Below are 72,089 nucleotides of genomic sequence, written 5' to 3' on the forward strand. Positions count from 1 at the left end.
TTTTTAAATGTTTTTAATGATTGATTTGGCGACATAGTTGCCTTCAGGTTCGCGGAAAAGGACTGTAAAGAACTTTGAAACAAGAAGAGCGTTTCCTGTGACTCATTTGAAAACAATATAGATATTGAATACGTATGTTTAATTCCACATGTGAATTAGCTTTTTTAGTGTAAAATTAAATAAAAATAATAAAATTGCTTTCATTTAGGGGCCTACGTGGGAAAGGGCATCGAAAAAACATTTCTGAAACAACATTGAATCTTCCAAATACGACAATCTTGTATCAAATACAAGATTATCTAATTATTAATACTCATTGTTTTGTTAACATAAAACAGAATCAAATTTATTAAAGGGATCTATTCGTATTAAATTGATATGCTGCATGACACCGTTTACGCACAAATCTTTTTGTATAATTATGACGATTAATTCGATGCGCTTTATAAAGTTGCATTGTTATTCACATTCCGTGGGGGAACGAAAACAGCAAAACTATGAAAAGGGTGTAATATGCGAGCATTAACGGAGGAAAAATAGATGACCAGGCCGCCCTTGGTGTCTTTGAATTGTCAGCTTCGAGTGTTTTATGTGACTGAAATATATATATTGTTTGACATGTAAACTACGCTTTAGCACGAATGATAAAGCGTCCAGAAGCTCTCATTGCCCAGATGATGTAAGCATAAACCTCCGGCTCCAGATTCATGTGCGCCGAGATAGGGTGTTAGGGTGCAGTCTGGAAATTCTTCTAGAAGTAATAACATTTTGGATGTGAAAAACATTCTAATCTCTGCTGCCTTAAAACAAATATTTAGAAGAAAAATACGTGTCTAGGTAATTCCATATTTTTGTATGAATGTTTGTAACTTATCTGGAAACACTTATGGACTACAGGAAGTGACTACAGGGAGGAGGCAAACACTTCGACAGAGGGAGTGGGGTATGGGATGTAACGTCCGCTACCCCACCAGTCCCCCCCCCCCCCCGCACGCAACACGCTTGATTACGTTATAGCCACAATATCCATTAGAGGTATTTCTAGGTATGGTTTAATATTTTGGCATTATACAGTGCATACATATTTCATGGAATTGTACAATCATGTTTCTTGACTTGTATTAGAAAATGTTCAGTTTATTGTGTTTATCATCATTCTTTCATCGTAAAGGTATTGCTCTATGATGCTATACTTATCGACAGTCTGGATACAGTTTTCTATAATTGAATTAGAAATTATTTTCTGAAATATATATATATATTCACTCATCTTTTATTTTTGTTATCTAAGATTTGGAAGTGATTCCCCATTGTTTTTTTGTTGTTGCAATGGAATAGTACTTCTTTTTTCATGTCAACAACATAATTTAATTTTCTCAATAATATATAATCGCTTTGAGTAAATGCTGAGAAATATTGTGTACAATATCGAAATAATAGATATGGTTTGTATATGTTGGTTAAAGTTATTTAAGTTTTATTCGTATTGAATTTTTGTACGCCATAGTTATATTTCTGTACGTTTTATAAACAACCACTTATTATATTGATATATCAATTTAAAAGATTTAAGAGTTGAATAGTTTAAAAATCGCGTGGTTCAAAATTAGACATGTATATGTAAATGTTGGTAAAAGTACGGTGATATTGTCTACTTCTCGTATGCATTTTTTGTATTTCTATATTAAATCTGTTATATAATCTCATTTGGCATAGACCTATCAATTACTATATTAGCTTGGAAATAATTATGAGTTGAACAGTTTGAATTTATATATCTCAAATATGGAATAATTGAGTTTATTCTTCTTTCGTGTTCTTTTTTTTATTCTATTCTATATATTTTATTGAATTATCATTTACATTCTCCCTTCTCTGTCTTATTTATTAGATTTTTATCCGTATTATTCTCTTCGCCTTTGATATCCTTTTCTGTCTAGCTCTTCTCCTTATTTGTTCTTCTCCTTCTTCATCTGTCTTTGATTTCCTCTTCAATTTTCTTCTAATCCTTCATACATTTGAACAGTTGATACATGCCGTATGCTTATACAAAAACAGTATTGATATCATCTATAATACATTATCACAATGTTTACTTAAACAGCCTTTACAATGTCAGTCTGCAGTTATTATTTCAAGATGATATAATGTAACAGCCACACCTAGCCCTGAACTTGACACGACGTACTATAGGCGGGACTACATCCTGTTAAAGCCTTGTTCAGACATGACGAGGAAAAACAGTCATTATTAATAAAGGTCTGTTTTCACTCAAACTTTCATATTATCTTTAAATTTACATCTAGCATTGAAGTCACTACCTAAGCACCACTTTCTCTCATCTAAACGATGTTAAAAAGTCCCTTTAAAGGTACTATGTCCCATTTGCACGCCAAAACAATTAAAAGGTTAAAACGGTATTTGAAAGACAATGCTAGTTTAGAACTTCCCTCAAAACAAAAGGGCTTGGAAATGGCTTTTAGTTGAAAAATAACAACCATTAGTTGTCGAATCGACTTAAGTGATTGCAATCACCTAAGTAATAGTCTGATTTTCAGACCGCCTGGTTACACTACCTTTTAATGAAAATATACCCCCATACGTTTTGTGCTGCAAAAATATCTTTCAGTTTAATTTTGGCCATTAGAAGTAGTGAGTAACGGTTATCGGTGTAGACAAAATGCTCCCCTACCTGTTACAGCTCATTTTATGTTATTACCAAAGTAAAAAGATGTCAGTCAGTTACTCAATAGTGTCTGACAGTGAAGGTAAACGGGTTTTCTTGCATACTTTGAATACTAGGACACTGCTAATATTTACATTTTACAGATAGGACATACATGACATATTCATATAATTCCTGCAAAGTTCCACAGAATTTGATGTTGGCTGCAAAAGGGACATAGTATTTTTAAGGGTTTGTGCAAATTCGTGTTGGGGCGTGCATGAAGCTCGAAAACGAGGCCAACGGAACCGTTTTGGGACTGGACACCATTGTGTTGCTATGCTGTATCCTATCCTTCAAGGAGTTTATCTTTTTAAAACACCCTTCTCGTACACCTGTAAATCATTGATACTGGATTGGTATGTTATCGTGAATGATGTCTTTCACTTGTGTGGGTTCCGTCATTACTGGGGCAGAGACATCATGGTGCGGGTGCATCGGTTTTACTAGGTTGATGATATCATGGACCTACTAAAATAGCTGCCGATTAGAGATGGGGGGAGGGTCCTCTCGTCTTCTTATACGTTTCTCCCGCCTCCCCCCCCCCCCCATACCGTTCTTTCTTTTCTCCCCAGCCCCCTGCCCCCCTTTTCCTCCATCCGACGGCGGTGTGGCATATGCGCCCGTGCCCCCCTCCCCAGTGGCTACGACACTGATGTCTAGATTATAATGGTTGTCAACTGCACAAAGGAGGAAACATTGGGATTGAGTCGAGTGCGACACCCCCCCCCCCCCCTCCCCCTCCCCCGCTTCACTACAGCCCAACCCGAAACATTCGGTAAATCCGTATTTAAAATGTATAAGTATGCACATTTTGAATAATTTTGGCAGATATCCAAACTTTATATTCTATACTCTTGCTCGTTTCCTATATACATATACATATTAAATGAGCACTGGCAAATATTGTATAGCGAATCTTTTTTGTAAACATGCACATCGATAAAATTGAAATTTTAAACAGATATTACACCTTGTGTAATATTTGTCATTAAAAGTAATTTTGTTAAAATTCTTCGATCGATTTTTTTTCTTCTGTCAGTGAAGCATACAAGTTTTTAGGCGATGTTACCCTATATAAATCCGTAATGTTCTATTTTGTTTTTTCAGTTCATTATCAATTTATTGATTTATTGGTTTATTAACTTATTAGTGTATTGATTTATTGATTTGTTGATTGAGTGATTGATTGGTTGATAGATTGTTTTATTGATTGGTCGGTTGATTGGTTGATTGATTTATTGAGTGATTGATCGTTTTGTCCTTGTCAGAAAAGTTCGTGATGTTCAGTAAGCATACTTACAGTGTATGTACATTCAGGCGCGGATCGAGGATTTCTTAGGGGGGAGAGGCCCAAATTTGAAATCAATTTAAAAATTAAGTGTGCTGAAATTTAAAAATCGCGCGCTGGCCGATATTTCGCTCAGGGGGGGGGGGGGGAAGGGAAGGGGAGGTTGTGACCACTTATATTTCCCCCCTATTTTGACCCCGAAAATTTGAAAATCGCGCCGGCCGATATTTCGCTCAGTGGGGGGGGGGGGGGGGGGGGGGAGGGGCGCCAAAGCCCGTTCGGCCACCCTCCTGTATCCCCGCCTGTGTGCATTTGCTCATTGGAAAATTCGGTCCGACCCCCCCCCCACACACACACACACACACACACACTAGAAACGTTCTAAAGACGCCACCGTTTTTCGTTGTGTGAACAACAATCATGTTCTTGTATAATCATAAAAGTACTCGTGCTCCCCACGTCTCAATAAAGTGAGGATAAAAAAAAACATGTTAATGGAGATGGGTATACCTAATAAAATTACATTGTCTTTATTACCACTAAATTGATTATAATGATGGTTTTTAAGATGCATTGTGCTGGTATCCTTGAACAAAAGCAAAGTTGTTTCTATTTGTTTTGTTTTTAATTGTTTTTCAAAAAGTACGATCATGATAATTAAATGTTAAGCTGGTATAGTATTAAAGGGTCCAATATAGTATATTGGTTATCACTCTCAGTTCAGTTTCAGTTCAATAATGGTTCATTTTTAATTCATGAATTATTCTGCAGTATATTTAACATGAAGGGCATCATAGGATGCCTAAATCACCTAAACATTTATAATTATTGTTGGGCCCCCCTCCCCGAATGAGATGACCCGGTGAAGAACATGAGGAAGGTATGTACATGTAAGAATTTCCACCAGAGAAGGTCAGGGGGTTTGGAAGCACATAGTGAGAAACATTTTAACAAATAGAGTAAAGATGAGAGAGAGAGAGAGAGAGAGAGAGAGAGAGAGAGAGGGGGGAGACAGAGACAGACACAGAGACAGGCACCAGACGGACAGACGGAGAAGGAGAAGAGTACATAATGTCGACTTTCAAACATACAGCGGACATAATAAAGAGAAAGAAACTAGACAGAATGAAACAAACTTTATGTATATAAAACGTAACAATACTTACAGAGAAATAAATTTTATTTCTAAAAAGTGATCAAAATTGTAGACAATATCTGATAGGATCAGTGCTCAGCCATTTAAATCAAAGGAAGTTTTCTTAGTTTTCGAAAATGAGTGGGGGAGAGAAAGAAAAAAATAGAAAGATTATTGTGTGAGCAAATAAAATAAAATATAGGAAGTTCATGAGATCAAGAAAGAGGGGCGACACACAAAACAAGAGGGGTGTTCATTTAGCAAAAATACTTTCACATTAATTACCTTTTGCGTAAAACCGAGTAAGCGATATTCGAGGCATTGAAGTCATATCTTTTTCAATATTTTTCCAACCAAACCATGCACCAACTCTTTAATTTGAAAACAAAGACTTCTTCAATATTATGACGGTACCGGATCGATTCTCTTTCAAGGTAATTTACGGATAATAACATCGGAATATAATCGCCTTGTGGATCGAGACAGAATTTGTTTACCATCCAAAGAGCTAGGTCAAGGGCAGTGTTTTCTATAAAACATGTAGAACTCAATTATGCACTATTAGTATTAGACTCGCATATAAATTCTCAAATGTCGGGAGATTATTGGGGCAAATCTGTTTGAGCCGCCTAAGTAACTAATGTAGAAGGGCAAATTGTAATGTATTTGTTCCTGAAAATATAAAGGCGTCCATTTAAACATGATATAATACATTCTTTTTTAGACCGATGATAATATACACTCTTTTGTTCACTGTAAAAACATGTTTATATAACTCCAATCCCATTTTATATCGTTTACCTTTATATTTAATTTTCATGTTTATTTCTTAATTTTTGTCTTTATTTTTTAAATTGTTGGGGGACTTATAAACTGGGGGAAGTGTTTGTGCCTAAATATATTAAATTAGGACCTACATACTAACTATAAAGGCCTAATATATAAATTACTTCCCGTACTAAGTGGTAATCCTGGGGGTCTCAGTGATGTATACTGTATGCATGCGTGACACCCCCTATATATACGAGGATTTCTCCTGAAGCCAAAATACACCCCAAATGAGGATTTCGCGTGGTTTTGTCCCGAATGCACACCTTAAACGGGTATTGTTGACAATGTAAAATAAATCAAATTGCGCTTCTGATGTAAAATTCACGAGGTAAACAAATTATTGCAATAGAGAACCATTAAAATCAACCTGTACACTTTCATATGGGTTTAATGCACAGCCATCATAAGTCCTTTCTTTGAGGAAAAGATAATTACATTTAAAATTTGATATGTTTTATTATAAAGTACATGTAGTGTTTCAACAACAATGAACAGTTACTATTCTAGAAAGGAATACCATGACATTGAAGATGAAACAGATCTTGAAATCAGAGAATTTACTACATATATATCTTTTATTTCAGGTGAAATTTTAGTGGTCTTGGTATGGTTTAATGGATTGATATAGAAAATCGCATATAGTCCAAAACACCGGGCCAAAACGCGATTTTCATCGTGCCTAGCGTGTTGGTGGAAATATATCTAAGTATTTTTAGAAATTTAAAATTTGGCCAGGGGCTTTACGGGCCTGAGCCCAGAAGTTTAAATTTGCATGAAATTTAATTCTATATAAATATAATTAAAGTTTATGAAGAAAACTTTAATAATATTGAATAATTATAAAAAGCCGAGGGTCCTCAGGAAATTGTCAATGGTACAGGTCTGGTTTTATTGGAATTGGGCCGGAATGGAAAATCACATATTTTCAAAATATAACTTTCATCGCGCCTAGTGTAGTTGTGTTTTCTTACACATTTTGTTACAAATTGTATAAGAAAATGAAAATGGGCGTGAACATGAAAATATAAATTAGCAGTTACATTAATTTTTTCCCTCGGAAAACGGAATTTTAATTAATTCCAAACTTTTAGAAAATATCCTGGTCCCGGGAGAATACCCCACCATTCTAATCTCCATTTTATCTAATCCCTCGGTCTATTCCTAACCCTAATCATGTAGTGGGGTATTCTAAAATACTAAAATTTAAAAATTCACCCAAAACAATAGGCTGCATGTGGACTGTAGTCAGCAAGACTCAAGACCAGATTCAGTAAGCTTACCAAAAAGAGACAAAACCCACCACTTTGCGCTGGTGAACATATGGCAGTACAATGGCCAAAGATACTTTCCTATAAAGTAATATTCCGATAAGCTTTTGGTATCCATTAACATTCTATTTGTTATGTGGGATTATGCCCATTTTCATGTTTTGGAAGTGCTCAATCCGGCAAAGGGTGCCGCCCCTGAAAGGGTGACGAATTCAAAATCGGCCCAAATCGGAGAAAATCAGACAACTTAAGTGTGTATTAAAAGTTATTAATTTATTAATTAAAAATCAAATACTAATCTATTAATTAATGGCTTACATTGCCTGAATTTCTGTGTTAAAAGTTGACAAGGCCTGCAGGCAGGGAGCGAGTAGTACCGTGAATAGAAAGCCCCCGGGAGGCGAATATTTTTTTTACACGCTAGTCTGGCCAGTTTCGCCGTAATACTCGTAAAAGTGCGCTGGAGATAAAGCCTACATGTAGGCATGCACTAGGCCTACCGTAGTTTAACTTGATTGCTCTCTAGCTGAACGTTCGGTCGTTCGTGTCTCAAGCTTAGATCAAGATTAATGTAAAGTTCCTAAATTAAATTAAAATAGATTAAGTTTTTGAATTCCATCGCCCAATGGCTGCGATGGCCGTCTCATTTAAAAGGGCCAGCTATGTCTTTATCTGATGATTGTCATGCACGATGTACAAGTCATGTTTATCATCATGCTCCTCGCATGTAGGCTGCTAGACTAATATTAGTCGTTTCAATGGTGTTTATCATAGAAATGGCCAGGCTAGCGTGTAAAAAAAAATTGCGCCCCCGGCGGGTAGCCTTGGGAATGTAGCTGACCCGGAAGCTGAACATCTTTATCGCTGTACACGAAGTCATTAATACATATCACCATTTAGATACAGCCAAAGTGGCAAAAACGTGACCATATTGACCATAATGACCATAATGACCATCCCGACCAGCTTCCAATTCGGAGTCGAAATCTAGAAAATTACCACTAACGCGCATAGCATGATTTTGAAAAAATACCCTTTTTCTTGCAAATCTAAAAAACACCCCTTTATACGCGTTTTCTTGGTGAAATATTGTCAAATGTGACGGCCAAGTTTTGCTAATAAATCATGGCAAAACATGTTTATAACTTCAGCCACAATCTGTATTTTTTTATATTTCTGTTTCTATTTCTATATCTTTTTATAATCAGGATTTGTTGTTGTTGGGAGATTCAGTAAAATGGGGAAATGTTTGTTCCTATATCCAGTAAACAAGGTCCTATAATGTTATACTTCCCTACGCTATAAAAGAATGTCAGAAGTCGCGTTTAATACGTCCTGTTTTGCTCTTAAATTATCAGGTTTCGGTCATAAAGGAACGTCAACTTGAATTTTCTCCTTTTTAACCTTCAAGACATACCATCAAAGGTTGCAATCAATGTCATGCAAGTGAAATATGATATTCAGACGGACTGCCTGTTTTATGTTAGGGAGAAAGCTCAACAGAAATTTCCAATTAGAAATAATTAGTTAGAAAGAATATGCCTATATGTTTTTTCAAGGGGGGGGGGGGGGGTTAAAATCGGGCCCAAAAATTTGCAACGACTCAGCCGGGGGGGGGGGGGGGGGGGTAAGAGGACACTTTTTTTTTTTGTATCGAAATTTGAAATTTGACATTTTGTCCCGTTGGGGGGGGGGAGGTCACCTTTTTTAGGTCAGCCTTTGGGATAATTTTTTATTTTTTTATTTAAAAAAAAATTAAAAAAAAGGGGGGGTTCCAAATAAACATACACAAAAAATACACATTTAAAAAACTCAAGGGGGGTTTAACCCCAAAACCCCCTCCCCCTGCGTACGCGCCTGCCTATATCTTGATACCTCAGTCACACTGCCAAACCGACTCGGTGCCGAACGACGTTTAAAGGGAAAGTCCATGATAATATGGTTGGTTTTAATAAAACCAGAAACATTACAGAACCGAATTAGTGAACGTTTGAGCAATATCCGATTAAAAAATAGGAAAGTTATGAATTCAAAAAAATGTTAATATCAGTGAAACACATGTACAGGGAAGATGGGAGGGGACCTCGCTAGATACATGTACGTCACTGAGTTACCAATTTGTGTTTAATCGATATCATTGCACCTTCAAAAGTTCATAACTTTCTTATTTTTAATCAGATTTGTAATTATATTCAATAGATATCTACCAGATATGAATGAAGATACCCCCTCCCTCCCTCCTCAATAGAAACAGAAGGGAAAAAATAATTACAAATGAATTTATAAATTGAACTGTCACATAATGTTTTTTCTAATTTATCTGTAGAGGTAATTATATATTTTTTTAATATGATAACTCTAACGTATTAAATTTCTGGCAGTATTCCTTTTTTGCGCCGATTTTACCATTACATCTTATCTAGCTTGAGTAGCCACACTGAATGGTTTAACATTTTTAATGAATAGAATATCATTGTTTCTTCGTTGCAGATAATATCAACTGTGTCATAACATGCAGTGTGTTTTTCAGATGCGACTGTACTTGGTCATTCCATGAAGTTAAAGTTGAAACTTGAGACCATACATCAATTTAGTGGCAATATAAATAGTATTCGGAAGGGGTAGGGAGAGAAGGAGTTCTAAGCTATTTTCAGGTGCACCGTCTCCTTCCTCTGCTCAATTTCCTACCAAAGACTGCTTCAAAGAAGAAAGTACAGCTTAAGTTTTTGAGACAATGTAATATGTGAATCATGACTTTGTGAACATTTGCGAAAGGTTATGTGAGTTAGAAATGGGGATGTCGTAATGTACTTTCATTTGTTTCTTCTTTGTGTTACTAACCTTCCCGTCTGTGCTGGGAAACGGTATTTCCTGTACCTGTAATATTGATTTATCCATTTCATACACTCTTGAAATATTCGGTAAATAAATTTTGCCAAGTACTGGCAGTCTGGTTGGTTACAGAATTACAAATTTCTAAGCTATTTCTAACCAATTTAGCTAAAGAGAGCTTGATTAATATGTGGCAATTATTTTCACCTAAAATGATAGAGCTTAATGGTTATATTTCACAGTTACACTTTATAAACTATATATTGTGATTTAGAAAAGTAGCCTAATATTTCCACTTCTTTTTATCAAGTTGGGTAAAGTATTTTGGGGCAAGTAGTATTTGGTCCCCCCCCCCCAAAAAAAAAAACAACAACAACAAACAAACAAAATCCCAATGTGATGCAAAATCCCAATGTGATGGGTTTAGCCTCCATCTAAACCCAAACATTAGATAAAGATATTGTTAAAGGTCGCTCAGTCAAACATAAATACAAAATAATGTTGATCAGTGGTAATTGTTTAGGCCTTACACAATATAGCAATAAAGATATTGCCCAATGTTTTACTGGGTAAATCAATATTGGTCAAAATCTTGTCCAACGGTTGGGTTATCATCCCAAACCATGTAGATATTTAATGGGGGGGGGGGAGTAGGTAAAATTAAGTAGAGCGTTAAAAAGAAAACCCGCATTTTCTCCAAATACTGGGAAATACAATGGGAAAATGGGCATCGGATGTACTGAACCATTAGTCGGGTAAAATTACTCACTGCAAAGTCGACGATCAACTATCATGATTTTTAAATAGTTTGGATTGGGTCAATTTGGGTCAATTTACTAACTATGAGCAAACATGTCATATTTTGTATTATTTAGAGTGCATTTATAACAGTTTGAATTTTACATGAATGAATGTGTAGGAAAGGTTAAGAAAAATGATAACTGTGTAGGTTAGGATGAGATAGGTTCGGTTAGGTTAGGCACAAGGAGATAGATGGACAGATTTGAATGAATAATAGTAGAAAACTGTTCCATACTAGTCTTTTTGACCCAGGTTAAGGAAAGGAACAGACAAATGGGCAAAATTTGCCAAAGAACATAGCATTCGAATGATAAAAATAATATACTGGTATTATAGGGCGCTTTATACATTGACAATGTCTTTAAGCGCTGTTTATATTCATCGTTCATCGGATTCAGGTATGCCCGCACACATTGTATGCACATTCTTCACCTGGGGAGCATTCCAGCCAGGTGCCCGTTTAACACCTGGGTGCATGGAGAGTGACAAATGTGGTTTAACGTCTTGCAAAATGACGTTAGTTCAGGGCTGGGATTTGAACCCCGTGCCTTGTGATCGACAGTCGAGTGACTTAATATAAAAACCTCTAAATTATTATGAGTTGGGTAAATTTTAACCAAATGTTGGGAAGAACTAGCAATGAGTAACTTATTTTTCAGGGGTTTGATGGATGTCATGCTACCCATTGCTCGTTAAAATACATAATAACGTCATTGAGTTGGCAAAATAAAAGGTTGAGTGAAATAGTTGGGTATTCCGTAATTCACTTCATAAACAGTAATTGGCAAAATACCAATTGGCTATTTTATGGGGTAAGATTAGTCGGACAACAACCAACAGAAATATAACTAATAACATTGAGCAAACTGAGAGTTAAGTATTCAAAATGTGATTGTGAAAAGCAATGTAATTTGTCAAACAAAAACCATAACATCTAAATGACACAATAAGTTATTTAAATCTGAACCCACAGTTTACCGGTCAGTATAATTATGTTGCAAGTGTTGGCTGAAAAATTGTTATTTATTCTTGTCCAATTCTTTTACGAGTGTCTATCCATTAACAAAATGTTCAGGATGACTCTGTCACACATGAATTTAAAGCTTAAGTGTTAACTCAACTTTTAAAAAGGCGAAGGAGTGACGGTGCTTGCGAAGATGGTTGATTTCATAATGTTGGTTAGAAATTGTATGATGTTGGATCAAGCAATATTCTGGTTGCGGTACTTAAACAACTCTGTCGTTCATATCGTGTTATGATATGGAAAAAATAATGCACATTTTAAAGAAAAAAACATCCTGTAATATATGTAAAAATTGTTTATTTTCATCGTAATAATGTTAGCTATACTATTAGAATTCAAACTACATTTTGTTATATTATATATGCATATCATTTTGTGTGCCGTTGTATGGCCGACTTATGTTTTGTTTGATACTTTGTATTTTTTGTATACTCAATATAACCCTTTTCTATAAAATATGTATATACTAAAGAAACCATGTGGAAGGGTACTAAAAAAAAAAAAACAATGTTATCGTTTCCCGGCCCTTCTTAACGTTGATTGCACACGTTACTTATTTAGAGAGGCACTAGACTGCACATTTGAGGGTTTTTGATGACGAGACCCCCCCCCCCCCCCCCCCTCCCCGAAAAAAATCATCACATTGACATAACACCATATTCATAAAAACATGTTAGAAGAGTGATGAAAAGACGTTTTGAACATTTGAACAATCAATCAAGCAATATAGCTCCATTATTAAAAAACAACATAATTGAACATATTGAACTCCGCCTGCATGTATTCGGCATAGATAGGGCCAGCCAAAAACTCAATTAGACATCTTTACTGCCAATGTGTTTCAAGCGTTTGGTTAAAACGATGCAATGAGTAAATGACGTCTTTACAGAACTCATTATTTCATGCCATGGACCCCACTAATCCTAAGGAATGTTGTCTGTTTGGAATTTCATTTCAAACTATACATTTTACAATCCAATAATTAGTGCGGTATGGTATGTAATCCCGTAGGATTTTTTTGCCAAAATTGTTTTTTTTTTGTTTTTGTTTTTTTTTTGTTGCTGTTTTGGCTTCAAAAGGGTCCCAATTGGCCCAAAACGATGGGGTTCAAATTTTCAGACCCCTCCTTCACTTCTACGGGTCCATATTGGGCGCCAAAATGGCTTATATAAAGCGCAATAGGGAAATTTGGTGTCTTCGGGAAAATTTGAACCCCATCAATTTCTGATAGCTTGGACCCCAATGAATCCAAAAATGCAACAAAAACAAAATCAATTTTGACACAAAATTCCTACGGGAGCTGTTTCAGTGACATACCGTACCACAATGGGGGAGAAAAGTTGTTCGCAAGATTTCAAGTACTTTTAAATTGTACAATTTACATATCCATGTTGTTATGTACACACACTGTGTTATTCAAACTTATGATATCACGTATTGCATGATCAATATACATGAATCCTATTTATATTATTCCAATTTTCTCCTACTGAAACTTTTTCTAAACTGCATGCAATGACGTTCTTATTCTTTCGGATACGAGTAGCACTGCTCCCGAAGAAATAATAGCAATATTGATGGTATGAGATATCGGTATGTCGCCCTCATTTTATTTTTAGTTGGCAGCCTTCTTCGACTCTTGTGAAAGTGTTATTTATCGTGCATAATTTTTTTCGTGCGGAATCCACCAAGATGCGATGTTTATGATGTAGATGCGGGTGCAATTTGTGGAAGCTGGCGAGGTAAATAACGATATAAAATTGGTATTAAACTCTATTTCTTGCTTTCTGATAACTTTTCGACGAGTATCGTACAAGTTAATGTGCGTTTATACCACTAAAGTGTGAAAACTTGAAGAGAAGTGTGAGAAAATTGATGGAAATGCGAACATCTGTTTGCGAGGTTTCTTGCTTGACACAGTCGGCTCAGTTCGTTGCGTGTATTGTCCATTGAGTGCAGTTGAAATGTCAACATGTCAGTCAGTTCGATCAGCTGTAGGACGGAGCTCTAGACTAGTAATACAGTTCATTCATCAGCTTGTTGTGTTGTGTACGTTTTAGGTTTTTCTTTCTTTTATTGAATAAATATGTATAGATCAGCTGTATTATACAAGATCACCAACATAATTTAAAACTAGTCTAGATCTAGGCTTCCATTCAAGTGAAGTGGTATTGCCGGTACTGGGGGTACCCGGATGACAAATCAATATTGTTTTTGCATTGCTCTGTCATCCAGGAATTTCAACTTATTGCTTGATTATCGAGTATAATTTTGTTATTTCGCTAGTCAGCTTGATATAGATAATAACAATATTCTATGGCTTTGTTTTTTGTGTGATACTATAAAAATATTGCTCTCGCTATGATATTGGACTGGTCTTCGACTCATCCAATAATTGTCAAATTTCATCGCCATTGTCGACAAAGACACATACCGTTAGTGATGTACCGTAGGCCATACCTTAAACCTATCCTTATTACTTGACTAGATCTAGGGCTTGGGGATAATGTGAAATATGATATTGATATCACCCATACCCCTTCGTGAAGAGGCAGGTAAACAAACATAAAATATTTACGAAATCCCCCGTTCCCATATCCGACGAACATCCCACACTGGCCTCGTAGTTCACTACTGGACTTTTCTTTCTTCTCGTAGTCAAACAAAGCACTTTGGAATAAGTCAAGGATTTAATTAAAAATATCAGATTTTGATACCGGAGTAATAGCGATTTGCTTACCTTCCGAGTGTTCATGATGATGATTAGCCAAGGTGCGATTTACAAATACAAAAATGCTGACCTTTTACAGGAGTTTGTGATGTTACAAGTATTTCTAACTGAAATGCAAAAACAGGCGAATTAATTTCCTAAAATGACAAAACGGCTAGCCAAAAAATTAAATACGCGACAGTGCGCAAGCCAAATACGCAAAGGTGTGACTGAGGCATAACAATGAATTCATGGAACCATTTCCCTTGACCTCAAATGATCTCTTGTACACTGCTCTTTAGAAAGAAGAAAAAACTGATTTCCTCTTTCTACCCTTCCCTTTCAAAGTATTTTTATTATTGAAACTTGAAAGAGAACGATTTCCACTGCTTTTCGTAACATGACCTTTTATGTCTTTTTTCCTGTCTTTTTGAGAGTTTATTAGAAATTCAAAAGTTCAGAATTTTTATCACTTTTTTCTACATTTTTCTTTCAGGTCGTGCACTGGAATGAAAACCGTGCCTTGAATATGAGGTTGTAGATGTCTGACCTTCATGAATCCACAGGAAGCAGAAAGCAGAACTCGGATTCACTAACATCAGGAGTCTTTCCGGACCCGTGAGGAAAAAAAAAACTTGCATGACAGAAATCATTTGAATCTAATGAACTGGAAGGGTTAAAACTACTGGTAAAACTAAGAAAAAGCTTGATAATGTACTGGATTGTTCCACTGATTCCAAACACTAATTCCAAACTTTCCAATTGAGAGACCAATCATCGACCACACTGCTATATTCCAACTGATTTTTCATAGTTTTTATAATTGTGTAAACAATCAACTTCTCCTTCTCTTGTGATCTGAATGTGTAACAGTACGTCAAACCAAATATCATCCTGATAAGGCCGTGCCGATTCGAATACTTAAGAAAGCATCCATAAATCCAGAATTACCCGATCTTGACTCAGAGGAAACGAAACACACCACGATGGCCTCTGTCTATTTTCTCCTCCGTGTGGTATTTGTGATGTTGTGGAACTTGTTTTCATTGTCTGAAGCGAGGTACTACTACCAGCCTATTTCAAGGAGTAGGACACAGTATGCAAGACAGGATAATGATTACTTTACAATGGATATTCTCATGCCAGGAGTTAAACCAAAAACGGTAAGTATTTTTCATCAACGGGTAATGTCTTTGAGAAAAGTGGTGAATAAATTTTGAGGATTGCAAGAAAGGGTGGGTCAGGTTTATTCCCTCAATAGTTTCAAAAACTTGCAATATATTCATGCTTATTATTATAAGTAGTCTTTCATATAATGATTTCATACATACAGATATTTAAGTTTGGTAAACACATGTGTTTCTCTCTCTATTCTCCAATCATTTATTCTTTAGTTTGAGGACAATTCCATTTTTGTATCTTAAACACAAAACTGTTCATTTTTAATTTTGTGGAGAAAAGAGATTTGTATGCCTCTGCCACTGAAGATTGATGCTTAAAATTCCCTAAAACATGAGAAACTATTAAAACTGTAATGTCCCTTTGGCACAAAAATGATGATTGAATACAGGTTTTATAAACTGTTGTATCACTTGTATGCATACATTTAATTAAAATACAGGAGTAGGCTTTTCATAATTGAAAATATAGTAGGAGACTTCTGTCAGTTTTGTGTGTTGAAAATCATAGAAAACTCACACATATTGTAAATGGGCCACATCCTACTTTTCAATAGAAAAAGCACACATCTCCAGTCGATCCATTTTTAGAAAAATATAAATATCTAGAAAATGATCACATTATAAAAATTATCATTTTTATGATCATCCCACGTACATGTACATGTACATGTACATGTATGTTAGCCTGTTCTATGCTTTAGAGTTTATAGTACTGATTTCTCCAGGAATAATATAAATTATGTAGGAATGACATTTGTTTTTTCATTATCATTTTCCCTTGATATTGTTGAGAAGATACATATTGCATAAATGAATATACAGTGTGTATATACATACAATACATTTAACATGTAATATCTTGGCCATTAATTCCACTGTGAATTGGGGCTCAGTTGTCTGAAGTTCATTAAAAAAAGCACTTGAAATGTTTCCGTTGCCAGATATAGAGTGTGTGCTCAATGTATATGCATGTACAATGCACATTATGTACAGTGTAAACTACATCCCTGGGTAAGTGATGCGGTTTGTCCGTTTGATTCCAGAATACTTTCTTTTATTTTGTTCTTATAATCACATGTATTTCATTTATTTATTTATTTATTTCTGAAATTTATACAGGGTGGCACATATTACCAATTTGGTGGTCTTCCATGAGGCCCTGTTTGGAAATAATAAAACAAATAACAGCATCAAACACAAAATACACCTGTAGATAAATACACAAGCATATAAACAGGTAAAATACAAATTAGTTGGTATCCCTATGAAATAACTGATCACTCAAGAATCATCCTCGATCATTTACAAGAAATAGGTGAATGGAATTGTTAAAAACGTTCATTTAATAATCTGATATAGCTTAAAGCACGGGATACCACAATTGTTATATACTGTACATATTTACATTTAATTGCTCTTTAACTACATACATTTCTGTATGCAGAAATGCAAATCTGGGACCCCGCAAGTCCTCCAGTAAACCTTACAAGTATGTACATGTATGTTTGCACTTTGCGGTCTCCTAAATGTATCTCTTACAGTGTATGTACATAATTGCAATTGATAGGCATCGCAAATAAGTTTGGCCCAGGACTACAGTTATATAAACATTCTATTGTTTGGAATAACTTGTCTCATTGAGACACCAGTCTGCAATGTTTGTTTTCAGGTGATAGGGTAAATAGAAAAGGGCTTTTATGTTTTGTTACAGTAAACAAATGTGAAGATCTCCTGTGTGTATAATGTCAATTAAACTGTCCAATACAGAGAGACATGAATTTTGTGTGAATGGGAAATAAAATTCAATGAACTGGTACTGAAAAATTAGAAACTTCCATGGTGCAAAATGATTAATTCAGAAAACCAAATTTTGCTAATTAGTGTAGAGTTTGTCGCTGTGAAAATAACTGTTTGTGGAATTTGTTCATGCCTTGCATTTTCTGGTTTTTACAGTGTTCTACATGCATGTACAGTGTACATGTAGTTTCAATGAAAAATTGCTATCCCATAATTTCTTGATTGATAAGAAAGTGATATTTTTAGGTGTATTGTAGTGATAGACAAATCAATACTATAATGTACATGTATGTACTGGAATTTGTCACTGCAGATGAATTAGGTAATCTGCAGTAGATCTGAATGGATTATAAACTAACGATCCAAAGAGCATCTGGTTATATCATTGTACAGTACATGTAAGATCGACAATCGCTGACAGGGAGAGGAGCTGTACAGTAGTTTCATATTTGAAATAGAATTTCCCTATACCGTGTGAGTCAAAAAAAAGTTTAGACCTAGAAAATTGCTAATTACAGTGTATATTAAAGATCATCTATGAACAGTAAATTATTATACATCTTATGATAGAGTGTTTTATACCAAATCATTTCATATCATTTTTGTGTGGTACAAGTATGTGTTCATGCTTGAATGAACAGGAGGCATTGTTTGCAAGAGTGCAAAAATTGACTTGCGCCAAAGTTGCTTATGTGATGTATTAAAGTGAGAGAATGAATTAAATGTATCAAATAAGATGCACTTCCTAGGCTCTTTGCAGAAGCAAATTCACACACACACACTCGCGCGCACAAATGTTCTTTGATATTTGATATGTGTGGCATGATTTATTTTGTTAGGGATGTTATTTGGATCTGCAAAGACCGAATTAATACCCAAATCCCAATTTTTTTATTCAAACATCAAAGGCTTGATGCTTCCCATAACCGTATACAGACTGATTTTTTAACTTGTGTAAAGTTGAATATTACCATTAAACAGTTCTATTACAATATACATATACATGTACATATATTTGCATGTTTTTGTTGTTGTATTTCTGAATTCCAGCTTCTTTTTCTCTGTGTTTTGTTATTAACGTTAAGAATGGAGGTAAATTAATTGGTTAATATTGTCTTCCAGAGTGCCAATAGGGCATTTTAGTATTCATTTCAACACAGTGTTACTCAGAGCCAAGGGCTGTGAGCTAAATAAGGCTCTGAGGAGATGAAAATAACTCTTATTGCCTCTGATTAATCAGCCATTCATACCCGTATGTAATCCCATTTGGTATCGGGTCTACTCAATTACAATGTACACCCTAGCTTCTGTGATTGACCATGCCTTCAGTATTTCATATCAATGGTATCGTGGCCACCCCGTACACATACACACTTGCACATTTACATGTATACCCAACCGCAGAGAGCAAACAACAGGGAAAAGGATACAACAATGATGTCATGAATCACCATGACAACCCATCCGTAATGGTCAGTCGACCTGGTAGTGTTCTTGAGATGGGTTTATGAGAACATCATTACTACCATATGATTATTGATTTCATCAGTTTTGCAGCAATATGCCACTCTTAGTGACTCATTTGAAAATGAAAATTATGTTTTTAGCTAAATTTGTTGTGTCAATGGTCAATGTGAGATAAAAATGTTGAATGTGTTCTGTTTTAGGCCTACATGTACACACCACCCTGTACATGTACATGTACATGTATGTAAATACAGGTACAGTGATAGTGATAGTGAGAACTGATCATATATTTCAGCGTGTGATCAATCTTATAACTTGATTTATTGAAGTGCAGTGTATACTGTACATGTAAAAGCAAAACATATAATAGAAAATAGAATACATAAAAGTATGTACACTGTATACAAAGTAAATACAGTGTTTGTATGGTCAGGACCACCAAAAAATGCAAATTAATAATCATAAATAGGGACCCACATTTATGAATAGTTGAAAACTACAGTACACTGTGTAATGGTTTTCTGTCAGTATAATAACACAGTGACTGTATAATAGAGCATTATACATGTTTGTGATCATTTTCTTTCATTTACATGTACATGTAGGTACAGTAGCTTGCTTTTATTTATCAGAAAATCATTCAAACATACATGTACATAAAGTACAGGTACAGTGTAAGGTTCGTAAAAGTGTCTACCTGTATCTAAATGTTAGAATTACAGAAATACCACAACTACATGTAGTACAATACAGCTTTATTGAGTTTTATCTCTTACATGTACAGTACATGTACATGTTTATGATAGTTCTTGTTCATGATCAAACATGTACGTACACTGTACTTCCAAGCCCAATCGTAAACCTCAGTAAAGAAGACAGGCAAATTGGCAAGAAGGAATTAAGTGTTTGCTATCAGCCTACATGTGCACCTCCTACTGATGAGAACAATTAAGATATTTATGAATGGGTTGACATTTGTAATTTGACATCTCCTGAAATCCCAATGAATTTTAGATGGAGGATATATTTTAGTAGGTTTCTATCATGCAGAGAGTGAAAATAAGAAAGATGTACGTATTCATTTCTTTCTTTCTTTTTTAAAATTTACTCATGTATTTCTTGTCATGTTTATTTATTTACATGTACATCTGTATCTGTATTTCCTTTTATGCAGCCTGAAGAATACTTGTGCTATGCTGAAGCTGCTCCTCTCAGAGATGCATATATTGGTGAGTTGTGTTCTACTTTACAACCCAACCTCATCCTCTGCTCCTCATCCTCTGCTCCTCATCCTCTGCTCCTCATCCTCTGCTCCTCATCCTCTGCTCCTCATCCTCTGCTCCTCATCCTCTGCTCCTCATCCTCTGCTCCTCATCCTTTGCTCCTCATACGATCCCACGCTTCTCCCATTACCACTTGTCAATTTAAATTGTTGTTGAGTGTTGTTTCGATTATCACAATCCCAAGGTTGAAATACATTGCTGTATGAGCTCTATTAGTCTTCAGTAGAATATAGATAAATAAATTGTTTTTAAACTCCAGGGTGAAAGTATTCAATAAAGTCAATTTGTATGAGGCTATGCTACATGTACATGTAGTAAAAGAAATTACCATATTTTATTTTTGGATGTACATATCTACAACCTACATGTACGTACTAAAGTGTTCAATTCTCTTCACTATCTCTAATAAATGTTTTGTACATCGTTTCTTTTTGCAGTAAATTTTGAGCCCAGAGCATCGATGAAAACTATTCATCATATGCTTGTATATGGATGTACAGATATACCCAACAATGAAGAGACAGTTGGGTAAGTACAATGTCTCATCCTATCCTTGCTATACTGACATCATTATATTTATTATTTCAACAAAAGAAAAAATAATAATAATAATAATGTAATAATGTATTTATATAGCACATTTTCCATATGTTCAAAAGTTCAAATGGGCTTTACAATTATATTATTAACAGAAGAGGTTAGTTTTGAGATATATTTTAACCTACATGTTCATGTACCGACATTGTTCCATATCTTCATGTTATTAGCGATATTTTACATTTAAATTACAGTGTACTTTATCCATACAGTAATTGTTTTTTTCTGGAAACCTCTTACAGTATGTAGGCTAATTTGTGTTCAAGATACAGGTAGATCGATGCACAATTTAACCATTTTCTGATCTTCACACTATATAAATTTGTTGATGGCAGGACTAATGTTCATAATGTAACTACCCTGTAATGTACATTATCATGCCTTACATGTAGTGTAGTGTGCTAATGAGAACATTTCTTGACCTTTATTTCCGTCTCCAGTGCCTGTCATGGGAGTCCATGTTTAGGGAAGAGCAACATCTTATTCGGCTGGGCAAGGGATGCAGCGTCTCCTGATATCCCTCAAGGTGAGAAAGGGTCCCAGTCTCTATTATGCTTTTTATATACACTCAGATTTATTAGCCCTGTACTATCCTAAGCTAAGCAACATACTAACCTTAGAGAGATGCTCAACAACTATGTTTCAAGAAATTGAAATAGAATATTTGTAGGTACACATTTGGTAGTAAATTTTAAAGTCTTTTTTGAAATGACAGTAGTTCACAGTTGCCTAAAAGACAAATATTGAGATCATGAAAGGAGATATTGTAGAGTGGACAGTGATACATACATGTACATACATACATTAATGATTATTACCCATATCAGACATCTGAGCAGTGGTTTTACAAAATCATATTACGCTTGCTGGTAATCCTAAAAGGGCTAATCGGAGAATATGAGACCATATTTACCTTTCATCAAAAAGCCTATGGACTTTACGTGTTAAAAAAGCATGAAATATAAAACCATATTCACCGCGCCGTATTTTGTCATTTTCATCGCGCATCTATTATGCGTACGAGAACCTGCGCACTTTGCGCGTAGTCTATTGTGACGTAATAATCACATCAAATTGTCAAGCAGCTGGATGCACAGTGCTGGTTTGACAAAGCTTGTTCAGTTCTTTGAGATTGTCATGTTTGTATTTGCTCTAGATGTCTGATTTAGATAATAATAACAATATTGACTGGCTTAACTTTCGGGAGATACTACGTATATTTCCCTCACAAGAACCATATTGCCCTCGTCTTTGACTCGGGGCAATATGAATCTAGTTTGGGAAATATTATGTGGTATCTCCCTCAAGGCCAGTCCATATTATATAAACATTATCATAAGGTAGGTGTAATGTTAAAACAGAATAACCTCGAAAGCGAAGGGGATGGAGAGAGAGAGAGATAGAGATTTTTAAAAAATATATATTTCAATTTCAACCATATGCTGCATATTGCACCCTGAGATGATAAAAGATAGTGTTAGGAAAAAGACACAATCCAATATTATTTATCCACTCAGATTATTAATACTCTGTGGCCATGAACAACTTATGACCAATTTACAAGTAATGTGAGATCCAATATGGCACATTTTGCTTTCTTCATGACCTCCTACGTTGATGAAAGCATTGAGTGGAAGCAAGCAAGCTCGCTCCGAGCTCTGCAGAATCCTTATTGCATTCAGTACATGTCCATGGAAGCTACACTGCAGTGTATTAGTCTGCCGCCCCGGACCTTAATTTGATACTTAAATTACAATTCCACGCAGTTTTGAGCTCTATCAGGAGCAGCTATAGTACAGAGTTGATCAGGTGCAGTAGACTATGTAGTCTACATAGTCTCTTACAATGTAGTTCAGACACTCTTCTTACATGCACATGTACTGCAACTTGCAAGGGTTTGTGCCTGAAAATTGAAAAACTAACCCTTGCACAGAAGGATGCCATATGGAGAGCACATTTTCCTCTAGGCTCTGTTTACATACAGGTACATGTTAACTATATACTTCAGTCTTCACAGGAGATCAGCAGTAGTGAGCACCAGCATCTTTGTATGTACCCAGTGAGCAGATGTAAATGAGTATTAGATTACCCGTCCAAGGTTACTCCAATTTCTTGCATATTGATTATGCTGCTTTTATTCCCATGCATTTTTCATCAGAATTTGCCCTGCATCTTGATTAAGGGGGGGGGGGGGGGGGGGGGGGGGGGGGGGGGGGGGGACTAGAATGAGTCCTCATCACAGTTTTCTTGACTAATTTAGTCCTCTCTCTTCCTCTCCGGCATCTTTCACAGTGGCATAGCTATAGGGGACATTGACACGTGGGGTACACATCCACCTGCTATAACAGAAAATGAGGAAAAGAAAAATAGAAAGAGAGAGAGAGAGAAAGAAAGTAAAAGAAAGAGAGAGAGGGAGGAAGAAAGAAAAAAGGATGTAGAACTGGTAAATAGTATGCCTGTACTATCAGGAATGGTACTAAATAAAAAATCATTTTGGGATGATGGGAGTTTAGGGTTCTTGCATTTATTATTTACATGCGCTTCACACAAAAAAATTGGGGGAGGAGGGAGAAGGCAAGCCCCCCCCCCCCCCCAACACCCCTCTAGATCTGCTTCTGTATAATATCTTGATTAGGTTTTATAAACAGAAACTGTCATTCTGAATTGTCAAATTATATGTACATGTACATTTATTTGTTTAGTTCACTGCTATACTCACACTCTTTACGTGCCATACCGGTATACTTTTTTCTATTAAAAAACATGTTTACTGCATTTGATTATTTCCGAACTAAAATTACATCTAAGTCAAAGACACATTCATTCAATTTTGTTCTCTTACTTTTCTTATCACCAGGTGTTGGTTTCCATGTGGGCGGGGCTAGCGGCATCAACTATATCATGATTCAGATGCACTACGGAGACAAACTGGACCATTTAAAAGGTAATGAATCGTATGCATTCTCATTCTTATCTTGAACTCTTTTACTTCCTTGGTATATTATACAAATGTACACTGTCTTGAGAGGTTCTGGTAAAAACTTTGGGCAAGAGTTGACTCCAATGGTATTATTGGAGTCACTGTGCGAGGCCCATAGTTTTAGCCAGTACCTCAAAAAGAAGACAAGGTATCAGGCCTTAAATTAATCGACGGCCATCGACGGCCAGGCCGTCGATGCCCCTATGACTGGCCGCGGTGCCCTCCCAAAAAAAGATAAATTCACGGCCAAAAAGGCCGTGCCCTTTTTTTCAAACTGGCCGACGTGCCTTTTTTCCAACTGGACGTGCCCTTTTTTTTTTAAATTTGCGCACATAAAACCACCAATTGCGCTTAAAACTAGACGGCAAGGCGCAAGTGTTTTCCGTGAAAATGCGCCCATAAATTATTAGAACAGAAAAAATACACGAATCACGAACAGTTTGCCGCCCACGAGCTCTCTTCTAGCTTCGTATTTAGTGCTTTAATAAGGCGCAAGTGCCGTGAAAATGCGCCCTTTGTTATTATATAGGCAATGCGCTAGCGCACGTACGTTCATGCGATCGCATGATATTCATATGGTGCATGTTGTTGACGCACGCACGTACGTACAAATCAAAGGCCAGGATCAAGAAAACAAATCGTCAAATGGAGAAATAAACAAGCATTCAAATAGTCATTAGAGATCTGTCGAGGTTTGTTTGTAGGTCTAGTTTATTATTTTATCTCAAATAGAATTTAGAATTATCTTATTAATAAGTTAAGAACACCTACGATGTTCTCGATCGTAATTACTCTCATTTTGCCACCAGCCGACCTCGCTTCAAAAAGCTACCCCGCCAGCCTCCCAAGACGAACGTTTCGAGTCCCGGTAAAATTACGCGCTGCGAGTCTCCGAGGGTGCATCGGTTTCGCTGGCAAACTTCCAGCCCGACAGCTTCCCACCAAAAGTGGCGAGAGTGTGTGTGCGAGGAACGATTTTGGTTTCGTGAATGCACGTTACGCAACTGAGCTGAGCGTGTCACTTTCAGCTGTCGAATGTCTATAAGGACATTTTTACATCTTATTTCATTAGTTAGGCCTATCTAACGTTAGACCTTTCTATACAACAGTTAAAAAGATAATTTCTTCAAATTTGCTCCTACTACCGAGAGAGTGGCGGAAGGTTTGTGTGTGAGGTGCGATTTTGATTTGGGATACCCGGCCCGGTAAACTTGCCAAGTCCTTCTGACTTTCGATGTTTGTGAAATTGACAATTTATTTATTCATTTGCTCATCAATATTTTTAGTTACTTTAGAATACTGTTTAATGTGCAAGTTTAATGTTCTTAATCAATCTTTCCTGTTCATATTGTTAAGATTAAAAAGTTATTAAATTGATCGTTCGATCTATTCACATTATGAAATTAACAACTCTCTTTGAACTTATGATTAGATAAGGGGCCTAGACTATCTGTTTTTGGAAAATTGCCCCTTGCTCTGGTAAATTCCTATGGCAAAGGGCGACTTAAAAAAAAATTGCCCCTTGCTCCTGGCTGCTAAATCTAAGGCTTGCGGGCCGCCGCCTTGTTTGTATGTACCGTAGACCTCTATACATTCTGTGAAGAAGCTGGTGCTAAAAGTCATGGGAAATTGATCCCACACAAGTTTCATAAAATACACATGACATCTAACAAAAGTAGAATCAATTTTTTTGGCCTCATACTCGATGCCCTTTTTGTAAAATATTTTGGCCTCGATGCCCTTTTTGTAAAAATATTTTGGCCTTGGTGCCCTTAAAATATGAGGTACTCGAGGCCAAACTGGCCTTGCCCTAAAAATGACGAAATTTAAGGCCTGAGGTATATATTTGTTTTATATCCTGCATAAAAACAGAGCAGTAGTGCAGCGCAGCTTAATAATTAGACTGCTACTCATTGAGATTGCGCAGCGTGACACCGGGGAGTTGCCTGCTGGAGGCATTAAAAACTATGTGTATTTGTATTTGACCATTTATGGTCATGTGAAGAGCTATCAACCAATCAAAAACGAATACATTTTTTATGCAGGATCCAATGATACATGTAGATAAACATTGGACTGCCAGAGCCGACTATTGTCAAACATGCAATGGCACTGCAAGCAGTGCGACTGTCTAGAGTTTCAATCCATAGTGAATAAAGAGTTAATTAATAAACCCATGCAGCCGGACCACCTCTATAGTGGTCTTTTCTCTTTAGTGACCAAGTATATTTTCTTTGTTTAGGAAGAAATAAGCATTGTTGAGCCTATCACCAGACTATAGTGGCCATGTTTTGATTTCTGTTGCCTTTGGTAGCCTTTACAAGTTTTGACTTCATTCATACATCTAGGGAACAGCAGCTTTCAGATAATGTACTTGAAATGTAAAACCACTCAATCCTTTACCGCCAGCAAAGAATATTTGAATAGCAGTACAGGTGCATTACAATGTAGAGCTTTTTACCCTTGGTCTCGTCACACCCACGAGACTGACACCAGTTTGACAAAAGATTGACCCACCGTTTACATTACCCCAGATAGCCAAGATTTTGCTGCTTATCGATTGCGTTGGAGTTTGTTTAGCTGTGTGACTTGGGCTATTGTTCTTTCTTCTTTATGCATTTCATGCTTAAATGTCAGACATGTCGAGCGCCATACCCTTCAAAATATGAAATATCCAACTCTCCCCCTTCATACAGTCAACTAGCTTGATTCAGACCAGCGAAGTAATTATGTACCATAAACATGCCACAGGGCTTCTTGTCCAACAAGAGAGGGAGGGGGGAGGGGAGGATGGAGGGAGGGTGCACCTTGCATTATTTGTTCAGTTGGGAAGCAGTTTGGATAAGAGCAATATTATTATGAATTTAGTAGTACTAGTACTAGTAAAAGTAGTAGTATTAATATTATTATCATTATTATAATTATTGCAAAATATCATCATTATTACCTCCACCCCCTGCTTAAATTGCAATTTTATTTGTCACATACTTCAGTCACACAAATATGCATACTACTTACTAGCCCACCCTCACAAATCTACTCTTTTGTTTGTCCTTCATCCTCTCTCTCAAGTGTGTATAACTATAAGCCCTTTTTAATACTCCACAGGTGTCACAAAGCAAACTGTGAAGTGCAATTGACTATTAAATCTCACTACTCAAACAGGTGCCTAGGTCTTATTTTCATAGCAATCAATCATACGGTTGCATGATTACAGTTTAATATGACTATTCCCAAATATGTATTTCAACCCATTGGATACTGACCTTGAGATAATTTGGGTTGGAATATATATGTTTGTGTGTTAACCAAATATTTAAAATTCTATTCGTCGTCGGATGAACAATTTGAGTTATAAGTTAAAGGTAACTTTGATTGTACATGTACGGTACTCAAATCAACTCAATTCAAATTGTACCCAGTGGATCTGAAACTGAAAATAATACGTCTCACCTAGTCGGACTGGGTGTGCACACATAAAATATTAAGAAGAAAACTATTCAAAATGCTGTAGCACCTGAATATGTCAGGATTTTGAGTTTTAAATTGATGTTAAGAATTTCATTCTGTAAGTGATTTTGTGAGTGATTTACAATGTAAACATTAAGAATTTTCGAAATTCACATATCGGTAGGTTTCTGTGAAAATAATTCTCATTTACAAATTGCAAGAGCTTCCTATTTCCAATTTTTGTTTTGTTTTACAAATTAATCATTGAAATACTTTGGAAGAAACTTAATAATATGACTTTCCAAAATTCTCTATGTACCTGTATAACCGATCGTAGAATTAGCAAACAAATTAATGTTAAGAATTTCATTCTGTAAGTGATTTTGTGAGTGATTTACAATGTAAACATTAAGAATTTTCGAAATTCACATATCGGTAGGTTTCTGTGAAAATAATTCTCATTTACAAATTGCAAGAGCTTCCTATTTCCAATTTTTGTTTTGTTTTACAAATTAATCATTGAAATACTTTGGAAGAAACTTAATAATATGACTTTCCAAAATTCTCTATGTACCTGTATAACCGCTCGTAGAATTAGCAAACAATTCAGGTCATGTACCCTGTATGTAGTGTAGTCGGACGTTGTCTAGTATGTAATTTACCCTACCCCAGAACTTTTGTATTCAATTCGTGATTTCAATTTACCTCGATTTTAATTTTACTTCTGATTTTTAGCGTTACCAGTAATGATGATACTGTACACTGTCCCTCTCACCTGTTCTGCCAAAGGCAGATCCCCACACCGGAGCCTTCTTTAGTTCTTTCTCCATCCCTCTCTCCATCCCTCCCTATATTCAGCCTTCTTTTTCATTGTGTCATATGATCTGTCACCTACCGAGTACAGAGTATATGACACCATCTCAATGCTTGGTCTTCCTCTTCCTCGTTAAGCATCCATCTTCCCTTCCAAGATGTCCCTGAGCATGTTACCCCCCCCCCCCCCCCCTCCCTGCAATACCGGTTCACTGCAGATATGCACAAATGAACATGATCAAAAATCTCTTGTTGATTAATTTTTTGCTCCATTTGTGTGGTTGCATTATTGACACAGAGAGCGTTAATCTATATACAAGTATATGTCACATGTGATTATTACACCAAGGACATTGATTTCTGTGAGTTTTCAAGTCAATAATTGTACTAATACCGGTTTGATTGTTATTGATCGGAGCAGCGGCTTGTGTTTGCTCTAGTTTGCAGGCACAATGCCTACATGAACATGTAAAGGGTCTGAACAAGGAGACTACATGTACAATGTACATGTACATGTAGCTGTACAGACACCAGAGTCCAAAGGCCCTTAATTAATTGTAACTGCTCTCTTATTTGACACAACCAGGGACTGACAAGTTAGGCTTTTCTCAAGGCTTTATGTAATTGTGTTCAAGTGTGAAATTAGAGTCTGTTTTTGCAGACTACATGTCCTTTTTTGCCCCCAGATTGATTGTCATATACTTAAGGGCATCATTGTAATCTGAAATGAGTATGGACCGAAACACAGAAAAAATGATTGTGTGCATATTTATGCCTGAAACCCGTTAAAATAGTAAAATGTGCTCCAATTTTCCAAAACCAGATGTAGCAGAGATTGATTTGATCATGCAAAGCAATTGCAAATCATTTCCTTCTTTTGCTTTTTTCAGGAGATGGATTGATACCTGGCCCCCCCCCCCCCCCCCCCCCCACTCTGAGAACGGACGGACCCCATGCGTGTTGCCAAAATGTCCTTTTCGTAACAAAAGAAAAAGGTTGACCCGTATTGACTTTACACACCGGACTTTTGCTGAAAAGGGGGGGTGCTGAAAAAGGCTTGTATACAAAAGAAAAAGGTCGAGCCGTATTGACTTTACACACCAGACTTGTGCTGAAAAGGGGGGGGGGGGTCGGTTGGAACACGCATATGCGTACCCTAAATAACACTGAGTGGGGGGGCCGGGGATTGATACAGAGGCTGTTTTCATTTTAAACTCTTGAATGTAGATCAAAGCAAGAAATATTCTTATCATTATGATACATTCTTGAAATTTTCATCTCGATAGAATAGGCAGCCCCCGGAATGGCCCGGATACGCCCCCTCAAAACTGTGCTTTGTATTGCAACAATAGTATGATGACAAACAGATAGCCTCACCTTCCAAAATATACGGTCAAGGCTGTATAATTTGCGTTTGTAAGGTGTCTGGTATTCAAATAACAAATATATCTATTTTTATTTCCAGTTATTGACTCATGCAAGGTGTTAAAATGAACTGTGTTTTTCTGTTAGTAAAATCCTGATTTCTGGACCATACATGTAGTATAAATAAGCCTACTTTTGGGGATGGGGTTAAAAAACGTTGGAAGACAAATATTGATATTAAAAAAATACATAATTTGGGTTTTCTGTTGTACCGGTACGCAGAAAACCTAAATTTTGTATTATTTCATCAACCTTCCGACATCAAATCCTTGCCGAAATGTGTTTAAATGACATCCTCTTTCACATTATGAAACAATTTAAGTGAAATTTTGCCATCATATTTGGGGGGGCTCCCAACACATTGGAGGGGCTTTAACAACTCATGAAATTATTTAATTTATCTTCATCTATCTTAGAATTGATCATAGTAATGAACCTATCTGCTTTCCTTTTTTTTAAATCAGAAAAGCTGTTGGGCAATTCAATGGTCTCTTTTTTATAGAACATGCATCAGATTCAAACATTATGCAGCTGGATAAGTAACTTTTAGCCAGTGGTTAGTATTAACCTTTTAACCACTAATCCTGCAGAAAATTGATACGTCTGGAAACAGCCAAGTCTGTTTTTTCTTTCTTCTGCAGCTGTTTTGTGTGTTTGAAACTTTTGGAACAGAGGAGACAGAGCCTGAAGCGTGCACTCATGTTCATGTATTTTAGCTATTCAAACCATCACAGACCTGACCTATAAATAATATTTTTGCAGTTGTAAAATACATGTACACTGTAGGAAAGTGCTATCTATTTTGTTTGCATTTGTTATGTGTTTGAACCAAGCAAAAATATTTTGTTGATATCATCAATACATTTGAATATCATGTGTATGACTTTGTTATTATCAAAATATAATTGCTGTTTTTTGCAATTATCTTTTTTTTATAATAATGTGCAGGTTTGCAGCTATTTAGTACCTCATCTTTCATGTGAGGAGTGGACAAGGGGAAAAAAAATCTTCTAATTATTTTTCTGCTTTAGACAAAAAAAACATAAAAATATCTCATCAACTATTTTTGTATACCACACTTGTACACATATCGTAGATAATTTTCGTCAGGAACATGTTGGCGAATTTCCTGGATATTTGACAGTAGGGTAGCTGGGTTAATGCACAAGTGGCTCAAATTACATTATATGCAAGAATCATTTGTTCTCCATTTCACTCTCGTAACATAGCACTTTACTACAGTCTAGAAGCCTCCAATTGCAATCTATTTCCAGCAGTTTCTTGAATTAGAAATCAGTTTACCTTACTCCCAGTGAGAGATGTTAGAGTATGATAATTGCTTGTTTTCTAGCAACCAGTTTCTTGTCGTTAGTTATGTCTTGGAATTCAGCCATCACTATGCTATTGCAATATACCGATTATGTCATAATTTGTGGAAATCTTAAATACTAAATTGAATAAGTGTAAATGAACACTTAATTAATTTTCCTTTTTCTTTTCTTTTCTCTTTTCTCTTTTCTCTTTTCACTTTTCCCCTGCCACAGACGCTTACTGCCCAAAGTTGTATATGATGTATTTAGTCATCGTCATTTTACTTGAAAATCAACATTGGTTCACAAATTGTGAAATTTGGTATTGAAAAGAATATTAGTAAATAATGAGAAAAAACACTAATTAAAACAGTGTAATACAAAAGACAAGTTGTTATAATTAAAAGTTACAGTACATACATATACATGTACATGCTTGTACAACTAACTATATGGTGCTCTATGAGATAATCTGATAAAACTTCTGCCGCAAAGTACACTTTGGCAATGAATCTACATTACATTATACACTGTATTTTGCCAACTATGCTATTTGTAGGCCCTACTTAATGATGGCTTTATATGCAGGCTACATGGGTGGATGTATGTACAGGAAATTTGTCTCCAGGAATTAAACTTCATGTACAGTGCAAGAAATATCATTCTTTATACATAATGACACAAAAATAGGCTACCGGTATTGCTATTTAAGTATTATAGACTTGGAACATGTGCAGAAAAGATTCATGTTTCTGTGAATGTAGTTTTTAAAGTATGGTTCTACATTTAGGATTTTAAATTCTACCATCAGAAGGGTAAGCAACCAAGCAGTCTCAATATTGAATGCAATCCATACAAATACACACTATGAGCCATTCAGTATCTGCCTTTGCAAATACAAATTGTGCAGGGATAGTGAACAGGTATAAACACTGTACTTACAGAAATTCACCCTGATATCCTGTTCATGTCAAACACTGTCTACAATTATACAGTGTAGCTATGTTCACCCAAGACAAACCTAGTTTAAAGGTAATACAAAGTTTTGGTATGGGGTCATGAATTTGTTTAAATTAACATATTGGAAGCATATGCATTCCTACAATATTCATTGATTGTTGTCCCGGTTGAAATCGAGTCTAAAGTTATGAAATTATAAATAATAAACTCTTTATGTTGTATAGCTCCCGCTCAAGGTCAAGATATTAATTTAGCTATGAAGCAATGTTTCTTGATTAAAATCAACCAATTAGCTATTCCCGTTTGGAAATTATATATCACAACTACATATTCTGAGATTTTCATGGTCGCAGCTACAATTGTACGGCCGTAAGCGCTATTTGAAATTTATCAAAATTTACCGGGAGTACCGGTAAATTTTTATATTCAATTTTTTTCGAAAACAGAAGTATATTAGGGGTTAATTTTTTTAGTGCTTATAATACATCCACAGGGGCATCCAAAATTTCCAAATATATCAAAATTGTAAAGATTCACTATCCACCCAATTTTCAAAATTTCCCAAAACTTTGTATTACCTTTAAATTCTGAGCTTGCGACACCATAACAAATTAAACAATGATCAAATATAAGTGACGAAGGTCCACACAGGACCCAAGGCCTGTAGTTATTGCACCAATCTTTAAGATGGCTTGTGGTTTATAATTGCAAGTAAACTTGCAGCTTAACTTATAGTTTTGAAAATGAAAACCATGACCTGAACTTTAAGTTTACTGACTGTCGTGTTAACCTAAAGCATTGTCATGCCAATTTGAATAAAAGAATATACAAATATGTCGAGCAGAACTTCCTATTCAAGTAACTCTCATTGTATGAATTTGATCCTTGCACGTCATGTCTGCCTATTTACTCTGAGCATACCCATTTGATGTTATGTTAAAGGAACAGGAAGGACAAAATTGTGGGTGATATATTTTCCCTGTAGGCTCATGAAGTCTGTAAAGGAAGTATAGCTCAAGCATGACATGATTTCATGCAATGTGAATTCATTTCAAGAAATACCAAACACCAGGGAACTGTCTTTATAGAGAGTTGCGATTGATCCATTGCAAGTCCTCTAATCAATCGCAAGTTTGCAGTCCCCTATATCTTATGTTACTGTTATGTACATAGTTGCTATTGATATTAGTCACAAATAAGTTGCAATTAATATCAATTCATTTGTAAGACGGAGCCCAGAATTAATAAAGTGTCTATGTATATCACTCATAGAAAAACATGAATGGAACTAGCTGACAAGCCTGGCATGAAGCTTTTATGGGCGGTTTTTATGAAGTGCCTGGAAGCAAACCAGTTTCAGAATTAGCAATTTTTACCAGGAATTTGTGACCTCAACTAGAAATTACAAAAACTCTCCAGCTCCCTGGTGAATATATGTTGAAATACTTTCAAGGGAAGGAAGATGATGCACCTAATGTGTGAATGTACGGTATATTGAGGAGGATAATAATTTTGAGACACTGCATGGCGTTGGGTACTTTATATGAATCCATATCATAACTCCATACAATGTAGTTTTGAGCCTCATGATTTCAATCCTTGTTCAGATATGGTGGCTCAAAACCTCTACATTTTTAAAATCATGTGTGTTAGCTCAGTCAGTAGAGCGTCTGCCTCACAACCGGGAGGTCGTGGGTTCGAACCCCGGCCGCGTCATACCAAAAGACGTTAAAAGACGGGAGTTGCTGCTACCTTGTTTGGCGTTCAACAATAGGGGATAGAGCAACGTCGATCTGGCGCTGCTTAGTGGCTGCCGGGCTCATGATTAATTGGGCAAAAAGAATTTCCATTTTCGGTTTAAATTAATAAAATTTGGAGTGGACTTTAAAAGATTATTATTATTATTATTATTATACGCTTCACATTTCCGTATCTTATAACACAGACCTCAGTGAATACATTAAAGACCTTTGTTAAGCGCAGTAACGGTTCATTTACACGTTAAAAAATGAACTCCTGTCTCTTCCCGTAGGATCTCGTTACTCATCTGTCATCTGTCATCTATCAAAAAATTCTTCTTCTTCTTCTTCTTCCTCTTCCTCTTCCTATTCCTCTTCTTCCTCTTCCTCGGTCTACTTCTTCATTATTACCAGTATGCAATACATTCAAGCAGATAATTTCACATCTCCAATTAAAATGCATGACCGATAATTGCCTTTCGGAGTGAAAATAAAAATTGAACTATTTTCTTCTCCCCAAGGGATTTTGTTCATTGAACTTTTCTCTCACCCATCACATTTTTGTTCAGTACCCATTACAAATAAATGGAGCGCATCAATGAATAAATTCACCATGAATAATATCATGGATTCTATTCTCTCTCTCTATAATTGTAGATTATGTTGTTTACATACATTTATACTTAGTTATAGCAGGTACTGCAACATAGACTTCTTGATGAATTCAGCCATGAATGCAAATATATTTCTTGCTCAGTAATTCTTTGAAATCGCCTGTAAACGCTTAGAGCAAGCACAACCTGGGGGAAATTTTGGGTACCGGTACTGTGAATGTCTGCATTATTATAATAATAATGTCATGTTTAAATGGTAGCACATTTGGACATAAACTTTTGTTGAATAAATAAAGAAAATTTAAGAGAGACAGGCTAATGAAGGTTTGAGAAAAATATGGTGAAACACGGTTGAAAGTTTAGCTTTGAGTTATTAAAATGTTTAGTACAGAGCAAATGATAAAGGATCAGGAAAGAATCATCAAAGAGTTGCCAATATGTGTTTGATTGAATGGAAATTTAAAAAAAAATTAATCAGGTTTTATTTAAACTTTTACTGGTTTCATTTTCTAATCTTTCTGCTCCTGTTAAAACTTTTAAAAGCAATTCAATATCAGTATTTACTTCCTCGTTAGTAGCCCTTTAATTATTTCTCACATTCCTCTACAGTAGAAAATATTTTGTTAATTATAATAAGTACCTAAAATGTATTTCTTTGTGAACACCTGTACAGTAGTTTCATGATAAAAGTCAATCTTTTATCAGACATGTAGGATACAAAGAACATCAAATTTTTCTATTTGACGCAGCGCTATCTATTTACTGCAACTTGTTTCCTTTGAAGCAGATCAAAGGCAAATTTTATCGACCTTTTTACAATAATTTGTATACATTTGTTCATTTTAATATGTTAAATTATTGAACCATCTGTAGAAATATTTATTATCAGTTTGTATTAAATATATTGTGCATAGAAAATTGCTACAGTATATTTAGTTTATATGACTAGTTCAACATTACACATTTTCTTTGTAGATTGTAATTGTGGGAGACTGGGAGATAATACTGAGTTCTTCAGGATTGGCCATACGGTATTGTCTTTTGTAAAATAGTGATTTGTTGATCATCATTTATGCATTGCCTCTGTATAAATCTGAAATGCCATGCTCAGTACATTGTCAATCTATCTCATTCTCTCTTTCTCTCTCCTTTGCTTTCTCCTCCCTCAGGGACGTCAGGTGATCATTCAGGCATCTCTCTCATCATGACTCACACTCCGTAAGTAATCAAAAATTAACAGCCCTATCTCAGGCCCATTTTGCCAGCAAAATGCCTCTACTTTGATGCTGACAGCAGAAATATGAGCTCTCCACTCATTTTCTCCTTGCACTTTTGTGGGGGGGGGGGGGGGAATCATATGTTCGTAGCTAGATATTGATGATTGAGTTTAATTTTAGATCGAGGAATTCTGTAGCTCGAAATATGCTCCAAAGAAAGAATTCCATATGGTTTCTTGTGAACGGGAGTACCTAATGGCTGCACAGTTTGACACTACTTACCCTCATGCGTGACCGTGCATCATTGCCGATGGCAAATCAACACGGATATGGTGACGTGCAAGCTCTTGTCTTTCTCTCTCTCTCTCTCTCTCTCTCTCTTTCTCTTTTTCTATTAATTTTGTAGTTGTTGATCCTCTCTGTCTCTCCCTATTCTTGTTCTCTTCTTATCTTTCTCAGATCCTATCTCTCTATCTCTCCCCCCCCCCCCTCTCTCTCTCTCTCTCTCTCTTTCTCTATCGTCTGTCTCTGCCCCCCCCCCCCTTCTCTCTTTCTCTTTCTCTTTCTCCCCCTCCCCGTCTCAGATCTGCTTTTCTCCGCTTTGCTTCTTTTTACACGTGTGGACAGCATCATTGAAATCACCCTCTCTTTTTCCCATCTCTCTCTCTCTCTCTATTTCTCCCTTTCCTTACATATCTTCTCTCTTTCTTTCTCTTTTGTTTCTAGGTTCCTTTTCAATGATATAATCCTCTATGTTCCTGTCTCTCTTTCTCTACCACTCTCTCATTTCCCCTTCATGCACACTCTCAACCATCCATCTTGTAGAGACTTCAGACCTTGATCTTGCTACATCGTTAATCTATCTGCCAGACATTCGAACAGAGCAGAAATTCATGTTCCCAAGGCTAGTAGCTAATACATTATGGAGAATATTGGCAAATATATGTGACCAGTCAGGTCGAAATAAGACAGAAGTTACATTTTTTTTTAAATTCTATTTTATGACTGCTTTAGATTCTTTGTTTCATTAGCTTTGATTTGATACAAATAATATCTTTTAAACAGTGAGAGGAATTTTTTAAACAGTATTTTTACGAGAAAAAAATCGCTTCCAAAGTTTAAATTCTGTTTTGTCGTCAAACATGAGGAATTTTCATTTTTACTGACATATTTGTTCTGGAAAAGGCTCTATCAACCGCTTATTAATTTGAATAAAACCTAATTTATCTGTTTAACCTTTTCAAGCCATGTTCTCTTTTTATACAGACAACCATATATTGGTGGGATTTACTTGCTGTGGTCTGGTGATATCAACATCCCTGCTCATTCTACCAGTAAGTGTATGTTTGATTTATTGCTCTACCACTCCTTCATAACCATGATTTAGTTCATATTTCAATAGAATTCCATTATATGGACACGTGTGCATTGGGTTTTTTGTTAACATTTATAGAATAGTCCTCACAAGTGAGTGTGATATTAACACTCAAATATGAGTACCATTATGCTTTATATTAGTACTGATTTAATGACCATACCTATCAATATTGGGTCATTGAAAATTAAATGTAGCGTGTCACTTGAATTGTAGAAAATAGGTCATTTGCATGGAGCCATGAGATTTTCGTATGCACCATTTGTTTTTGAAAAGGACTACTCAAACAGCATGCAATTTAGCCCTAACAAATTCAAATTGGAACAAAATAAAGGCCCTTTCATGTTCAAAGATGTTTAGTCAATTCTAGATATGAATTTGACCTTATTTGTCTTTTTCAATTTTGTTAACAAGTGCTTTAATTGGGCTGGAAAATTTGGCAGTATTCTGTGAATAGGAACACTAATAACTTGCAGGCTCTGGTTCATATTTGTTTTTATACTTACTGTATCTATTGCATTTGTTGATGCCTGATTTGTTTTCACCCACACTTGATTTTTGTGAAAAGAATCCAGATTGGTATTTGAATAGGGGCTGAATTTCTGAGCGTTTTGTTAGAATTGTATATATTTTTTCAAGGCCTTGTTAGGCATATTACACAAGTACCCATTTTCGAAATGTGGTTTATGTGTTATTTAAGGGGTACATCAACTAGATATTTCTTACTTTATTCTTCCCATATATGTGTAGCATCTAGAGGGGAATGAAGGCTCCATCATTACATTAGAATGTTCCAAAACCACGTCTATACAATATTTCTGTACAATCACCCAGGCCTAGATATACATGTAGACACTTCCTTTCTCTATATCTTGGTTTGATTGCGTATAACAATAGGGATGCTAATTTTGTAAGATTGATACACTAAATATCTTGAAAGCTACAAATCCCATAAAAGGTCAGTTCACATAATACGGGTGTTTCTTTCCCAAGTGCCAGGGGATACTATCTTGTGTTTAATCTACATGGATAATGATTTAAATGAACAGAATATTGATGTAGAATGCATATGTTGATAGTGTGTACGCAGAACATAACCTCTTGTAAGTTTTAGGTTTGTCGAGAATATTGAGGAGATTTGTAAAAGCAGCATAGATTTTAATTACAAATTTGGTAAACTGGTGTAATATTTGTTTATATTGGTCTGTTATGTTGAAAACAAAGTTAGGCTTGATTATATGTGCAGTGTATATGTTCCAATCAATCGTAAAATCCTAGTCTTCCTAGAATCTGGAACAGTTTGGCTTGCTAGAGTACAATACTAAGGATGAGATCTAAATAACAATTAAGCCATTGTACTTGTGACTAACCTAAATGTCAAGTAAAATATTGACTTTATCTGAGTATTGACTTAGATACTACCCAAGATCCTGTTATAGCAAACTTCTTTTCTTCTCATTCTCCCCAGATGTTCATTCTGATATTGCCTGCAAGTACGACAGCTCAGCTAACATCCATCCATTTGCCTTCAGGGCCCATGCCCATGACCTAGGAAAGGTCATCACCGGTTATCTCATCCGCAATGGTGAATGGACAGTCATTGCCAAGGGAAGCCCAAAATGGCCACAGGTATACAATCTTAGGATGCAGGGGTGGCTGTTTCATGCAGAAACCAGAATTTGGGCCTCTATCAGTTTACTTTTTGGCAAGATTTCAGGCTTTTTATGAACAATGATAATTTTGAAAAGTTTCAGGCTCACTCATGTATTCTAATTGGTACAGGTTATGATGCCAGTGTACAAAGAAATAAATACAGCCTGCTGGGTGATCATCTTAATCAACATTTGCCACTCTCCACCCGGGTGTACAATGGGTATCATGTATGCTTGAGCACTACATGTAGTTACTGTGCCGTTGATCAGGGTAATCAAGTCGAATCACCATGAACTTCACAACTGTGAATATAAAGCACTATATAATGTATATTTAAAGATATATATTATTATTTGTGTGCAAGGTGGTATTTGACATTTATATCTCCAACTCTCAACGTAGCTTTAATATAGATGCATCCAGAATGACAAATACTCTTTGGCATAGAGATAGAACCATATCGTAAGGGATGGAGCCATTGCTGTTTTTGATTTTCATGCCATACAATCAGGCGATACTAGGGTTTCTCGATGTACCAAAGACTCAAGACAAGGGCAGTTAAACATTCATATTACATCTTTTTATTTAATATTTTTATATTTGTTATGTGTTGTTTAATAATAAATATGATGAACCTTCTAAATTTGGGACTGTTTTTGTTCCACCAGGCCTTCTACCCGATTGGGGAATCATATACCATCCAGCCAGGTGATATCCTAGCCGCTAGATGTACGTATGACTCTGACAAGGACATCGCTACATATGCTGGGTAAGAGACAGACATACTGACCTTTAAGATGCCTTATATATGCACCATGGGTCATATATTAGCATGCAGTGTTACGGTCAGAGTCGGGGTTAGGCCAAGGTTACGGTATTAAAAAGTGTAACCCCTAAAAGGGGAAGTCCACCCTCAAATTAAAGCCTATCTGCACTAGTTTGGCCAGGAGGGATAAGACCTCCCTGCAAAGTCACTGGCAGGTGGTTATTTCATCAATTCAGCTCTGATAGAAAAAGGGGACCACGGGGGATCAACAGGTACCGTGTAGGCATTGCTGGCTGTATAGAGGGGGCAAGTAGTGCAGTCCTGCTTTAAGTTGATTTTATTAGTAGCAGAAAAATGACAGAAACGGGTCATTGAAAGTTTGAGCAAAAAACAATTAAAAATAAGAAATTTATGAAAATACTTCAAAAATCTATCAATTTCACTCATATATTTATCTTAAATATAATTATTGCAAATAATACAACCCCTCTATGAAAAAAATCTATTCCATCATAAAGAACATGAAAATTCTGAAATTGTTTGTATAGAGCAAATGAGAAAGGGACTTCCCCTTCAATCCATAATAACACAAAAGAGGGAAATAATATATTGACACAGGACCAGTGGTGGTTAGGACCAGTGATGTGTGACTAATAAGAGAAGACAATCCCTGCACCACTCCTTCACATTCAATCAGTTATAATGACATTGACATTCATTCAAGAATTCCTCTCTTCTAATCTTTTTCTATGAGAATCGCACCCTCCGCTGAGCATTCTTTTAAAGTTTGCAAATAACTATGAACAATATTATAGATTAGAAGCGTGATCAATTATACTGAATACATGAGTGGAGAAAGGGTCCAAGTCGGTCACACACAAAAAAGTTTTGAATAAAAAAAAGCTTTATAATTCCTTGAGTTTAAGAGATAAAATATTTTCATTTTGATATATACTTAGAATACTCATTTTTCCTTTCTTTTCTTAAAAAAGAAGGAAAAATAGATTCTTTGGACTTAAGTCTTTCTTCCTCTCGTGTTTTCAATTACCCTTAAGATTTAATTCAGACTTCATACAAATGAGACGTCATGCATATTGTAAGGTCATACTTTATCAGTTATCTTGAGCCTTATTATGGACATCAAATCAATCATATCTGGATATATATCAGGATCATGCTTCAATTAACATCTTCATGGAGTAGCCTAAGGGACATGTTCTGTATGAATGGATTCAAGGTCCTGATGTAGACTACTACAAAATGAGTGAACATGATTAAAATGATAAGGAAATCCTTGGTCCTTGTTTAGGATTTAAATACAGCCTTTCACAGAGTCTTTTAATCTATATCATAAGTGTTATAAAGATTGTTATATTTTGTTTCTGTTGGTCACATCTTCTAGCATACTGCTTGCCCAAGCGATTGATTAAAAAATCTTGTGATCAATTGATGATGGTACCAGAAAAAAATACACCTCTTTTTTAAGTCAAAGATGACATTGAGAGACTCTCATTTTTGGTTGACGTAAATTGAATAAAGAATTGTGTTGAATATGAAACATTTCACAGAATCGCCCACGAGTACATTTGCCTCTAAGTCCCTATGTTTTTTTTGCTCTAGTGAGTCTTTACTTTCTGTTCTCTTTTCTATGATTACAGAGGCACGCACAATGATGAAATGTGCAACATGTATCTGATGTACTACACCGATGCAACGCGAGGCGAGGCCTTCCAAGAGTGCGGGCGCCCGGCTCCAGGCAGCTTCTTCTCATCAGCCCCTCCCGGCTACAACACCGTCCCCTCTCTCCCTACCTCCTCCCAGCCGGAAACCCACTCACGTAACCGCCCTGCCCCTGTCGACACCTGGGACCCTTATTATGACTACGCTAACCAGCAGGGGTATGATAAAGATGGGCAGAGTTACCCGCAGGAGGGGAGCAACGTCGATTACGTTTCCCCGTCCGTTGAGGATGTGGGTGGTGGGGGAGGGCGTGGCGGGGGAGGGCGTGGTGGGGAGGATAGGGAAAGACCGGAAGGAACGCCCAAGCCTGTTGATAACATTCCAGATACGGATAAGACATCTAGCCAGGCATCTGATGGCGATGCCACGCAAGCTGCACCAATTATAGCTCCCGGTAATGGAGACACAGTCACTCAACCACCGACGTCAAACAAAATGCAGTCATTTAGTAAGTTGAATTATTAGCTGATAGCCCAATCAATTTCTGGGTGTTTATTTTACTTATTAATGCTGCTGATACTGGTTTTTGCAACAGGTGAAATGCAGGAAACATAGTTTTGATTGTGGAAGACTCGTGCCTTCCACACATATATTATCTGAATGAAGCACCAACTCTTACCGCGCCACTAAGTTGATAATTTACAAATTAGCAATAAAATAATCAACAAAATTATTTAGTTTTGATTTTGTATTCATTTCTTTTTAATCTATTGTAAATATCAGTTTGGTCATTGGGCATGAAATAAAATCATCCTTGTGAACAAACTTGTCTAATGTGCCTATTTCAACATTCCTAGTTCAACCAGGCAGAAGTCAGTCCCTCAAACCCTTGTGGAATAATTAATATTCTCTGACTACAATCTTCATCAATAGTGATCTGTCAGTTTATGACAGATTCAGTGACCCAATCAAAAAATTTTATCAAGTGTCTCTCCAAGTTCCTCGGTCTTGAGCCATCCGTTTCAGCCTTTCATACCCGTTGCTCCACATTCTGTGATTACATCGTTTAGAAAGCCTTTACGAGGTCTTCCCCTCTTCGTCTTTCCATGAATACGACCTATGACTCTGAGCATCACGCCCACATCATGCCTCCTTTATGTACATGTAGAATGATAATTGCAGAGAGGAGAAGAGCAGTGTTGATCCATTCCCACTATAAGAATATATTGTATATGATACATGTACTTGTACCGGTATATACATAATTTCTTGATACCTTCCTTCCTTCCTGTCCCAGCTGTTTCTGATGTTGATGGATGGCCGTCCAGTGGCAGTGGGGTGACCTTAGGTCAAGTGTCGGGGATCGCTGTGGACTCTGCAGGGAATGTACACATCTTCCATCGTGCATCAAGACCATGGGATATTCAGTGAGTTCTAATGATAATTGTTCAATTGGTAAGGCATGAATCTACATTTGCCACTCCATACCCATACCCATTATGACAGCAGGGTCCTAGCCAAGCTATATAGTTCAACAGTCAGTCCGGGAGAAGTGCTCTAAATATATAATGTACTCCTAGTCTTGTTTTTACATTTGGTTCTAGTGAATATATCTTTTTATCAGTTTTGCATAATTTCCTACCACGCCAAATAATGAGCCCAGTTTTATATTTTGAGTGATGTAAGTGTTCCTTTATTTTCCATTCTAATTGTTTTGTTCATTTCTATTTCTATATCACAGTTCATTCCAAGGAGATGTCTTCACCCAATCTAACCAAGGACCAATCATAAACAATACCAACATCAAGTACGATTCGAATACAGGCAAAGTACTCAGCCAGTGGGGAGCAAATCAGTAAGTGGATCCTTCACTTTGGTGAAATGCCATTACATGTAGGTCTATCCAGGCCGTCTGCTACCCAATTAGTCTATTCCCATATGGTCTACTGTCCATTAGGTGTGATAATCATTTGATGATTATTATTATTTATGATTAGATGATTATTAGACCATGAGGATAGTAGATGGACTAGATGTAGACATTGTTAAAGGTAAAGACCAGTTCTGGTCATGCAATTGCATTGTGAAAGAAACATTGTGGAATCGATCAGAAAAGGTTGATCATCTAGCATATAAGTATTAGTGTGTACTGCAAGGTTCTGGAATCATCAAAATGATAAGAAATTGGCCCAGTCTTGGTAAAGTTACAAGCAATGTACACGGAAAGATGTATATGGGACTACGCAACATGCAGCACATATTTTATTATCTGGCCCCTTTTTCCAACCAATATTTTCTCTGAATGAAATGTATTACTGTATTTCTGTTTGTAAGTATAATCAATATCAAAACAAATCAAATATGGGAATATACCAATTGGGTAGTAGACAAACTAGTTGCAGACCAAACAGCAATATCCTTTGACTTTTACAAGGGTCCTTCCAAAACAGTAGATAATATTTGCCTTATTAAGCAGTGAAACCTTGCAGCATATGCCTGAACATGGGTTTACCTGTCCAACATATTTAAAGGGGCCCAAGCACATGGCAGCTAATATTCACTTTAATTTAATCGACTAATTGACATATATTTCAAACTACTGACGTTCTGACAGTGTCGTAGTAACAGGGAAAAGTAACAATGATGAACTTCCTGTTAAACTGCAAAAATATGGCAAAATAGTTGAACTTGGCGTTATTAAGGATGAGCAGAAAGTAGAGCTTCAAAACGTGTCTTCTTCCTTCCAACAAAAACAAAACGTAATGGTCGCAATTCTCTCCCACAGCTAATGTACAATCTATGAACTACGGTACATACTATGCATATCAAAACAAAGGTATTCAGAAATAATTTAAAAATACGCTGTGAACCTTATCACTGCTTATTATAACAACCTCTAGACTTGTATTTGTCATTTAAATTAAATCCAGACAAATGCGTATGACTGTATGTATTGCTTAGATTGAGGATATCCAATTCGTATCACAAAATTGATTTATTTTAATTTGATTTGGTTATTTTTAATTTCAACGTAGATTCTTCCTACCCCATGGGCTGTCCATCGACCATGAAGACAACATCTGGTTGACTGACGTAGCCATGCACCAGGTCTTCAAGTACCCCCCAGGAGGGGCAGGCACCCCTCTCCTCACCCTGGGTACCAAGCTTGAGCCGGGAGATGACAAGAACCACTTCTGCAAGCCCTCTGACGTCACGGTGGACCCCAAGACAGGCAACTTCTTTGTCTCGGACGGATACTGCAACGCCAGGGTGATGAAGTTCTCTCCAGAGGGAAAGCTTTTGTTGCAGTGGGGGCACCAGCTAAAGGGTAAGTTGTCCAGTAACACTCAACACATTAATTCACTGCAATTGATTTCATTTTTCTTTTTAAGCCCCACTGCACTACTTATAGCTACTTGCGCCCTCTATATAGCAAACAATGCCTAATCGGTGCCTGTTGGTCCACCATGATCCCCTTTTTCTTATGTTAATTGAGAGCTGATTTGATGAGATAGCCACCTGCCAGTGACCTTGCAGGGTGGTCTTATCCCCCCTGGCCAAAATAGTGCAGACGGGCTTTAACATACTTTTCCAATTGGATTTATTCCAAGTTATCTCTAGAAGGCTCAGTATTCCAATAGTTTTGGTTTATGGTTAGTAACATAGATTGGAAAAACTGATATCAGTTAAAATTTATTCCAGGTTAGGCTGAAGAGTTCAAACAAATAAAAACTGTTTGATTGTCTTTTTTTTTTTTTTTTTTTTTTTTGTTTAGAAGGATGATATTGCTATCATTCACTCTAGTAGTTTTGGACAAGAATAAAAGGTGCAAAATATAGAGAAATTGATTATTGTGGATCTGCTATTGATTTATTTCACTTTTTAGAAATATAACATATTCCAGGCAAAAAAAAATTCAAAGAAAATGATAAAACTGCAACTGTGTTATTATGGCTTTTTGATTTTGTCATAATATGTCACAAATAATTCCATCCATTTCTGATACATAGTTTAGGACGAATGCATTTATCTTGTTTTATAATCATTTGAAACAAAATTCTATCTTGGTATTGTCCTTTTAATTAGGTATGCTTGCCAGTCTACCGGTAGGTCAGTTCAACCTTCCTCACTGTATCACCATGGTATCGGATAAGAATCAGGTGTGTGTGGCGGACCGGGAAGCAGGACGCATCCAGTGTTTCAGCGCTGATTCGGGGGATTTCACCAAGCAGTTTAATCTTCCTGAGTTTGGTGGTCGCCTCTATGCTGTCGCCTATTCAAGTGCAAGTGGTATGTATGTAGTCCCATGGTTTGGTGGCTCAATGGCACAATGCTATACAGGCACCTTCCTCCAACAACTGAATTCAACCATGGACCAAATAGGAAACATAATGCTAACCCCATCACATCTAAACCTAATCTAATCTGTAAAAAGTTTTTTCTTTACAAAAGTACGGGAATAAAAACTGCAATGAGTTTTTTTTTTTCTAAAGTAAAGCTGATTGTGCTGACATATGTATATAGGACCAGAGTAAACAAATTTTAAAAAATCCATATTCTGTTAATTACCCCTTATCACCCCCCCCCCCCCACAAAAAAGAAGACTTAGTTATAATAACAGTAAATAAATTGTTGGTCAATTAATTTTTTGAGTGTCATGTAACGCCTTGCTGGAATGGAAGTCGTGCGGGCAATCACTGAATCCAATGACGGGGGTAATAGTATATATGTGAAGCGCTTAGAGACATATATTATTATTAAATAATATTTATAAAACTATGCTTTATAAAGCGCTTGTCGCTTGAGGACCTGAGCATTAAGTTAAAGGAAATCAAGTTCAAATGTATTACTAAGTTTTTTGTTGGGAGGGGTGGAGGAATTAATTTGTGAACTCTCAATGACTTATATTCCAAATTGAGCTTTTCCCATCTATTTCGATTGGGAATTTTCCATAAATTGCACCAAACCCATCAGCCGAAACTGTAGGCGGTGACGTATGTGTTTGTAATTGGTGTTAGCAAAATCATCCTCACTATACGTTCATTGAACGATCATGCTTCCCCAAGATAAGGACTGTTACACATTCAGGGTATGGCAAAATGACAGTATCCAAAATAGTGTATTTGTGGTCACAGTTAGTAAATCAATCAAGTGAAATAAGTGAAATGTTTCTTTATTTTCCAATTTCATGTAATCATTTCCTTATTATACTAAAGATAAATGACAGATACACAATTTGTAAGGAAAAAAGTGTCTCAAATATGCAAGGAAATATTATAAAATGACTGAAAAGTAGTTTGTGCATATTGAATTAGATGCTCATGCATATTCATGAGGCAGTTGTATGCATTGCTAGTCTTGTTCACAGCCCTGTTTAAATAGTTTTCATTTAATGCTCATCCTGATAACCACCAGGTTTGGAGAGATAAATAATGAGGTAGCGGGATATGACATGCTACAAGTTAACAACTGTGAGAAATGGAGGTCAAAGGTCAACCTAAAGGTTACTGACCTTTTGTTCAAAAATTGTATGGTGTGATTAAGTGTTTGAACTTTGATGACTGGAACATTGATAATTAGTTATAATTTCCAACCTATATCTTTATTTCAAATGCCATGCTGTGGGAGGGGGGGGGGGGGGGTTCAAAGGTCTTTACGGGTCAATGAACTATTTGCTAATCATACTAAAAGTACATTTTGGACAAATGTATTCGCATTCATGCAACTTGTTTTGTTGTGCCCCCACCACCTTATAGTGCTAGTGGCATAATGTTTTGAGTTTTCATCCTAGTTTTCTTTCATCCTTTTGTCCTTTCATCCTTTTGTCCTTTAATTTGTTTGCCCTTTCATCCTGTTACCACTGAGCAAATTAAACCAAAATTGGATGAAGCATGTAAAGCATGCATGGTTGAACTAATAAGATTTTAATTTTAAAAGGTCAAAGGTCACCTTACCATGAAAGGTTAAATGTACCCTAAAAGATATCCTGTAATACTGCCATAACTTCAGAATCATTGAAACAATTTAAACAAATTTGGCTCAAGTATGTATGTATGAATATGAAAAGATGAACCGAGTAGATGTTATATGTTAGAAGTCAAAGGTCAAAGGTCACAGGGTCGTTGATTAAATGAACCAAAGCGGAGGCGTATTGGAGACGGCGTCACATCCATCTATTTTTGTGTACCATGAAAAAAAAACATTAATGTGTTCTTATAGTGGGATGATAAAAAAGTCAGTATAGGCACAGGGGCTCTCAGTTGAGCAACGAGGGGACCTACAGCATTAAGTACTATCTGAGGGACTATACTGTGTTGCACAAGGGCAGTAGCTTCCTGATTGATGATTGGTTTTTGTATGTAGGATCGTACAGTTCCAAAGACCCGGCGCTCGCTGTGCAAGTGTGAAACTATTTTGATTTCTCTTTTAAATCCATAAAAACTGAATACAAAACTTATATGATTAGAAAGATATTAACAATAAGTACGGTAATCAATATTTGTTAATTTGTTTTTGAATGATTTTAATGTGAAATGACTGACTTTATCCATTACCGGTATTTATCATTTTGTGTTCTTTTCAGGTGGTTTACTATATGCAGTCAATGGTCCATCTAATGGTGTAAAACCAGTCCAAGGATTCGCTCTCAATTACACAAGCACTGAAATATTACGCATGTGGGAACCACATAGTCAGGTAAATCAAGTTATAAATCAGTTATAAATCTGAATTGAGATAATCGTATTCGGCTCCGACAAATGCAGATACCGGTATGTCTTTATCAAATCATGATTGTACATAGTATTAGAATAATATCATTTAAATTTTAAAAAGTTGATCGCTTTATTGAACACTGGAATGTTTATTACAGCCAAATTTACCCCTACGTCTCTTTTACTATAATTATCAATGCTCATTTGTATCTAGTAATGCTAATATGGAAGAATTTTTTCCCCTATATGTGGACCAGCCCTTTGCCATTCGTTTTAAAATATTTTCTTTTTAAAACTATTTCTAAGATAAATCTGGCTGAAGTCTAATATGTTTTCTTTCAAAATTAACCATGTCTAACAGGTGAAAATGGTATGTGATACTTTATTCATGTTATGAACTTGAAATTTACAATGTCATAGAATTGCCTGCATTTGTATATTTCCCCATTTAATATATAATTCTGATCAATTTATTGATGACCTTTCTCTTTCTATCAATGTTTGTTTTTGTTTTACAGAAATTTGAGAAACCTCATGATATTGCATGCACACCTGATGGGAAGCTTGTTTATGTGGCTGAAATCGGTCCAAATAAGGTCTGGAAATTCACAACTAATGCAGGTAAATATTTCAGATTATTAAATGAAATATTGTTGTGATGATTTTATCACGATTTGAATTATCTATCGTTTTAGTATTGTTTTTGTTTCATCTTTCATCTTCTCGTTCACCATTTTCTCATTTCTGTTTCTCTTTTCATATTACTAAGATATTGTTTGCTCAATATTTTTTGCACTCACCTTGCAAGTACAATAATAATTCAAATCAAGGGCACATTTATTTGGGTGTTGTGATGTATATGTTTGCCTTTTTTCTTGAAGACTAATATATGGAGAATGAGCACAATCCCTCATTTAACCCTTGGACTGGCATGCATATATTTTAGTTTCGGTCTGCAGTTTGCAGATTAAGCTTGAAGGTGAACTAAAAACTATCGATTTAAAGTAATTTTAAAATGAATCCCGCCAATCTTGTGATTTGCATGTTATATCAGAGTGAAATTATTAACTTTGTTAATTTCAATGTATTAAAAGTCTGTTCGCATGCTTGAGAATGATTTAATGTAGACCTCTCTGTGAAGTGTTGCTTTGTAATTCTTGGTCTTGCTTTTTCTTTGACTTTGCTTGGTTTTATTATTAGAAGTTTTATCGTTTGGTGTGAATTCGTCAGATTCTATAATGCACTCTGTAAGTGTGTTATCAACAACTGAATCAGAAACTGCCACAGTTATTGAGGTAGAGCATACACTCAATAGCACAGGTGAGATCCGTGGCTTGTCTTCTTGTTTCTTATTGTTTTATTTTGTAAGCCATGAATCACCTTCAAAATGGAGTGTTGATTTTTCTTTTTAAAGTTCAAAATTTGTCATACAGCATGTCGATAGCCTAAATATGCCTCTTTATATACTGGAAATCTGCTGTTCTGTGTTAGATTTTCCCCAACACTTCTTTTTTTTTTTTTTTTTTTTTTAGGGGGGGGGAAGTTTAAGCGAAATTTAGTAGTCATGATTTCTATTCTAATTAACAGATTTTCAAACATATTATTCATTTATCTGCTTGGAGTGGCCTCGCATTTTATTCATCAATATCTAAGAATATTCGTAGTACCCCATTGGGAAGAAGGCTAATCATTAACTTTTGTGGATTATCTTCTCAAGGAATACATTTCCTTCATTGTTGTTCATTTTACATGATTTAATTATAAATATATAAATTATGTTTTTGTATCAAATTTAATTATTTATTGTAAAGCTCTTCATCTCTACTCTTAAATAGATAGATAACAAATAATCAAGTCAGAGTAATATTGCATATTGATCTTGAAAAAAATTAACACTTTGAAATTGAACTATTTCAACGATAACTGTACTGATAATAACTTTTGAATAGAATTTTCCAGTCACAGTTATGTAGTTGTCATCATTGCAATTATCATTATCATAATCATCATGGTAATGTTCTTCATTGTCATCTTCATTGTCATAAAGTAATATGAAGACAGATAAACCATACTTGTTTACAAGTATAAAATCTCTTATTCAAATTTAATTCATTCAATAAATTCAATTTTTTAAACTACATTTATTCTTTATTCGTAATAATTCATTTTTATCCACTTTTGTTTCTGTTCTCAGGTAACAGTACACACTTTACGCCTGTTGCAGGGGAAACACAAGCAACCAACACCAGTCTAAATGAGAGACTGAATGGATTTACCAGTGATTCCAGCCTAGGAACGACCACCATCATAGTGGCTGTACTAGCCGTCCCCATCCTTCTCATGCTTCTCGTTGCCGTGGCGATAAGGTTACATGCCCAGGGTCACTTCAGGCTTAATAAGAAGAGGCGGAACTATAAGGTACCATTTGTTATTCATTCCAGTACGGGTCATTCACACAAGATATGATAAACCGTCTGATAAAAAGGGAAAAAAAGATAGAAAAGAAGTGATCATTGTAGAGGAACAATGTTTCTGCCTCACGTTGAGGAATGTTAACCCATTACATACAAGAATCAAATGGTCCCTGTAAAGCCTATGGGGAAAGAAAATTTCAGTAGTCAATGGATTAGTAACAATATGACAAATCTGGATTTATGTAACGCTTGATATGGAATACCATCTCTAAGCAGTTTGCAGATATTATTATTATTACCCCAGTCATTGGTTTCATTTATGCACACAGTGTACATAATTTCCACCTACCATATGGCCACCGTGAGGGCATATGGCAATCTCTCACACATGAGCAAGTCATACTTCCAGATCCCCTTTTCTCTCCTGGGTATGGAGTAGCAAATGTAGATTAATGTCTTGCCAGAGAACATTGATGACTTATCTCTAGTTTCTATTATTGATTAATTTGACTCTGTATCTACTTGGTATTTGTTTTGTTGTGTTCTCTCTCTCTCTCTCTCTCTCTCTATCTCTCTTTCAGGGCCAATCCTTACAAAGCATTTGCTTTTTCTATTGATCCTTCCCATATTCTATACTGTATTTTGCATTATTGTTAGTATATTTAAATGGTTATGGTTACAAAAAATATCTTGAATCTTGAATGGCTTGTTTGTACCTAGGTATCAGCAGGAGACAAGTTCAGTCTGGGCAGCCTGCTCCACAAGAGGAACGGCTTCAGCCAGGTAGCTACCGACGACAGTGACCCTGATGCAGCTCAGTGGAGCGAGGAATCGGACATTGAGGAATACAGCATACTCAACAACACAAAGAGAACACAAAACCTGTGAGACAGACGCACCTCCTCCGTCTTTCTTCTTTCTTTCTTTGTGATGCACGAGTCGAGAGCCTGTTGATGTGACCAACGGTACGAGTCGCCCTTTGGCTAGCACTCGTCGTGTTGTGAGGTCGATCACATGAACTATGATTTTATTCCATTTTTATTACCAGTATCTACTCAAGAAAATTTTATTTTATTATGTACTCAAGAAAATAATCCTTATGACAGAGGATTGTTAAGGAATTTTCGGAAATGTATTTTGAATTCAAGAGCATTATTCAAGTAATATAGCTTTAATAGCGACATGTAGTGGCACAAAAAGAGATACATCCGGAATATAAACTGCATAATTGTTGAAAATGACAATTTCATCACACAGAGGTAGAACCATATTGTTAGGATATGGAGCTGTACAGTCAAACCTGCCTATTACGGCCATCCAAGGGGAACAGGAAAGGTGACCACTGTAGACAGGTTCTTCAAGACACATTTCTCTCTTGAGGGAGACAAAATGCATGGCCACTACAGACAGGTGGCTTTTATAGAGAGGTGGCCACTAAGGCAGGATTGACTGTACCATCTCGACTTTTACTCAGATATGTATAAAAATCACATCCTGACTTGTATGCATTTTGTGTTGAGGGTGCGTTTTTTCATGCCACTATATACATTTTGCTATTAAACCTACCTTAAGACAAATTTTTTGGGTGGTTTTCCCCCTGCCATTTAGGGTATAACTCTTGGAACAGTACTTTATGAGCTTAGGACTGAAAGGGCATGACTGAAATGATGAAGTGAGGGGCAGAAAGGCCCTACCTGTATGTGAGATAATGAATGCAAAAAGATCATATATATATTGGAATGTGAATGCAAAGAGACCTGTCTTGAAACTTGTCTACATCATTCCATAGTTAGGCTGAAACTAAAGATATCCCAGGTAGTTTACATTAATATCAAAAGAATACCAAGTATAATGCTTAACCATTCATACAGAACATCAAAAGTGTTGTTTATTTTTTGATAGTCTGTAGCATTCCCTTGCATTTATCTTCATTTTTTTTAAACTTTCTTTTTACCAACAACTTTCTGCTCCATACCAGTACTAAAATACTTTGGGGAGGGGGGGGGGGGGCTAAACTGTGGATTTAAGATATAAGATTAAAAATTATTTGATAAGTCCAATTACCCTAACAAATTAAAGTTTATTTCTTCTTCTATAAAATTTCTTCTTCTTTGTCCCTTTTTCCTACATATCTGGCCTAGTGTCTTTCTTCCAGTAGGATCTTTAAACAAAAATATTTAAGAAATTGAGAAGTGTTTGGTGTCAGATTTTGTACAGTGAAACCTGTATATAAAGAATCCTCAAGAGAGACAGAAAAGTGGTGTTTATAGGCAGGTGGTCTTTATGTACAGTTTCCTTCAATATAGATTTCTATGAGAAACAATTGTCAATGGAAACTAAAAAATGTGGTCTTTATAGACAGGTGGTCTTCATATACAGGTGGTCACTAAAGCAGGTTTCGCTGTAGTACAAACTGTCCAATACTATTTATAACTGCTTTCTACAGAGCTACAGTAGTCGGAAGAACAATTTTGATAATGCTTAATTTGTCTTTCTAAGCAATCCTCAAAGCCCTCAATTTTCTGAGCACCTTTCAAAACATCTACTTATAGGAGAGTCTGTATGGCTTGTGTACATTTTCTAATATTTATTATGCGGAACTTGAAATATATCGTTACTTGTCGTACTGAAAAACAAAATTCATTTCAAAGGTTTTTGTACTTGCTACAAGGAAATGAGTTCAATTGTAAAATATGCAAACATTGAATAGTATATAGTTTGAACTGTGTAATAAGTTGAAATTTGAAAGGTATGTGGTGCATTTCAAATGTCAACTTTAAAAAGAGAGGTTATATGCCATGGGTTGTATGAATAGTAATGTATATGATGCTTGTTTCTGTATTACATATACAACTAATTTTCTAAGAGATATGCAGTAGGTCTAACCAAGAATTTCAGCAGTTATTTGCATATTATTATTGTAAACCAATCTTTACATGTAGTTTTAAAAGGACCACCGACAATAATTTCAATTATTCAATATGAATATATCAGGAAAAAAAATTGTTTGGTTAATGTTAGCATTTATGGACATGTGGTATTCTTTTAGACCATCATTATGATGGTGCTTGAATTCGATTTACCAGTACATCTCTCTTTACCACACAGTTGAATGGACAAAGCGTTATGCTGGTCCCACCAAACCAAATACATGTATGTGCAATATATATATAACTTTTGGAAGGACCAGACATTTTCATTTTGAAGTGAGATACTGAATACCATTCTAGTTTAATCATTCCTAATTTACAGTGTCATTCCGACATCCCTCTAACTCTGCTAGATCACAAGATTTCATGACACAAATTAGAAGGATGTCATCTATTTAAACTAGCAGGGATATGAGTGTATGTCTTTTTTGCTTCTCAGTAGACGATGTGTCTTATCATATGTTTTCGTTTTCTTGTAGGATTAATTCATTTTTATTTTGCGTGATTATATTCTTCTTATTTTGTCAAGTAGTATTTATTTGCATTACATTGGTTGTCCCATAACAGAGGGAGGGGGAGAGTGAGAGAAAATTACAAGAAAGAAGAGCGATGCTTTAATTCCTTCATTCAGATAGAAAAATGAATTGGAGGTTTTCATTTTTTTTTTATGTAATCACCTTTTTTCAGAGAAATAAAAAAAAAACAGAAAATGCTCTTGATAGGCCACTCTAAAATGTAGCATTTCTCTCCTGAGGAGGGTTTTGACATAACTCACTTGCAGTTACCATGGCAACTAGAAGGGTAACACTTGCAGGCCACCCCCTCCCCTCCCTATGCCAATATTTTGCATCCAATCTGTGCCTATAGTTTTTTCAAATTTTGCTAAAATAAACTCAATGAATGAGAGTGTTTGGTCACCTTTTTTTTTAGCACCGCCTATAATATTAATATGATTAGTACAGATTTCTTTGTTATTATGATGTTCAGTTGTCCCAACGATGGATTTAATAATTGGGTTATTTTTAACCATTGATGATGAAAAAATATCAGTATGTATACAGTGCTGTTAAAAAGGTAAATTGAAAATCATTGTGTATTATTCTAAATCTAATTTAAAGATATTCAAAGCAATTAATGTAAATACTTTTGATGAAGCATTGCAGAATATCAGATAATTCATTTTGATTCACTGGTAACAGCTGACAAGCTGGTACTCTTTAAGATTGTGATATGTTTTTGTTTTTCTTTCTTGAGTTCCATTTCCAGCTCAAGTGAAGTTTGATGAGAATTCTTTTTCATTTCTCATGTTACTTTGTGCAAATAATCCGTCTTTTTGAGTGTGAAAATGGGTTGGATTGTAAAAAAAAATATGTACAGAATTTGAAGAAAAAGAAATGCAATGATACATATTTTTGTCAAAGAAACATCTTTGAAATAACTGGTGGTTTTGTGTTGATACTAAATGTTTAGTTAGATGCTGTAAGTATAATGCAATGTCTTTGACCACATTTTCTAGCATGTCTGAGATAACAGAAGATACCGCTGTAAATTCATCAAAAAATTTAGTACAGACTAGTATTTAACTTGCATTGTAATAGAAAGAGAACTTTTATAGTATTTTTAAGGTTGATAACTGCCTTTCATTTTTTTTTTTTTTTTAAATACTTATTATACAGACAAACATGCTTATGGTAGATAGGATTTATCGGGTTTTATATTTTGTTTACAAAATGAATCGTAAAAGCATCTATTCAGAAGTATTATCATATGCCAAACTGCCAAAATAGCATGCTCGTCATGGCTTGGATTGCATATTTAAGCTGATGCATATTGAACCCTGTTTGTAGCTCTAAAATGGCACTATTTCTTGATGAAACACATTTGTATCGATATACTGATAGTGAAATATTCAAGTGATAATCGTATGACTATTTGTTTGCATTATTTGCACAAACGTTTTTGAAATAACATGGTTTATTTACTTTTATGTAAAAGAGAACGAAATGCATTTATGGGTTGATATACACAAAGTAACCTTCTTTTTTTTTTCTTTGTTATTCATAACAAAGCCATATCATTTTATTATGCACATTATGATAAATTTGTCATTTAGAAGAATGCTGTAAGAGGGAATCTGGAAAAGGAAACATGATTCTGTAAACAATTTTGAACCGCCTGCTTTGGATTTAAAATTTAGCGTGTTGGTGGGTTCATATAAAAATCTCAACATCTTACATGCTATGTTTATCATCTGTAGTCAACCAAAAGGGTGTTAACTATGTGTGAAAGTTTATGAGTTGATGCCCTTGAAGCTTACAGCATGCAATATCAGGTATTATGATTTTCATGTTTTCATTTGTGCTGCTGCTGCCAAATATGCCGTCGATGGACAATATAAAGGAAATGCAAATTGAAAATGTTTGCTGAAATATGCAAGCATGTTGTAATATTCAGCTTTTCAAATCACCAACATTCATATATAAATATCTGATGTGTTAGTCAACCTCCAACTTGACTTGTTAAACTGCCCAAATATGTATTAATAAAAAAATATATAAAAATGTTCTAATTTATGTAGATCTATAAAGATATTTTTACCACAACATTAATGTGAGAAAATTATGAAAAGCTAGTATATTACATCTAGATTAGTAATTCAAGTCAGAAATACAAAATAATTAATCTCAGTAGATTGGGTCAAAGTTTACAATGGGTTGCAATGGACTTTGCTTATATATTCATTCAACGCTGGTTTAGTCCTGCAAAAGTATTTTGACTTTATTCAAATTGATTGGGTGATTCATTTTGATTAAATCGTAATTTAATATAAGTAAAATGAAGTAAATTGCCAAGTCTGTTGATATGAATGTTAAAGTATACGTTTAGGAACGAGGACCAGTGTAGGGCTTTTGAAAGAAAAATTAGACTAGTTGCATATAAAAAAGGATTTATTTTGTAATCATAGAGAATATTTTGTGCTGATTTGTATATCTTGGTTTATCCTTGCCATATCGTTCTCATTGGTGTTATTTATTGTTTATACTGCTTTGCTAGCTGTTTATGCTTGTTGTGCAGCTTTGTGTGGTAGCATTACTATTTTTTGGTATTGGATGTTTATAGATTTGGAGGATAATGTAAACTACACAGAATATATTGAGAGATGAATGTCTTCAGTCAAAAGATATAAGAAATCTTTTTGTGTGTATTTATTTTATATTTTGGTTATAATTTTGACGGAGAAGAAAGATAGAGAGAGGGGGAAGAGAGAGAGAGAGAGAGAGAGAGAGAGAGAAAGAGAGAGAGAGAGAGAGAGAGAGAGAGAGAGAGAGAAGCTCCATTTACACTGCAACCAAAAACCATCGTTTGTTTTTTCTCACATGCCGGTGTTTCGCTGGTAGTTGCGTAGCATAAACTACCGAACGCGACGAAAATAAAAAAAATGAGGGGTTCAAGGGGAGAGAGAAAGAAGAAGAAGGACGAGAAAGGAGAGAAAGGTTCTTTGTACCGGGTGGTCTCTGCAGTATGGCGGAGTGACCATAGTTCGCGAGTGACCTTAACAAGAAAGGTAACCCTATATCTTAAAAGAAAGCAGAACAAAATTTACACCAGTCTACTTGAGTGAATTTTGTTCTGCTTTCTTTTAAGAGATAGGACGAAATCTGGCCCCTCAAAAAGAGAGTTACGATTTTAAGAAAGTTTTAATTACGGTATGTATATGGGCACTTCAAATTGGCTGAATCAGACAGACGGACAAGATGAGATAAACGAGGAATGAGAAATGAGGAAAGGCAAGTCAAATAGCTGGTAGAAAATAATGAACGTAAGACAGGCGGCCACAAGAATAAGAAATATGCATGGTAAAATTAGAATTGAGAAATAAAAACTTTAAAAAAAGTTTAGAGTCCTCACATTACAATATACGGTAGTCTCCAATGTGCCAAGAATCCCGAATCATCTTTACAAATTAGACATTATATATTCATGCTCTTGTAGCTATAATGAATATTGCTGTCATGTGTTTATTTAGATTGATAGCAGAAACTTAAGAGCCGGTATAGGTCCATTCTGCTCTTACCAAACAGATCTCTATTCTGAAATAGTCTAACGAACCTAATATGAAATCCACCGCTTCTAACAAAGAACCTGTTGACATATATTTTCATCTCTTGGCAATGTAGCTCTTAAAAGCGGAGAGGAAAATATTTTTAGCTTAATTGAACATTAAATAGTTATCCAAACGGCCACATTCAACATGATTAAAAGTTCACTTTTGCACACTACCGATGCTTTGTGGAAGTCGTTATTTTTTGTCATTTCTTAGCTGAATTCGAATAGCAATTTGTCAAACGAGCACAAAGTCATTTCTCACAAGATGTATACTTCATGGTGTCAACAAAAGTACAGTTTGATAATTTGATGTTACTAAAAAAATATATATATTTCTTTTATAAATTGCCAGAATAGTGCAATCAAATTACCAAATGGATGTTACTATATTAGTATATACAAAAGTATATCATTTTGGTCCAAACAGTAAATTGTTCATACTGCACAATTAATCATTCGAAGTTATTACATATTAATTGGATAAGCTCAACTTTTGATGCTAAAATAATTTGTTACTATAATAATAGTCTCATCTAGGGCTATATGTGAGAATACATTCAACGGAGATAAAAAATATTAAAAAATCACTCTCTCAAGTCGCAAGAATAAGTTGAGCTACTCCAAAAGACAAGATGTATTGCTAAATAATGTTGGAAAAGATGACTCCCAAGGAAAATTCAATGATGGTGAAGGATGAAAAGCAGGATGCACAGTGACATAAAATACACCTTTAACAGAGAAAGAATAGTGGAAAGCAATACATTAAATGATCATTGGTAAGCGTAATAGATCATGTATTAATTGTGTCATTATGTCACTGAAACACGTACATTATTTATATCACCCATAATTTAACTGACTGGAAAGTTATATGGAATGCATTAATGGATGTCGATTCAACCTTCGTAGAATCGCAGTATTATGTGAAATTTTAGTCATTATTCAGCATCTGGTGCAGCACTAGCTCTGCTAAAAGGGGGGATTGAGTCATTTTTAATATGCAAATAAATTTAAAATAGATGAAATACATTTCTCAGCATAATTGACTCATATCGATGAGTATGAATTCATTGACCTGTAACTGGGTTTACTCACACCCTTAACATCTAAATAAGATGAACTAATAAATCAAAACAAGTCACCTAAAATGTCTTAATTATCTCTAGCATAGGCTCTATTCCTGAGAATAGACTACTACAATTCATAACTAATATCAACATTTTATAGTGAACTATTCATTAATTTGTTTGGAGGATGTTTTGTGTTTTGAAGGAATAACAATGTATTTTGCGACATTTCACTTTTGACTCGGCCCCATATTCGTGTGTACTGCATATTCCATGATTCGATAATCATTTCAAGTGGGGCATCATAATAAACAGGCTTTTCAATGATGACAACGGCAAGTATGATAATATACTAAGAGAGATATCAGCGCTAAAACTTAAATTGCAGAACTTTTTTGGAGGGGTTTAATTTAGTTTGTTTACATCTTTTAGGAGCGCAAATGAGATCTCAATCACGATGAATATAATTTATAAGGCCGGACCGGGATACAAGAAAACAAAGTACAAACACCGTTAAGAGATGCCAATGGCAATTAAGTTTCTGTAGAACGCTTTCCTCGTATGCTGATTCCCCAAATAAGACATATCAAGGAAACGAAAAGATAAAAGATCATAAATATAAAACATTCATTTATTTGTTGCCTAATACACAATAGCAGGATAGTGCACCGTCTATGTATAAGATTTTTCTTCACTATTTGGCACAGAAATAAAAGCGTGAAATCAATTTGATTAATTACACATTATTGATTTTTAAATTAAAACTGAATTTGCTGAATAGTTTGATAAGTCGGTATAGGCTAAAACTGTCTTAATCTGTGAATGTAATTTTAAAAACAATTCCGAAGCCTACATTATAGTTATTTCAAAGGAGGAAAGAAGGTTTTATAATGCTACCATGCAGTATACGCCAACCAAAAAAGGGCAAAAAACAAATAGCAACTATTGTCTTTTCTATGATTTTGTTTTTTATACAGTTACTTAATATTTTATTTTTGGAGCGCAATTAAACAAACATTATATTGACATATCAATTATCTCATGAAAACAAAGAACATACTTGATACATTTACACATCGGACAAAGGTCAATTTATTTGACGTGTGAAAACAATTGATATCATCTTTGATATCAGCTTTGATATCATGATATATATTTGAATTAATAAGGACTTGATCAAATATTTAATATAGCAAGAGAGTGTAGGATAGAGAAGTGTGTTTGCAATGTGAGGCCGTTACTATGGTACAAGCCTTCACAACAAACACTCGGCGGGGTGTAGCATTGCGCAGATTGGTTTGCAGCATGAGGTATTAATGCAGCTATGCTATTTCATTTCAGCATACACAATGCACTTGAAGAAGTACTCTACGATACACAGGTAATTTCGCTATCAAATGCAAGCATTGCCCAGTGTATCCACAGCAACGTACACACAAGTGAACAGCAGATTGAAGCGCATTACGGCGACAGTTCCCCTACACATCATTTAGCCGTGATTTGCAAGGCTGTCTTGGAAATTGATTGAAAAAAACAAAGCCTTTCCGTGCATATTTTAGGCATTTCATCGTTAAGACTGAGGGATTGTGGTCTAATTTTGAAAATCCTGCAAATATGTCGACTCGTGCTATACGCATAGTGAACAGCAACACATCGGAAGTAACTACGCATCCTTGGAAATCGAAAAACCGTTCATCTCCATCCCCATGCTCGCAGACGACACGTAAAAATGGCGCGAAAAGGACTGGTGCTACGTCGCAATTCAATGGCGGTATCACGGGGAAGACAGTGCAAGCTACGGCGTTCTCTCCGCTTTCTAGGCGGGAAAATGCTGTCGTAAAACCTCCACCTAAGGCGGGTGCGTTTCAGGAAAAGCTCACTCAACCCTCCGACTTCAGCAAATTCTACGAACGAGGCGATTTCCCAATCATGGTGGAGCATGATACGAGTCATAACAAGATAGCATGGAAGGTCAGTATTGTTGTTATACGTCATCATTTTGATATTTATCTCACGAAGATGTAAAAACACCGCAAATTTCAAAATACATCAGTTATTCGCCGTGACAATCTTGGCTTATTTGATATACTGCTGACATTATAGTGAAATCATACTTATTAAAGTAATTTGTTATATTATTTTGTTATTTTAAACAAATCGTCGCCGTTTTCACGAACCGGCACAAGCCACCGAAATCCCTTCAAAATGTAGTTTTTATTTTTTTTGCATTTTTAGCATAAGTTATCAACAATCTTTCATCTCACCAAATTTCAGCATCCAAAACGCTTTAGTTTTTGAGATATCCATGGTTACACAAATGACAAAAACGACACACGAGCCAAAAAGCCCGATTCATATTTTCACGAACCGGCACGCGCCGTTATAAGTCAATGGGCTGTGCCGGTTCGTGAAAATATCTTTGCGCTTACAAGACCTAGACGACGCGACACAGGCGGTTGTGCCGGTTCGTGAAAATAAAATACGCGCTAAGACAGCGCGAGCGCTTTTGTCTTGCGCGTAAAGTTACATAGGAAAAACGACACAGTGGCTTGTGCCGGTTCGTGAAAATATTTTTGCTACGTAAACAGCAAAATAATATTTTCACGAACCGGCACGAGAGTCCAAAGCTTCGTAATATTAATAGTAATTGTCATTATGCTTAACAAATGGAATGTATAGAAAATACAGAATATTTTCCTTTCATTGATATGTATTTTGTGATATAAAATTTGACATAAGGCATGTTTCTGGCGAATTCAAAACGGGCTAAACGTAAAACGCGTTTTTCTCAGAATGTACTTATTTCGTTGCGCGTTGGGCTGTGCCGGTTCGTGAAAACGGCGACGAAATGGGAAATCAAATTTTGTTTGTTTACATGCATATTGACTTAAAATTGGCTAGTTGCTATAATTATAGTATACTCTTTGTGAACAGAATGCATTTTTGATGAGATAAATATTTGGTGTTGTTGTTACTTTAAAAGTGAACACTTTTTAAAATCATGTGCGGTAGTGCGTGGGCTGGTTCTCAACGAGAGTGAGGGGAAATATTATAAGCTCCCTCTCTCTCTCCCTATAACTTTCTTTCCTCTCATTCTTTCTCCTTTTCTAATTCTTTCCCCTTTCGAAGAGCTCCTTGCTCGGTTTGCGCAGGCGGGGATTTTAATGATGAAACCGTAGAAAATACTCAAGTACTAATCATTGCAGTCGCGATCAGATTATAAATTTTGCACCGTCTCCATGGCAACTTCTTTTTAACGAGAATCCCGCTGTGACAATTAAGGCCCTTGTTTGTGCGCAGACGACCGCATGCAACGATGAAAATACATGTTTTTTCTCCCGCGCTTCTGCCTCAAGGTGTTGTGAAATCAATAAGGGAGTTTCAGTTTACGAGTGAAAATATTTCGTTTTACAAAATGTCTGCTGGCAAATACTATGGCCCTGGTATACTGATTTGCCACTATATTTGTACAAATTGAAAAACTCAGAAAATTCAGTTTAACTTTTTGGCCTAGAATTATTACCGGGACGCAATTACATGTACTGTACATGAGAGGGAAATGTTGTTTCGTAGTTATTGTGGTGTTTGTTGTTGCTGTCATTATTGCGGTGATGTGGTGATGGTTTTTACTAAGCTTTCTCAGTTTGGGATTTGACGGGACACCCTTTTTCCTCCTTGGATACACCACTGACCTACTATTGCTTCTATAAGTTTTTTTTCATCCTTTCCCCTTTTTGTCTTGATAATCTTTATGCATGACAATTATTTTTTTAATATCAAATTTCCTATATCATTGTTGTAGGTGGAGATTGAGAAGTTGGACTTTCATCATTACCTTCCATTATTCTTTGATGGTCTATCAGAAACACGTCATCCATACAACTTCTTTGCTCGGCAGGGGGTCCATGACATGTTGACCCATGGAGGTCATAAGGTCCTTCCGGTCATCCCTCAGCTTATCTTGCCTATCAAAAAAGCACTTCAGGTAAGAAATAATAATTATTGATGCAAAAGTTGATCAACTTTAAAATCACAACAATAAAGTGATTGGTACTTCTAACAGATGAATATGCTTCGTTTTGGTCATCGGAAAGCTTAATAAAATTCTTTCCTGACAGAGCAACATCTGAAAGATGAATTCCATCTATTAATATTGAGATACCATACATGTACGTATCTGGTGACTTAATAGTTCTTTATCACAGGTTCTATATGTAAACCAATTTTAAAAGACTTCACGGCTATGAATTTTGACAGTGAAAAGAAACAGAGTTACAGGTATATACCTGACTATCAATAAATCAGCCTTACAAAATGGAGAAACTCACTATAATTTTCAATTGTTACATTTTGGTTCCATTTCCAATGAATTTGATCAAGTTTACTCTTATTTCGTGATGGCAAAGGATTATTTGATGATAGCAACCATACAATCATGTGTGATATAAAGATGCTCATGCTATTCTATAAAATTAATGATTTAACCTCATATGCATGGTTGCTTTCATTGCAGTGCGTGTTGTAAGATATTATGTGTCGTGTTTGGCACTGCAGGGGGGGGGGGGTGGTCAAACAAATTGATTAGAAAAAAACGCTCAATACCTTATACGACACTCTAGCTTTTTGTTACGCATGCTGTTGGTTGATGATCTTGATAACTTTAGTACCATTTTTTTTTTCGATAATGGCGATAATATTTTCCTCTTTTTTTTCTTCTTCTTCAATAAAACCTGTCACAGACGAGGAACGTAGATGTAGTCTGTGCCACCATGCGATTACTCCAAACTCTGGTCTTGTGCGACAAACACGTGGTGGGCGAGGCCCTGGTCCCGTACTACCGCCAGATCCTACCCGTCATGAATCTCTTCAAGAACAGGAATAAGAACATCGGTGACGGCATCGAATACGACCAGTGGAAGGGTGGGAACGTGGGCGACCTCGTCAATGAGACCCTGGAGGTGTTTGAACGCTACGGCGGACCCGATGCTTTCATTAATATCAAGTACATGGTGCCAACGTACGAGTCTTGCATCATGAACTGAGAGACGTCAATATTGACGCTGATGTATGTTGCGCATGCGTCATTCAACTACGCCAACATTTCAATTCATGATACCGATTGCACACGAGACATCATTTGCCTGACGGAAGGCTGCGTCAGCGACTTGATGCGAAATAGAAGGGTGAAATGTGCAAGTTTTCATTGCAAAATGGAAATTGCAAATATTGCTTTTGATTATGATGTGTATGGCTCAGTAGCATTTACAGCCTTCATAAGCGCAGGAAATAACGCAAATGATGCCTCGGGTGCTAAGGTCATAATACTTTACAGTAAACAATGGAGTTTGCAGATAATTATTCACGGCTGCACACGAAAAGTCAAAACAAAATATTACACGATCTTTAAATTGTGGGTGTAAACTCAAATATTTTCTTCACCAGTGTTTCGGACAAATCTAATATATTGCACTTGATCATCATCGCAATCCTGCGTCAAGAAGTTTCGTCTTTCCATTAGACTGCGTCTAGGACTGTCCTGTGCATTTATATGCCTGAATGTCATTGAATGGTGTCTCGTGTGTAACAGGCTTTTAGCAGCTTGACAGGCGTAAGCCTTGAACTATGTGGACCTATGGTTCCCTTTATTAAAAGATTCATTTTTGAAAATATGATTGTAAGACAAATTTAATGTTTGCGCCTAAAATTGAGAGTTTTCGGCTTCGTTTAAGATCCTTAATGTATAAGTCGGGTCTTCGTAATGAAATGATATATTTTTATTGGAAATATAAAGTGACTATAACGAATCTTGGCACAATATAACCAAAGTTTGAGAGTGGTAAGAAGTAGGGATGCCTATTTCTTGCCATGACCGGAAGATGTGGTTTTCTTTTTGAGGATTCTATAGCAACCGAGCTAGAAGATTTTCCAAATTTAATAGTACACAAAAATGAATTTAATGGTACACTGCATAACCAAAACATTGTGGTAAAGCTTTTGTTAATTATCTGCTGTACATCCTTTTCTCAAAATGTCCTTGTACAGTTTACAAAATACGATGTCATTGATTTTAGCATCTCACTTCGTTTTTTAGTGTGAAGATTGGGATGATAACCGGTTGTAATTTAAAAAGCATTATTGAAAAGCAGTTATTGTTGCAATATTCATATTTATTGTTTTAATGCCTCAGGTAAAGGATTATAGAATCGTGACATTTTAGGAATTATTCGAATTTTAGGAATGATGATGTTTCTAAAAAAAAAATCGTTTGTGAGAAGTACTTGAAATGTTGATTTTATGTAAATAGTTGTTCTCGATTAACTTAAACAGTGAGTTTTAGTAGCACTACAGTTTGTAAAACTTGATGAATTTGATGTGGAAGCAATGTGGTATATAATGAAGGCACCAGGTCCGGGGTTTGATCCTCATTCGGTGCTTACATTCTTGGACCTGGTGTTTTATCCAAGTTGCCCCCCTCTATCCCGTTGTAATGAATGGATACCTGGCAACCTTGGACCCTCGACAGAGCAGCTGTAATGACGAGCGTACCCTGAGTAAATAAAACCACCATTATTATTATAGGTTTAACCACATTGATATAAAGATGGGAAAACATATTTTGAACAGTGACAATGATAAATCATAATAATAATGATAATGATAAGTAACGTATTATCAAAGATACTAACACTGCATTCAACTTTTCTGTCGAATGATTTGTCCAAAAGCAAAGATATTTCCTGTGCCAAAGAAGATGAAAGATCACTGTTTCTCATTGTAGTGGTATTAACGTAGAATATTAAATGCATATTTGTAAATGCACAAGATGGTGCGGTTATTGAAGATATATATTTTTCTTGTAAATTATCTTTGAAAAGGTGCAATCCATCTATATACAACTCACATACAAGTCTTGAAGTTGATGTGGAAGGCCTCTACAGTTTAAAAACCTGGACTCACGAAGCGACTTGAATATTCGGGGTCTTTTATGGTAATTTCCGCATACAGTGCAATGCAAGATTATGCATGTTTCTCCGCGTGTATAATGAAATAGCGTTTAATGCTACGATGTATAACATCTAGTACACTCGTATAGATGAGTATGGAGTGGATGTTGCTAAATTGGGAAAACCAACCTTTCCCGATGTTTGCCCAACCTATATCAAATAAAGAAGTACATGTACGTTAGTTTCATGACTGTTTGAATTCTGGAACAGGTAATGTTGTCACTCTATAGGCACTTTGGGAAAGAAACAAGCATACATTCAGTGTATTACCTCATAACTTGATATTTTTTTAACTTACCACAATCAAAGTATATCACCTCAGCACATTGCATTATTGTTGAATTATCATTTTTTTACGACACGTATGTATTTCATTGAATACACTGTATTACGATGAAGATGTGTAAATTTGGGATTTTCTTCACTTAATAATAAATTATGTTGCCACCGAAAAAAAGCAATGTTGTATCCGCGTGCAGTTCATCGTTCATTAATGAGTAATGAAATTGTTCTAATATAAATAGAAAATATCATTTTCGGGTTGGTACAAGGTCCGATAGTTCTGGTGCGCTGGATATAAGTTTAATCCCTGTTATGTCAATGGGGAAAAGAACTTAGAAGGAGATACGAAAAACAAACAAAACAATTAAACTAAAATTCCAAAATACACCTACCCCTCGAGAGAATCGGCGGGGTATAGCCTGTAACTTTCACATATTTTGTTTAAGAGAGGGGAGGGGTGGTATTTGCCAATACAACCGTAGGCTACATAATATACCACCTTATTTTAAACATGAAGAAAACGACTCGATACTGGTTGTTAAATTGCATATTAGATTTTTTTAAATGTTACATAATATACAGGTGGAGAGAAAGAGAAACTGCGAAAAATACAATGTCATAGATGTAGCTTCAAAGAATATGATCGCAATTACTTTCGAAAAATAACTCATGGGCAATTTCAATACTTCTAGTGTGTAGCCTACCCCATAGAAATCAAATATGTATTTGTATGTCATTGCCATGTTCGCACATTTTAAAGTGTGATAGGCAAGGCCATTGAAATAGAGGTTCATTTTTTGAAAGTATAGTTGCGACCGTTTCATGCATAAATTTCCACTCAGGATGTGAGAGAACTGTGAGAATAGAGGGCTGTAAATATTTATTAGAATGATCCCGTTATGGCGCCATCTGTTGTCATACATTGGATGTTCTTTTGCATACAAGGGTTATAGGAGCAGGTGGATTGTATGACGGTATTGGAAAAATATTTGAAAACATCGTGAGGTATGGACCGAAAATATTACAAGTCACGCAAAATATTGAAAGAGAGAGAGAGAATGGAGTGAAATCATTTTGAAACATAACAATTGTGACTGCAGTGGTGTGCGCAGGCAGGTGTAGAATTGGCGCTTACAAAGAAAGGGGAGAGAGACAGAGAGAGAGAGAGGAGATAGAAAGACAGATAGAGAGACAGACAGACATAGAGAGAGACAGAGAGACAGAGAGACAGAGACAGAGACGAGGTGAGGGATGTTCTCCGGTTGGGGGAAGAGAAAGAAAAAAAAACAGTTTGCTTTAATACGTCTTGCAAGTATATCTCACTATGAAATTATTTAGGTCACAACCATTTCTGGATGGATAAGAAAGAATATAAATAATGAGACTTCAAGAATACGACACGATATTTCTTTGTATTATTCTCAGTAGGGAACAAGTATGTAAAGAAAAAAGAACGCTGTCTGTATTTCGTTTGAATAAATATTTTCTTTGGTATTCTGGCACTGTATTGTCTTCCCGTAGGTCCTTAGAAGTTATACTGACGTCATTGCATCCCCCCCCCCTCTCTCCCTCTCTCACTCTCTTTCTCTCTCTCTCTCTCTCTCTCTCTCTCTCTCTCTCTCTCTCTATCTCTCTCTCTCTGTCTATCCATAATATGACTCTCCCTCTTTCCATTTATTTCTTTCTTTCTTCCTCTCTTTCTCTCTCCCCCATTTCTCTGCATACAATTATAATATAATCTGCCATAGCCAGCTCTTTTATTCCGGAGGGCATGCAAGAGAAAAGAGTCGATAATGAAAAGGGATACGCTCAGGCGCGGATCCAGGGGGGGGGGGCCGAGCGTGCCTTGGCCCCCCCCCCCCGCAAAAAAAAAAAAAAAGAGAAGAAAGGAAAAGAAGGGAAAGTGAAAAGGAGAAAAAGGGAAAGAAAGAAGAGGAAGAAGAAAAGAAAAGGGGGAAGAAGGAGATCGGGGGGCCGAAAGGGCCTTGCCTCCCAGGCTGTTAACACCCCCCCCCCCCAATCAAAACAAATAAGAGAGAAGGAAGGAAAGGGAAAGAAAAAAAAGGAAAAGAGGAGATACTGGCGTACTGATAGGTGGGGGGGGGGGGCTTGGGAGAAGTCAAATTCAAACGTGGTTTATTTCTAATTCCACAACGGTGGATTACAAATAATGCTGAAATGACATAATTTCCGAAATTTTTCCTCACTTTTTAGTAAATTATACGTTTGTATGTGTTTCAGGGCTCAAATTAATTTTTCGTCCACGGGGGCTCTTCCCCCGAAAAAAAGAGCCCCCGTGAGCCTTCTCACGGGGGCTCTTTTTTATACAAATATCCATTTAATTGGTACCTATGATACTCTTCAATTATTTGCTATTTCATCATTATCATTTCAATCAGCATTTTCCCTCTTACAAATTTACAAGCTACATAGCTGTTACTGGCCTGTGTATATAATATACGCATACAACACTGATCTTTGTGATGTCTTTAACGTGACATATCTTCTTCTCCCCTTGCAAAGGAAAAAGAAAACATGGTCATTAAAAGGGATTAAGCGACAAATAATGATTGTGATTCAAACTGATGCGAATATTCGTTTGAATAAGCACTGCTATTCACCCGAAACTTCTTTTTAAAAACAACTTTTACAAATCTCAGCCATGCTTACTGAGTTGAGACGTTCCATTCAATTTAAAATACCCATTACATAATACACTTCTCCTAATCTCAAAGTGATCTTACAGCACAGTGGCAGAATTGCATGGCTGAGATTTGTAAAAGTCGTTTTTACAAAGAAGATTCTGGTGAAAAGCATTGCTTATTCAAAAAAATCCTTGCATCAATTTGAATCACAATGATTATTTGTCGCATGGTCCTTTTATTAAATAACCTTGTTTTCTGTTTTGTTTGCAGAGGGAGAAGAAGCTATGTCACGTTAAGAAATCATAAAGATCAGTTGTACATGTATTATGCGTATATACATATGATACCAGAACAAATGTTGATTATCAGAATGTCATTTTGGAATACCTCTATACAAATACCACATTGTCTTTAGTCCGTATCAGTATTAGTATGATCCAATATAAGGCTATTATTCTTTATTTAATTCAGTATAATGCTTTTCCTCAAAAATAGTTTTGCTATTTTTTTAGGGTCGAGACGCTAAGAAATGGTTTCAAATGTACATTACACGAACCCTGAACCATTGCAAAATGATGGTGATTCTCTCTCTCTCTCTCTCTCTCTTTCTTTATTTTAATTATGCATTATCAACTACATATAAAGCAGCAACCAAAAACTTAGGGTTATCTGAGAAAGGTGAAAGTAAGAGTTAAAAAGAAAGTCATGCTAAAACGGCGCTTCACTTCCCACCGCCCCCTGAAAAAAATAAAATAGATTAGTAGTCCTCCTCTCCAGAATCCACCTCCCCCCCCCCCCCCCGCTTTAATATCACATTTTCACTTGGCAGCCCAAGGGGGCCGGGGGTGGGAGGAGGGGGTTAAACCCCCTACCCCCACCCCCTGCCGTAGATCTGCCCATGTTACCATATCATTCCACGACATTTTGGTCTTCCTCTTCTCCTCAAAAGGGACTTTTAGATTTGCGTGGACGTGGACGTGTTACGTCCTTTTAAGGCACTGGCAATCACATGTGACGTCCTTTTAAGCAATGGCAGTGCCTTAAAAGGAGGTCACACGTTGCAGTCCACGTTCTCATCGTGCAAATCTAAAAGTCCCTAATATTGATTTACTGGTCGAGGTTCATTATTTGCTGACAACGAAAAACTTCTCCAGGCCATGACCATGTTTCTGCCCTTGCCCGATCGCCTCCAGCTCCAGCAGACATGGCGCAGCAGCGTGCACACGCACCGCTACTAACGGCGCAGTAGGCCTATAACCACTGCTGACGGCGGCACTGCACTTTTCTTCGTTTTCTTCCTCTAATGATTAAATGAAACGTAAAAGCTTCCGCGCTTCGCGCGGGAGGGGGGGGGGGGGAACCTGAATTCAGACGAGGATTAAGAGTCGAGAACTGTACAACGAATCGTTTTCTTCCTCTAATGATTAAATGAAACGTAAAAGCTTCCGCGCTTCGCGCAGGAGGGGGGGGGCTGAATTTAGACAAGGATTAAGAGTCGAGAACTGTACAACGAATCGTTTTCTTTCTCTAATGATTTAATGAAACGTAAAAGCTTCCGCGCTTCGCGCGGGAGGCGGGGGAGAGGAGGGGGGGGGACTTAATTTAGACAAGGATTAAGAGTCGAGAACAGTACAACGAATCGTCTTCTTTATCTAATAATTTAATGAATCGTAAAAGCTTCCGCGCATCGCGCGGGAGGTGGGGAACCTGTATTCAAACGAGGATTAAGAGTCGAGAACTCTACAACGACTCGTCTTCTTCCTCTAATAATTTAATAAATTGTAGAATTTTCGGCGCTTCGCGCGGGGGGGGGGGGGGAACTAAATTCAGACGAGAATTATTTCCGAGAACGGTACAACGAATCGTCTTCTTTCTCTAATAATATAATGAAACGTTAAAGCTTGGGAGGGGGAAACTCCCCCCCCCCCCGCATTACGTCACTGTTGGTCACCATTACGTACCAATATTTGGCTCGCATAATTTCAAATTTGGGCCCCCCCCCCCCCTAAGAAATCCTGGATCCGCGCCTGGATACGCTTTATATTCTCAAACTGCCTCTATAAAAGTATAACGATTTGGGGGGCTTTTACATTTAGACCCTCTTCCTCTTTACTTTACTGGCTTAATATGTTTCCCTGTAGCTTGGACAATACAATATGCTACACGTCTGGCGAGCTCTTTTTATAATCTTCCGCCATAGTGGTATTTTCTGACAGCCCCTCCATACAATACCCACCGACTGCAACCCCCCCCCCCCCCCTCTCTCTCTCTCTCTCTCTCAACTAGGCGTGAACCGTCTACGCACTGACATTGGTCGGTGAACACTGTCTGCCGATGCATACTCCATTATCGTTGAAACGTTTTCCATCAACCGGTCAATGTGAACGTGCCCACCGATGAATCATCAGTCGATAGCATGTATTGTTTGAGCGAGGACACGATTCTATAGACCTTAAAACACACGAAGAATAGCATCATATACACCATTTCCTACTTGGTTGTCATTTGGAAAGGTGCAATACTGTAACCAGCTCGCAGACAGATACATACACATTATCATGGTAAGTCCTTTTGATCAGTTTACATTTTTGGCAATTCGTTCATAATGATTCAAGCCCCTATCAGGCATTTGCAAGCCCTTTATCTGAAAATTTATCTGTAGCGGCAAGACGAGCCTATATGAAAATATGTGCAATATTTTAAAATACTAGGTGGTTTTCTTTCTGTAGGCTTTGAAGCCCTCATTTTGTACACAACAAATGGAGTGAATAAAACGCTGCCAGTTACAAAATTCAAATTTGATAAAGAAAAATGACTGTTATTTTGCTAACGATGAATATTTTTTTTCCTACCATACTTTTAGGAAAGATTTCAATTATGATGTTTTTACAACATTTTTGCCCTTTTACAAGTTTTAACATTTTCACAATACACGCTATTCCCTGTAAAACCCTTTAAATGAATTAAAGTAATTATATTAGCTTCAATTTACATTAGGCATAGACCTATCAACTATTTTGTAGGGAATCTATGAATATAAATCTTATTAAGACAATGCCAATGTTTGTTCTTAATGAAACATTTGTGTTTAAAAGATAATAGAGAATGAATGGAAATCTTGAAATCACCCCTGTAGCTATTAAACAATTTCTCATTTACTGAACGATTAATTTGTTACCTGTCGTTATTGTTAAATGTTATAAAATGATAGTAACTTTGCGTTATATACAAGCAGTTTAAACAACTTATATACCATTTTCCATTCGTACTATTTGAAACACTAAAACATTAGAAAGCAGTTCGATTAATCGAATTATAGGTCTAATGATTAAAGATTAAGGGGTCTGCTCGCTATTCATAAAGACCGCTATTTATAAAGGAACGATAGATAGCGGTCCTTATGAACAGCGAGCTTGCACCAAAGGTTAAACCCTAAACCGCTTATATAAAGGATTTGCTTCTCTAAAATAGACGGAACTCTAGACCGAATAACAAGCATGTAAATGGGGAAGTAACCTTAGATTTTCCTTTATTTCTTCTTCTTCTTTTATTTCTTTAGTAACTTATTTTATTTATATATTTATTTTGAGGGTGTTTTATTAAAGAGAAGAAGGAATGTGATCTAATTTGATTTAAACCTTTTACATGTTTTTTTCTTCAAATGAGGAAGACAGTGTTCCATAAACAAGAAATGCCGGTACAAAATAGCAAACAAATATTATAAGCAATTGTTCATCTATTTTTTTTTTTACTCCAAATCAAAAGGCATATCAAGATACTGATACTGTGGGGGGGGGGGGGGGGAGATCATTTTCCCAGAGATTGATGTAGATATCACGTATCTTGGCCTTCAAACAGGGTGGGGTCTATGCCAATTTCACCCTATACTAGAATGTTGGATACGCCAATGAAATCTGAAAACTAATGAGATATTATATTTGGGGGAAAAACTTTAGAGTAAGATATTTCCCCAAATAATAAAATTTAAATTGTTCACTGCTCC

General features: G+C 36.1%; 3 protein-coding genes and 1 non-coding gene across 6 annotated transcripts in view; 3 read left to right on the top strand and 1 right to left on the bottom strand.

The window, feature by feature from the left end:
• Nucleotides 1-13,545: 13,545 nt before the first annotated feature.
• LOC579753 (peptidyl-glycine alpha-amidating monooxygenase B) lies at nt 13,546-56,168 on the top strand. 3 transcript variants are annotated; one of them, XM_030976473.1, is made up of 20 exons: nt 13,546-13,649; nt 15,114-15,780; nt 20,237-20,291; nt 20,783-20,873; nt 21,383-21,468; nt 23,800-23,886; nt 35,403-35,451; nt 36,717-36,784; nt 38,294-38,454; nt 39,147-39,247; nt 40,903-41,432; nt 42,222-42,351; nt 42,666-42,779; nt 43,960-44,252; nt 45,011-45,214; nt 47,508-47,620; nt 48,156-48,258; nt 48,838-48,957; nt 49,832-50,055; nt 50,772-56,168. In XM_030976473.1, the coding sequence occupies exons 2-20, from the start codon at nt 15,604-15,606 to the stop codon at nt 50,937-50,939; spliced, it is 2,874 nt and encodes a 957-aa protein (XP_030832333.1). In that variant the 5' UTR covers nt 13,546-13,649; nt 15,114-15,603; the 3' UTR covers nt 50,940-56,168. The 3 variants fall into 3 exon arrangements, with proteins under 3 accessions (XP_030832333.1, XP_030832335.1, XP_030832334.1); XM_030976474.1 differs by having other exon boundaries at nt 13,574-13,670; XM_030976475.1 differs by lacking the exon at nt 48,838-48,957.
• On the bottom strand, nt 45,870-46,001 carry LOC115920792. Its single transcript, XR_004062559.1, has one exon. It is a non-coding gene; the product is annotated as a U4atac minor spliceosomal RNA (small nuclear RNA).
• A 3,361-nt stretch (nt 56,169-59,529) lies between the features above and the next one.
• On the top strand, nt 59,530-63,749 carry LOC579679 (parkin coregulated gene protein homolog). Its single transcript, XM_779781.5, has 3 exons — nt 59,530-60,126; nt 61,958-62,140; nt 62,895-63,749. The coding sequence occupies exons 1-3, from the start codon at nt 59,770-59,772 to the stop codon at nt 63,195-63,197; spliced, it is 843 nt and encodes a 280-aa protein (XP_784874.1). The 5' UTR covers nt 59,530-59,769; the 3' UTR covers nt 63,198-63,749.
• Nucleotides 63,750-70,504: 6,755 nt separating this feature from the next.
• LOC579610 (neo-calmodulin) overlaps nt 70,505-72,089 on the top strand; it is an 8,164-nt gene continuing 6,579 nt past the window's right edge. The window contains exon 1 of the mRNA XM_779715.5: nt 70,505-70,647. Within this exon, the coding sequence (XP_784808.3) occupies nt 70,645-70,647 (3 nt within the window). The 5' untranslated portion in view covers nt 70,505-70,644. The remainder of the gene's footprint in view (nt 70,648-72,089) is intronic.

Source organism: Strongylocentrotus purpuratus, unplaced genomic scaffold (genome assembly GCF_000002235.5).
Source record: "Strongylocentrotus purpuratus isolate Spur 01 unplaced genomic scaffold, Spur_5.0 spur5_scaffold_9, whole genome shotgun sequence".
NCBI lineage: Eukaryota > Metazoa > Echinodermata > Echinoidea > Camarodonta > Strongylocentrotidae > Strongylocentrotus > Strongylocentrotus purpuratus.

Coding starts and splice junctions, on each gene's coding strand:
- LOC579753 (XM_030976473.1), top strand. CDS start 15,604: ATGGCCTCTGTCTATTTTCTCCTCCGTGTGGTATTTGTGATGTTGTGG. Junction 45,215..47,507: donor CGCCTATTCAAGTGCAAGTG/GTATGTATGTAG, acceptor TGTTCTTTTCAG/GTGGTTTACTATATGCAGTC. Junction 50,056..50,771: donor AGAAGAGGCGGAACTATAAG/GTACCATTTGTT, acceptor GTTTGTACCTAG/GTATCAGCAGGAGACAAGTT.
- LOC579679 (XM_779781.5), top strand. CDS start 59,770: ATGTCGACTCGTGCTATACGCATAGTGAACAGCAACACATCGGAAGTA. Junction 60,127..61,957: donor ATAACAAGATAGCATGGAAG/GTCAGTATTGTT, acceptor TCATTGTTGTAG/GTGGAGATTGAGAAGTTGGA. Junction 62,141..62,894: donor CTATCAAAAAAGCACTTCAG/GTAAGAAATAAT, acceptor AACCTGTCACAG/ACGAGGAACGTAGATGTAGT.